This window comes from Erythrolamprus reginae, chromosome 1, assembly GCF_031021105.1.
Source record: "Erythrolamprus reginae isolate rEryReg1 chromosome 1, rEryReg1.hap1, whole genome shotgun sequence".
Lineage (NCBI taxonomy): Eukaryota > Metazoa > Chordata > Lepidosauria > Squamata > Dipsadidae > Erythrolamprus > Erythrolamprus reginae.
Window position 1 is genome coordinate 235,854,805 of NC_091950.1, and position 72,089 is coordinate 235,926,893.

Genomic DNA, 72,089 nt, shown 5'->3' on the forward strand with positions numbered 1-72,089 from the left:
GGACAATTGGTGGGCACTGTGTGATACAGAATGCTGGACTCGATGGGCTTTGGACTGATTCTTCTTATGTTCTTATGTTCATAAGCAAATATCTTTCTTGATAATATTTTTCTATATGTAATTATCTCAGATATGTGCTTTTTGCCCAATGTCTGTTTAGAATAACTCTATAGAATTTTCTAGATGATCAAATTATTTCTGATTTAGTGTTGGCTTTGCACGGCATCTTCTGAGAAATAGGATCAGGGGTGGACCCATCTCACTAAGTCTTGTCTACTCTAGCAGTAGCTTTCCATAAGCTCAAGGAAAGGATCATCCAGCCTGGAATTCTTGAACAGAAGGTTGAGAAGCCAACAATGTTCTTCACATATATGCTACTGCCCATAATTATAAGTCCTAGACATTTATCTGTAATGGACTTTAGCATTGCTCAGCATTACAAAATCCAAGTAGAATTATTTCCATCAGCATATTCCTCATTGCAATATATTCTGTCCCATTAATATTTGTTTCCAGAGGGTAGCATGGCCTGTGTGGTATGTTGTGGTTAGCTCTGGCCCAGCTCCTGCCCCAAGGAATGTGCAGGTGGATGTGGAGGAAACATCCACATGCCACAGGCCTGTTTTGCTCCCGGTGGAATCTGCCGATGAATCCTCCTCTGACCAAGGAAGTGTGAGTGACAGGGAAGAGAGGAGTTTGGCAGACAGCCCAGGAGGAGATCAGTCATCTGTATCATCCCTGGATTATGAACAAGAATTAATGACACATCCACGCATGTGTAGAGTGATACATAGGAGACAACAAGTGAAGGATTATTACAAAAGAAAATGAGGCCACCTGTGGTTGGGTGGGGCTGCTGTAATTAGTGCTACAGATAAAAGTGCAGCCTGGTGTTTTAGGCTCATGGCAGTTTATCTGATTCATTGTTTCGTCAAGATTGTGGTTTTGTGCTGTTCAAGATTGTGTGTGGACTCTCTGGACTTTAGAATTGGACTCAATTTCCCAGTTATTGGGTGAGCAATTGGATTGCATTTAACCTGTGCCTTGTGTGTACCAGAAAATCCCTTTGACATTTAAAAAGGGAGCTGTTTCTGTTTTTTCTGTTTATAAAAACTTTTGGGTTTTCCTTTTATCGTGTGGTGTGTGTCTTCCTGGACTAATTACCCTGTAATTACGGGTGGTTGAAACACACCGGCAGAACAGTGGTAGATGAAGGAAAATCCTATCTGCAGAGCTCAATTTGATCCACTCTTTTTGGGATGCTATTTAAAGATAGCATCCAACTTCTAATTCATAAAACATAATCATCTTGTAATGTCATAACAACTAAGAAATGTACTGTGGCACAAATTTGTGTAAACTATAAAGCAGTAATGGTGAACGTTACAGGTGGCATACAGCGCCATATCTGAAGGAACGTGAGGCATTACCCTATGTCAGCTCCAGTGTGCATGTGTGCGCTGGCCAGCTGATTTTCGCCCTTCTTTTTGGCGGTTTTCACTTTCCCCAGGTTTCAGGAAAGTCTCCTGAACCCTGAGGACAGCAAAAAATGGCCCAACAGGGCTACTGGAAATCCGGAGGTTTCAATGAGGCCTGTGCACATGTGTGGATGGGCAGCACAGGGATTGTACACATGTGTGGGTATGGGCATATGAGCACATACTAGCACACGCATACAAACTTTTGGCATCCAAGCCAACAAAGGTTCACCATCACTGGTATAAGGCATCTTAGGAAGTGGACTGTAGATCACAATAACCTACCTTATTATAGATTCATTATGGAGTCAGTGTGTGCATGTGGATGCATTTACTACAAAGTAGAAAATACAGCCATCTCTTTGAGCACGTTTTATCCACTAGCTTGAAATGGCTCTCTTTTCAGTTGCCTCATTACATACTTAGCATGCCAGTATTATAATGAGGATGGAAAGTGCTCCATTTCTCGGATCTAAAGGTCAGAGAAATATTTCTAATGAAATATTTTTTTATTATGAAAAAAGAGGGCCTTAACTTTAAATCCCTCCCCTTCTGCATCATTTATACCAGAGTCAAGAAACAACTTTATTGAAATTTATAATGATCTCATTGAAGTAGAAACCAACATCTGATTTACACAAATTTGTGACACAATTCCTTCTGGAATTTAATTTGCTCATAGGTTTCTTTTCAACTGCAATTATTCATATTGAACAATTTCCTGAGACCAGTTTGGAAGACAGAGAAATTCTATCTCACTGCCTTGTATGTGCATGTGTGTGCACATATGTATATATGAAAATACATACACCATATATCACTTAAAAAAAATAAAATGGGAACAATGTGCAGGAAATTTCCATTACACTGCCTAAAATTGCTATCAGAGGTTCTGTGTAGCAAATATATTGGTAATCTCCCTTGTGGCTTTTGCTCACATTCAGGTTTAATTGCCATGAACTTTGAATTCCTTTCTTAAGGTCAGTTATTACCTACTGATGGATTCTCTTCTTTTCTCCACTAATGCCAAGTATTCATTCTAACTAAGACAGATAAGAAAGTGTAAGACATTTTTCAGTGGCATGCTTGAAGATGTTTCTTACTTTTCCTTCCAGCAGTTGAAAGGGGGCATGATCCTTCAAATATCAAGGGAAGGAAGAAAGGAAGAAAGGAGTGAAGGAAGGAGGGAAGGAAGGAAGGAAGGAAAGAAAAAGAAAGAAAGAGATTTGAAACTGCACTGTGTTAGTTCCATTCCAGCAGCAAAAGTCTCCAAGTGATGTAAAAAAAAAGCTGCCATTTTGAAAGAAACAACCTTCACAGCCAACACTAACACCGAATGGGGTCACTATGTAAAAGAACTGTCTTGCAGAAGCATATTATCAAGCCTCTCAGACAAATAAGATACTATTTTAGGTTTCCCAGAAGGCCAAGAGAGTTCCCTTAAGAGATTTATAAACACCTATATAATAAATGGGAGGGTGAAGTTTAAATTGTTATGAAGCATTCTCTCCTCTGGTTCCTAGATCCTCTGTGATTTAAAGAGCTGACATTTACTATGTGCAGGCCTATTATTCAGAATGACTGTTTGTCTACAGACAATATTTTAAAATGGCTTGTGCAAATGAAAAAAAATCTTATTAAGTCAGAAAAAAACAGTTTAAGTAGCTAACACACTCCCATTTTAGCCAGCAATAAGTCTCAATACATTACCTGATGGGGATTTTCTTTTATAAAAAGCCTTGCATCCCATTCTCCTTTTAAGATCACAATAGTTGAAATCAGATACTTTTAGCAAAAGTAAAGGTCAAAGCAGGAATAATGGTCGCTAATTCAGAAATTGTCACTTTTTTTGATTACTAGAAGTGAAGATTTTGGATGACCAAAAATTCTGTATGCTTAAAGTTTGTTTAATTTTCTTATCTGTTTAAAATATGGGCAAGCTATCTTTTGTTCAAATAGATTTCCAGACATTGTACAGAAGACAACTTAAGTGGTGGATTGGACAAAACACACCTTCATTGTAGAGTCTCTCACTTTGTGAAACACTTTCTTCTATGAATGGAGCCTATTTTCTTTATGTTCAGGAAGCTCTTTAAAACTCTTTTATGCCAATAAAGTTTGGGCCCTAGAGTGTTTTGGCACACAACTATTTATTTATTTATTCATTTACAGGATTTATATGGCTGCCTATCTCTAGGCAGCTCACAAAAAAATAATAGAAAACAGTTAAAAATAAAAATACCCTTTCCCCCAGGTACCAAAGCAATCAGATGCAGATCATTGTAGCCCAAAGTCTTGAGCTCTTGGTTTTTAGATATAGACTTGGTCACTTGTATTGGTTTGCTCAAGTATTATGCTCTGAATTTTATAGATTGGAATAGTCTATAAATAGTGTAATTAAACAAGAAAACAAATAGGAAAGACATCACAGAGCCAGACGACTGTAAAGTATCATGAAGCTTCATTATCAATGAAAATCTCTAGAAAGTTAGTCTCCAAGTCAGGTAGAAACTAACTTGCAATGACTGGCTCTGAGCACATCATTTATTTATATTTATTAATTAAATGTATATGGCTTCCCATCTCACAGAAAGTGTACAACAATGCAGTAAAATCAGAAATCTAATAAAATCTTGCATGATAACAGGAGTGGACTGAATAAGTTTCCCCCAACGACATACTTATTGTTCTGTCTGGGCACTCCAGAAGTTATGACCAACCCAAAAAGATAAGCCAGACACACCGGTTGAATCCAAACACAGTTTTATAATGAGAAAGAGAAAAATAACCAACAGAAAATGTCCTTACAAGTCAGGAAAACACTGGAACTCCAAATAGATACACAAAGGCAATTGTCCATACAAAAACACGGGATCCTTGATGATAAACGAGGCTGTTGCTAATAGGCACAAACCTCCCACGGGTCTTCAAGACTGCTAGGCCATGAGCCAGGAATAAAACGCTGAGAGAAAAGGCAGATAACAGCAATTCCACTCTGATAACACTCCACACTGCTGAAAGAGTTTGCCTGCCTTATAAACCCTTCCCTGATAATGAGGACCACACCCAAGCCCTGGTGTTCCTCATTCAATGCTGATAATACCTATTCAGTTGCTGCCTCCTTTGATCTATGCATCTCTGTTGCATGCTAATGATAGCTTGTGCCTCATCATCCAATGACTCCAGAGAACCCAAGCTACTGGCTTGAGAGAGCCCCTGCCCAGGACTCCCAGGCCTTTCTTCCCTGTCACATTCCTCACTGGAAGCTCCCCTGTCTGACTGCCAAGAACCCTCCTCTTCGCTCTCAGCCTTCTCCGGGCATGGAGCCAGCAGAGATGCTGCTGGTCTTTGATCTGCCTCAGGCTGAACCACAACACTTATGCATCAATTGACAACAAAGTAAATAGGTTCTGCTAAGGACTAGACCTACTGAACATCAAGTCAGCGTGGTGCATTTCCCAGAAGCATCAAAACTTGCCTGATTCAGTTTCACTGATTCATTTACTTTGACCCAAGTGATTTCTGTACATCTGCAGAAAGCAATAATCAACTAGATTAGTTATTAATCCAATCTAGCAACTCAAAGCACTAAGCAACTTGGCAAATCAACTAGCTTGTTAGGATCTGTGCAAGTCAAATTCCCCCTTCAAGTTCTCCATAGTTCTGCCTACCTGATTAAATTCAGTTTCATGCAACTCTGTTCATTAATGATCTGAGAACATTGTAGAAGTCATCAGTCCTGTTTAAAATTTTTGGCTTCATTGAGTCCTTAAACACATCTCAGCAACAGAGTTTGTGGTGGTTAAAACAGGAGGAACTGGGAGTTCTAATCCGGCTTTAGGCATAAAGCTAGTTAATGACAGAATATAACAGAATAACATAGTTGGAAAGGATCTTGCAGGTCTTCTAGTCCAATATTTGGCTCAGCTAAGAACAATTAAGCCAGAAACCCTATACCAGTGATGGCGAACCTTTTTTTTCCTTGGGTGAGTGTATGCTATTGAGCATATGCGAGTGCCCACACCCATAATTCAATGCCTCGGGAAGGCGAAAACAGCTTCCCCCACCCCCTAGAGGCCCTCTGGAAGGTGGAAATGGCCTGTCTCCCAACTTCTGATGGACCCAGTAGGCTTATATTTTGCCCTCCCCAGGCTTGGAAGACTTCCATGGAGCCAGGGGAGGGTAAAAATGCCCTTCTCCATCTCCCAAGAGGCTCTCTGGCAGCCAAAAATGCCCTCCTAGAGCCTGTGTGAGAGCCAGAAATCAGCTAGCCGGCATACACATGCACGTTGGAGCTGAGCTAGGGCAATGGCTCATGTGCCAGCATGCCATCTGTGGCACCCGTGCCATAGGTTTGCCATCTCTGCCCTATAGCATTTCAGACAAATGGTTGTCCAATCTCTTGTTAAAACCTTCAAGTGTTGGAGCACTCATAACTTCTGGAGGCAGATGGTTCCACTGATTAATTTTCTCATTGTCAGGAAAGGTCTCCTCAGTTCCAGGTTGCTTCTCTATTTGATTAGTTTCCATCCATTGCATCTTGTCCTATCTTTAGGTGCTTTGGAGAATAGGTTGGCACCCTATTCTTTATGGCAACTCCATAAATATTGGGTGACTGCTACCATGTACTCCCCTACTCCTTCTTTTCATTAAACTAGACATACCCAATTCCAGCAATCATTATTTATATGTTTTAGCACAAAAAAAATGGCAGCGGCCATGGACCGGCACTGACCATGACATCACCAGTGGGTTGCTAACAGTTTGGGTGATCTAGTCTGAGCCTGGAGGAACCCACCCCTGAGCATTGTCTTTTGTGTCACCTGTCCACTCTGCTCTCTTATTGTCCAATCTTACTGTTGGAATTGCAAAGTTGGGAATAGACTCTATTTAGGGGAGTTCCTCATGTAATCAAAGATTCTGCTTTATCCTATCCATGCTTGTAAAGTGAACCAATGTCCCAGACAGAACCTTCAGCATTTGTTAGAACTCAGGACAGAAATATTAGAGTCTGTTTCCTCTAATATGATCCTTTTGAGTCTATTATTTTTCAGGAGCATGCATTTTTGGCAGACTTTTTACTTTGGGGAAATATAATTTTCAGAGGACTGAATTTGGTTCTCACATTAGTTTGAAAGTTTTTAGATTGATAGATTCACTTTGAAACATGAACCAAACAAATTTATTTCACATTCCTAAATGGAAACATTTTTTTTAATACAATGGGGTTTAGTTTGGAGTAGACAAACATTAGAGCAAAGAAACGAGTCTTCTCTTTTTGCTCCTTGTAATTTAGTAACATGATTTACTCTGTTTGGATGAAACAAACTATATTTCATATTCTTGCAAAGCAATCTAAGTTGCAATAAAATAATATAAAAGCAGTTCTAATTGAAGGGGACATATTGAAAAGACCTATTCTCTCCCCCCTCTTTTATTGTCCTCCTTGGGACTTTCAAGATTGTCAGGCTCCTAAATGAGATTTCCCCACGCACACCTCCGCCTCTTTCACATTCAGATTTCATTTATCAGACCAATTGTCTAAGCTGAAGCTCTTCCTCCTGTCTTCCAAAGTAATTCCCAGATATCATTATGTAGCTGTGGTGACTGCAGAGAACGTGTTTTGCTGGGGAGACGGAGTAACGACATGGACACAAGAGCTGGATTTAAACTGGGTCATTTTATTAACATAAATTTGCATAATTTATTCATTAAATTTGCATATATTAGCATAATCAACTATGACTCGGAAATGGACCTGCAGGGTCAAACAAATACTTCCGGGGCGGAAACGGCGTTAGGGCAAAAACTTCCTGGGCAACTCATGGGCGTATCTCGATGCAAGTCCAGGTGAGGGACCACTCCATCACCTGTGACCCTCCCATGCTTTGCATGAGGGGGGTCCCACCGGCTAACCCGAATCCGGGAATTTAAAGGTGCAGGACCCAAAGACATGTTCCCCCCAGCTGCTCAGGCAGTCGCTCCCTCCATGAGCTTGCAGAGAACCTGTCAATCATCCCCAAAGATGCTCAAGGGAGAACGCGCGGTTGCTAAACCACCCCCCAGTTTTCCGCCCCTAACCTGCCTACCCAAATGACCAAAGGTAAGCCAATTAACCTAATAAAAATACAGGCACCCCCTAACCGCACATCCATCTCCCCAGTGTGGAATGGGCGAAAAAACAGCCCGGCTAAGAGGCAGAACTGCAAAAAATTCCCATTCGGCCCCCTAAGGGCGACCCGTAAGCACACTGCAAAATAGGGAGGGCGGGCGGGTGTCTGCTCGAGGCTGCTGTCCGGGCGAAAAGGCTGAGCCTCGGGCCTGCTCGCCCTTATATAGGGCAAGCAGGCCCCGCCCGGACCAATCAGCAGCCGGGCCAATCAGGCCCGAAATCCCGAGCGAAGTCTCGCCTCGCGAGACTTCACTCGGGATCCAAAATGGCGGCCGCCATGAGGGTCCGGTGTCTCCCGGTCCCTCCAGCAAAGCCTGCTGCCGGGTAAGTCCGGCGCCGTCATTGCTGGAGAGACGGAGTAACGACACGGACACAAGAGCTGGATTTAAACTGGGTCATTTTTATTAACATAAATTTGCATAATTTATTCATTAAATTTGCATATATTAGCATAATCAACTATGACCCGGAAATGGACCTGCAGGGTCAAACAAATACTTCCGGGGCGGAAATGACGTTAGGGCAAAAAATTTCCTGGGCAACTCATGGGCGTATCTCGATGCAAGTCCAGGTGAGGGACCACTCCATCACCTGCGACCCTGCCATGCTTTGCATGAGGGGGGTCCCACCGGCTAACCCGAATCCGGGAATTTAAAGGTGCAGGACCCAAAGACAGGTTCCCCCCAGCTGCTCAGGCAGTCGCTCCCTCCATGAGCTTGCAGAGAACCTGTCAATCATCCCCAAAGATGCCCAAGGGAGAACGCGCGGTTGCTAAACCACCCCCCAGTTTTCCGCCCCTAACCTGCCACGGAGCGGGGGTCAGATCTCTATCTTGGCCCCCCGACTCCCCCCTCTAGCTGCACCAGCTCACGCAGAGACCGCTGCAGGTCCTGTAAGAAAATGGCGTTCCCCGGTACTGACAGGTGAACGCCATCGGCCCGGTAAAGCCACGGCCGATCTACAGTGATGAGGGGATGGGCCACTACAACCCCACCTAAATTCCCTGACTACCCTTCCCAGGGCCTTATTGCCTCTACACCTGACCCGGTGAATGGCCCTAAGGGAAATGGCGACCCACAAAGATCCCCAGGGGATCGAAGACCGCACCACATACGTGGCGGGCCACACAGCGTGAAGCCACCGCAGGCTTCCGCAAGCCTGGCGGGTCCCCCAACCGACCCCCAAGCCGTACCGGTCCTTGCCCAAAGAGCAAGACCAGCGACCGGGGCGCAGCAATGGGATGCCGCCCTCCCCGAACAACTGGGTGTAGCCATGGGATGCCACCCGCCCAGCACCGCCTGGGCGCAGCAATGGTATGCCGCCCTCCCAGCACCACCTGGGCGCAGCAACAGGATGCCGCCCTCCCAGCACCACCTGGGCGCAGCAATGGGATGCCGCCCTCCCAGCACCAACTGGGCGCAGCAATGGGATGCCGCCCTCCCAGCACACATCCAGGCGCAGCAATGGAATGCCGCCCCTGGCACCAACTGGGCGCAGCAATGGGATGCCGCCCTCCCAGCACACATCCAGGCGCAGCAAGGGAATGCCACCCCGGCACCAACTGGGCACAGCAATGGGATGCCACCCTCCCAGCACCAACTTGGCGCAGCAATGGGATGCCGCCCTCCCAGCACCAACTGGGTGCAGCAATGGGATGCTGCCCTCCCAGCAGACATCCCGGCACAGCAATGGGATGCCGCCCCTGGCACCGACTGGGTGCAGCAATGGGATGCCGCCCTCCCAGCCCCAACTGGGCGCAGCAATGGGATGCCGCCCTCCCAGCACAACTCTGAGCGCAGCAATGGGGTGCCGCCCCTGGCACCGACTGGGCGCAGCAATGGGATGCCGCCCTCCCAGCACCGCCTGGGTGCAGCAATGGGATGCCGCCCTCCCAGGACCACCTGGGCGCAGCAATGGGATGCCGCCCTCCCAGCAATAGTGGCAGAAACACCCGTCCCACCGCACACCCCGTCTCCCCTGCCAGCCAACAAGGACCCAGCCGCCACGATGGCAGGGTCCCCACCCCCGACGGTACCTTGTTGCTGAGTGGTCGGAGAAGCACAATGACCCAAAGCAACACCATCGGTCGCCTCCTGGCGGGGTTGAAAGAAGGGGACCAAAGGGAGCCCTGGCCTAAGATCTTACCCCGGACCCTCAACTGGCCATTCGTAACCTAAAACAGGCCGCCGACCGCTGGCGGTCGGCATCCCCGAATCCTCAGTATCGAGAACGCCATCACCGCACTAGAGGCGGCGCCACTGCGGAACGAGCGTTCCCACAAGCGGCGGGATCCACGCTTGGCCTAGCCAAACCCTGTACTCCAAAACCCGCCCAACTAAGGCAATGAGATGGAAGGCCGAAAGGACCTAGCAACCAGCGATAAGGCCCTGGCCAGCCGTCCCGCATCTTCACTATGCGGAACTCACCATAAATCCACAAACCAGCCCCCGCCTTAGACAAAAGGCGAGGCCGGCCACCTGGACCTCAAAGTCCTAACTGAAAGGCCACACTGCCTAAACTGGACACAAATATGGCCACGTACACAACTGGGGCAGGCCAGCTATAGGGGTAACCCGTATCCTGCCTGAACTCCCCGAACTCTGCACCCGTCTGCTGCTAATCCCCCAGAGTGCCAGGCACCACAGAGAGGGCCATAGCCCAGCAGACCTTTACTCTCCTACGCCCGGGAGCCCCCCCCAGACTTCAAAGGTGGCCGGGGAACGCCTCTGGTGACTCTCGGGCCCACGGGGCCAGGGTCCGAAACCCGGACAACTGACCACAGGACAAGGCATCAGCGACCCCGTTATCCAACCCGGGGACATGCCTAGCCAAAAACAACGCGTTTAGGGACAAGGATCTGTGCACAAAATGGCGGACAAGCCGCATGACCCTGTTGCTCTTAGAGGACAGGGCATTCACCACATGGACAACCGCTAGGCTGTCACCCCAAAATGCACAGTCCTGCCCCTAAACTGCTCACCCCAAAGCTCTAGGGCCACTATCAAGGGGAAGAGCTCCCTAAAAGGTCAAATCCTTAACCAATGAAGAGGCCCTCCATTCTGGAGGCCACCTAGAAAAAACCCTGCCCGGCACCACGACCCGGCGGGCAAAAGTAAGTATCCCAGCTAGTTCCTGGAGCTGCCGAAGAGTGACCTTCCTGCAGCCCAGAACCATACCACGGTTATCCCTGATGTTAGTCAACTTGTCCAGGGGCAATCTAGAAGATTGCACCTCCGAGTCCAATTCAATACTGAGGAAGGTAATCTTGGTGGCGGGGCCCTCGGTCCCCTCAGAGGCTAAAGGCACCCACAACAGAGCGCAAAGGGCTTCAAAGTCCCGCATTAGAGCAAAGCATTGCTCTGAACGCGCAGGCCCCGCCATCAAGAATCCATCAAGGTAGTGAACGACCGAGCCCAGACCACTGCGCCTCCTGAGTGCCCACTCCAAGAAGGTGCTAAAGCTCTCCGAAAGAGAGCATGAGACAGAGCAACCCATGGGTAAAGCCCTGTCCACATAAAAACCACCTTCGAAATGGAAGCCCAACAGCTCGAAGCCGTCTGGGTGTATGGGGAGGAGCCGGGATACTGACTCAATGTCGCATTTATCCATAAGGGCTCCAACCCCACACTCCCTTAGCATGGCCACAGCCGCAACAAAGGATGCGTCACTGACTCCCCTTTAGGAAAAGACAAGTGGTGAATCAACCCAAATTCACCACTTGCCTTCCAGGGGACCACCCCTAATGGGGACGCCCCAAGATTCGGGAAGGGCGGCTCCGGGAAGGGGCCCAAGGACCCTCCCCTCGGCCACCTCCTTCGCTATTCTGGACCGAAAAAATGCCTTCATGTCCTACAACCGACCTGAGGTTGTCGGACCTGAAGGCTCGCCCAAACCCCATGTAAGGGATCCTGAATCCCTCTGAGAAACCTAGCAAGAGAGCAGCCGCTCTCGAGCGAGGGTGGTAGTCCCTCAACCAACCCTCGAGTGTCTTCAAATGAATTGGGCTGGGCCCATATTCCCCCAGTAGGAGGGGTTTGCTCCCTGGACCCCCTCCCCTCTTAACCATCCCCTTTTAGGGGCAGGGGCACACCGAAGCAGCATGGGAACCCCACCTTCCCGCACGCATGGCCGTACATACAAAAGGGGCAAAAAACAAGCCCCCTTGCAGCAAAACCATGACATGCAGCGAACAGGTCCCACACTGTGGTGGCCCCCATACCTAATACCCCTGGCCCCGACGGGTAAGCCATCAAAAGGGGCAGAGGCACTACGGCCTGCGTTGGCAGGGTCCAAACCCCCCGCCCCCGACATACCAGGCCATAGCAAAAAGCTGCCCCAGGGGCCTGTGCCCCCGCAGTAGGAGCCGGCGGGGGGGGGGGGGGGCAAACCTGGTTACAGGTGCTCACCCGAAAACCCCCCAAGAGACTGGGATCGGGTGGCACCAACCGCATTCCCCCCCAGCAGGACCCACCAGGGGGCCCTTCCTGGCCAGCCCTGGCCGAGGGCCTCATCACCCTCCTAGGCACAGCTACCGTGGGGCTACCAATATTGAAATAATCAATGTTTGACTATAACTTTACTGAAATTTGACTATGACTTCACTAAAAGAGTAGTAGATCCTTGGAACAAACCTCCAGCAGACTTGGTAGATAAAGCCACAGTAACAGAATTTAAACATGCCTAAATATAAATACAGCAAATAGTATAAGGGCAGACTAGAGGGACCAAGAGGTCTCTTCCTGCCGTCAGACTTTTAAGTTCCTATATAAATATATTTAATAATGGTAACCATAATTATCAGGCTCATTATTAGTAGTGTTTTTTGTGTTGTTTTACACCATGGTTCTTATTTTACACATGAATGAAACCGGGGCCTCCCAGGCCCCCAAAAGAGGGCAGCAAATGGCCTCTGCCCAAACAGGCAGCGCAGCAGCAGGAAGCTGCCGCCAAGGGCCCAACTGCCCTCTGTACAGGGTCCACGAACAGGGGGGGGCGCACACGCGAGCCCTCCACCCGAGCCCCCACATCCCTGAGGGGGCCCCAGCCAATATAATCAGTTTTATTACTATTATTTATGTTGTATCTCGTTCTTATGTTTTACACAGTAATGACAAGGGGGCAGCAAATGGCCTCTGCCCACACAGGCAGCGCAGTGCCTGTGTGTCACGAAACTGGGGGGGGCGCCACGTTCCCGAGGGGGCGACCAGAGGGATCACCCCCAGGACAAAATAGAGGGCCGAAACGAAACCCGGCCCTCCCGCTGGACCCGAAGCCCCCCAGACCGCTCCACGAGCCTCCGGTGAGGCTTCCAAAATGGCGGCCGCAACCCGCGGCCGCCTCTTACTGCCACAGATGGGGCTTTCGCCCAGCTGCTAGCTGCGGCCTCCTCAAGCCTCCGGTGAGGCTTCCAAAAGCGGCGACCGCCCATGCGACCGCCAAAAAAGACTCCAAGAACAGACAGCCATGTGTCTGATCGAGGCTGCTGTCCGGGCGAAAAGGCTGAGCCTCGGGCCTGCTCGCCCTTATATAGGGCAAGCAGGCCCCGCCCGGACCAATCAGCAGCCGGGCCAATCAGGCCCGAAATCCCGAGCGAAGTCTCGCCTCGCGAGACTTCACTCGGGATCCAAAATGGCGGCCGCCATGAGGGTCCGGTGTCTCCCAGTCCCTCCAGCAAAGCCTGCTGCCGGGTAAGTCCGGCGCCGTCATTTTTGCGGAGTGTCCTACAGGAAAATTCCTGGTTGCATGTTCCCAGCTAGTTTCATAAACCCTTAACCATTTCCTCCAAATAGAAAATGCCATTTTGCCATATGGGTGCCATGTTTGCAGCATCCATAAATCATATTGTAGTTCTTGAAAGACCTTGTTTCAACTGCACATGAGAGGCTATAACTGGGCAACAGTTTCTAATGTCTGCATGCAGAATAGCAATAGCACTTAGAATTATATAGCGTTTTATAGTGCTATATTTATAGCCCTCTCTAAATAGTTTACAGAGTTACCATATTGCCCCAAACAATCTGGGTCCTCCTTTTACTGATTTTGTAAGACTGGAAAGCTGAGTCAACCTTGAGCCAATCAGAATCGAACTCTGGGTATGGGCAGAATTAGGCTGCAATACTGTACAGTAGAATCTCTGGTCATGAATGCTTCTGACCACGATCAAATCGGGTTCCGACCAAAAAATTCACATTTTTTTCACAGTCAATTTCCCCTTTTGTGTCTTTTTTTTTTTTGGCACCAAATTTCCAAAATTAGGTTCGGATCATGACCAAATCGCATTGTGACCAAAGTGATGGAATGAATTATGGTTGTGACCAGAGGTTCTTCTGTATTCTAAAGATCAGGAAAGTGATGATGTAAAATTCTTCTTTCGGAATACAGTGATCCCCCGAGTTTCGCGATCTCGATCTTTGTGAAACGCTATATCGCGATTTTTCCACCCGATGACGTCACTCCCTTCCTTTCTCATCTTTCTTTCTCTCTCTCTTTCTCTATCTTGCTTCTTCCTCTCTCACACTCTCTTCCTCCCTCTCTCATCTCTTTCTTTCCTTCTCTCTCTTTCTCTATCTCTCCCTCTCTTGCTCTCGAGCGGCAAGCGAGCAGCCGGGCGGGCGGGTGAACGGGCAAGCGAGCAGCCGGGCGGGCGAACGGGCAAGCGGAGCAGCCGGGCGGGTGGGTGAACGGGCAAGTGGAGTGGCCGGGCGGGCGGGTGAATGGGCAAGCGAGCAGCCGGGCAGGCGGGTGAACAGGCAAGCGGAGCGCCCGGGCAGGCGGGCGAACGGGCAAGCGGAGCGGCCGGGCAGGCGGGCGAACGGGCAAGCGGAGCGGCCAGGCAGGCGGGCGAACGGGCAAGCGGAGCGGCCGGGCGGGCGGGTGAATGGGCAAGCGGAGCAGCCGGGCGAGTGGGTGAACGGGCAAGCGGCAAGCGATCTTGGGGTTTCCCCTTTGCCTGGGCGGCGGGAAGACCCAGGGAAGGTTCCTTCGGCCGCCCAACAGCTGATCTGCTCCGCAGCGCGGCAGCAGCGAGGAGCCGAAGATGGGGTTTCCCCGTTGCCTGGGCAATGGGGAAACCCCATCTTCGGCTCCTCGCTGCTGCCGCGCTGCGGAGCAGATCAGCTGTTGGCCGACCGAAGGAACCTTCCCTGGGTCTTCCCCGCCGCCCACACGCAAACTCCACCATCTGCGCATGTGCGGCCATAAAAAAAGGGCGCGCATGCGCAGATGGTGTTTTACTTCCGCACCGCTATATCGCAAAAAATCGAGTTTCGCGAGGGGTCTTGGAACGGAACCCTTGTGAAACCCGAGGGATCACTGTACTTGAACAGTTAAGGCAGGTAGCGTCGTAGTAGCTGGATCAATAACTTGTTTTAAAGAGGCAGCTTAATATATTTTAGCAAGGTTGATGATCCCATGGTTGCAATGCAGCTCCTGGCATTGCTCACCGTTGACCATGCATATGTGGGCTGCTCAGGATGTCTGAGTGTTTTAGACATTTAACATATTCGATTCTACACACCTACATTTTTTTAAACAAAATCAAATCCATTTCATTATCTCATGGAGATCAATGAATGAATGCTTTATTGACTTTGAATCCTGCAATATTTATTTATTTACTTTGAATCCTGCGATATAAAAGATAGAATGCCCAGACAATAATACAACAACATATTAAAACTAAGAGTAAGTGAAAAGCAATAGAAGATCATATAATGCTACTGAAAGACAGAAATTACCAGTTTAACTGCTGTGCCCTCGTTATCTGTTGCTGCTATCTCTATGCTACCCTCATTGATAACAGTGCCTAGACAAAGCCAACATTATTGTAACCTTTTAGTATTATGGAATACAAGAGAGAAATGGAGGGCAAGATCTTTCCCTGCTAAAGCCAATCTTTAAACACATGAACCCCAAAGCTCGTGCATCTATAGGGACTTCTCTGTTTCCAATTTTACTAGTGCTTAACTTAAACTCTATGGCTTAAACTCCAATCACCTATTGCTGTTCCACAACCATTTCATTTTGTTACTTAAGGCCTTGGAAAATCCATAAAGTAAACAGAAGCTGGCAGACTTTAAAAGATTTTTTTAACAATTCCAAGAAATTGCAGTTTTAGAATGGGGAAAAAAATATCTGCCACTCTTCAAAGACAAAAAAATAGCCTAATATACAATATTTGAAACACAGCTTATGATATATTAGTCAGGAGCAACTGACTTAACAGGTTGATGAAACAAATAATTTATGAAATATTTAACTTTACTTAGTGGTAAGTAAATATATAATGAAACATAATCCTTACTTGAGGATCAAGAAGCTGCATTTTGAACCAAATGTTGGTAGTTTTTCTTTCATCAAATAGTGTATCATAGTGTTGTCCTGTTGGCAATGCTCAAGTTTTATCCTCACCTCATTCTTGGATATACTTTGCCTGTATGAGGCCAGTTTTACTTAATTCACAATTCTATCTGCAACATTAAAATAAAAAATAAGTTTTTTTTAAAAAAAATATATCTTATAATAAACCACAGCCCCCCTAGAATTGTGACTTCATTGTTTAACAGAATTTGTTGCTATACTGTGATCTCTTATAGATTGAAAAAGACACGTCTGTTTTTCCCAGGCATCTGATATTCTGATGACAACTATTTCAAATGTATCACCAGCCAAAAAAACTGGATTTTACCATTTAGGCCCCTTTTTAGATGTATGCATTTGGGCAACTGTTCCTGGGCTCAGATGCTAAGTGAGGTCATGCATGGTTAGCAGTTACATGAGATTTCTCCAAGGAATGTCAACCCTGTAAATTAAACTAAGAAGTAAAAAACAAAACAAAAAACGAACCAGCCCCCCATTCAGCAAACTACTCTCATGGAGTAGCCAAGAAAATTGCCTAGTGTTTTCTGTAAAGTCTTCAGAAGCTGAGCTCAACTGGATTTCAAAGTTGGAGGAAAGTTCCATCTCCATTAAACCCAGGAGAGCTGCAAACAAGATAACCAGTTGTAAAAGATATTTCAGCCCCAGAAAGAGAGGAGGCATGGGAAGTGTTTCAGAAAAGATCCTTCCTAGTTTCCTTGATAGGAAAAAAGGAATGGAGGGAATGAAAACATTCAGACTTACATAATTATGTTAATGTAAATTTAAATTTAATGTAATAAAGATGATTGGTATTCATGGTCATCCTTCTTGTCTGGATTTTGAAGTGCTAACATCAATTTAGCAAGACTCTCTCCTCTTTTTTACACTTCAGAAAACTAGAGAAGGTCCTTGTAAAATGTTTTCTATGTTTCCACCTCCTATACATTGAGATATCTTTTATGAAATATATGTTCAGTTTACAACTTTCCCTTCTGTCTCCCAACTTCATTCCTACATACCATTACACTTGATGTATTTAATCAAGAACTCTCATTCCCTAACTGCATTCATGAAAGGCATTCATGGAAAGACTTTGTCTGTGGTTGCACTCAGAATAGAATAGAATAGAATAGAACAGAACAGAACAGAACAGAACTGAATAGAATAGCATTATTTATTGGCCAAGTGTGATTGGACATACAAGGAATTTGTCTTGATGCATATACTTTCAGTGTACATAAAAGAAAAGACATTATTAGCCTTTCAAAGGTTTTCATAACTACAGATGTTATGGTCTGTAGTCATTTAGTTCTTTGATGGTGGGCTTCTTTGGCACTGAGATGACGATAGAGCATTTGAAGGAGCATAGCACATTTCTAGCAATTTATTGAAGCTTCAGGTGAAGATGGGGCCAACTGGCAAGCAAGAAGGAGTTATTGTGTCTGGGCCTGGAGCTTTTCCTGGCATTTGTCTGTGAAATAGGTCTTGCACTTCCTTTTCTTGGAATGCTCTTTCTTGGAAGCCAAGTTAAGGTAGCATCATCTCTCTTCATTGCCAGGCAAAGACATAAGTTTATGCTCTTGCATTTCACAGTCTATAGCTCAGACAGGCCTTTTGTTAGTGTTAATAGGTTTAATGATGATGATAATGATGATGATAATTTCTATTTAGCTTCACTGTTTTAACTTGTCCATTATAGGCATTAGGACCCATTACAACCTTCTTTGTGTAACGACTGAGCTGTAAATATTTTAATCCGAGATATAACATATATTCCCAGTGTTATTGCTGTCATGGGCCCAGAGCCAAGTAGCTGTTCTGCTGAAATCCAGTTGAGGTTTGTCTTTGATGCTCCCCAGATTTATTTGTTGCTCTATTGTGATCAACATCTTCTGTGGACATTCACCTTCTCCTGTGAAGATAGGGATTCCATTACAATTACGCAACTTTACCAATGTTAAATTCCTTAATAATGAAAAAAATAACTGAAGGTCCATGCTTGATGGGGATCTGAATTAAGAACAGGCAATATTTTAAATGGTAAATATAAATTTATATACCTGGGAACTGGATGATAAAAAATTCAGGTAGACTTTATGACAGATGTTAATATATGTATAATATATATTATATGTTATACGTTATATTATATATATATATATATATATATATATATATATATATATATATATATATGTAGATTGTTCTGAGTTCGGGTTTTGCCCTGTGTAATATTTTGCATGTTTATGCGACGTTTCGGCGAAATCACATTCACCATCATCAGGCTAAAGTTCCAATCTTTGTGTTGTTGTAAAATGGAATGTTAGCAACTGTCATTTCTTCCTAGTATATAGTGTGGGGGTGGAGATTTGTTTTGAATGTAGCAAATAGATTGGGTGATTATGTTTCAGTGATCTGAAACATATATATATATATATATATATATATATATATATATATATATATATATATATATATATATGGTTTTTTAATGTCGGATCACCCTGGTATATTGAAGGAACGTCACAGCTCCTTTTTGCCTCTAGGCCCAACCCAGGACCATTTCAAGGCAGTTAATTTTATTTATAGCCGACAACTATATTCTGTATGTGTCAAATTCCAGCTAAAAAACATTTGACATATATATATATATATATATATATATATATATATATATATATACACACACACACACACACACACACACACATATGTTTTCATAGTATTTATCGAGGGAAGGCAGCTCATGTCTCTCTGTGTTCGCCCTAGAACAAGGACAGAAGAACCAGCCTGAAGATGACGAGTGGGACCTCGTCGAAACGTCGCCAGAAATTTCTGAATCCTACACGGGAAAATTGTTTTCCTATCCCAGTAAATTCTTCCTGAAGGATCCTAATTTGTAAATATTAGCTAATGAAGAAAAATGTAGATGACATTGCATTCTGAATCAGATCTCCTCTATTATAAGCCAATTATTTCAGTCAATATGTAATAGCTATAATCAACCTATGTCTTTGTTTTCCAACGAAGATGTACTTCCTTACTCTATTCACCCCAACATTGGAGATGAGCAACAGCAGCATTTTTGAAGAAGAAAGTAATAGTAATCTGGCTTGTTGTATACTGGTAAGCATTCAAAGTTATACATGATCATAATTGAAGAGTAGGCATACAGCTTTATTTATGAAAAACCACTCATGAAATACATTGTATAAACAAGCATTTATGATTGATGTATATTTATATCATTTACAGCATCGGCGTTGAGCATTTTTTTAAGGTTAAGAATACTAGATCCCAATAGCAAATGATTAATCAAATCCAAAATGTGTAAATCTGCAACACAGAACCAGAAAGAAGAAATCACAGTCAAATAATATCCAAGTGCCTCTGGATCTATAATCTATTTCCATACAATTGAACAAGAACATATTCCAAGTTGAGAAGCAGAACAGTAAAGGCATGGAAATGAGAAATTCAATTTTTGTTAAAAACTCTAATCAAATAATGCATGTGCATGCATACCCACCCACACATAAACAATTCACAGAGATGCATACACATACCAAATTTCCTTCTATGAAAGAAGCCATTCTTAAGATTTCTTCAATTCTGGAAATGTTGCTTGTAAATGAACATGTGTCAGTCTCCCCTTTCCTTGTTCTAAAGTCTCCTTGTGTCTACCATTCTTAATTTGTGTCTTCCCACAAAATGTACTTAGAAATCTGTTTCTAATATTAAGAGTGAACCTTCAAAAATACATGGCAAATGTATGTGTCTGTCTATTTCTCTGTCTGTCTGTCTGTCTGTCTTTCTGTGTGTGAGAGAGGGGGGTAGATGGAGGGAGAGATAGAATCTTGATTCTATTTTGAGGGATGTCTGAATGCATTCACATTAATATTTACATGTATTGTTCAGGATTCACATTTTACAAATTGGGAACTGTTGTGGTTAGCTCTGGTCCAGCTCCTGCCCCAAGGAATGTGCAGATGGATGTGGGAGAAACATTCACATGCCGTAGGCCTCTTTTGCTCCCGATGGAATCTGCCAACGAAGGCTCCTCTGACCAAGGAAGCATGAGTGACAGGGAAGAGGGGAGTTTGGCAGACAGCCCAGGAAGAGATCAATCATCTGTATCATCCTTGGATTCTGAACAAGAGTTAATGACACATCCAAGCATGCGTAGAGTGATGCATAGGAGACAACAACTGAAGGATTATTACAAGAGAAAATGAGGCCACCTGTGGTTGGGTGGGGCTGCTGTAATTAGTATTACAGATAAAAGTGCAACCTAGTGTTTTAGCCTCATGGCAGTTTATCTGATTCATTGTTTCATCAAGATCGTGGTTTTTGTGCTGTTCAAGATTGTGTATGGACTCTCTGGACTTTAGAATTGGACTCAATTTCCCAGTTATTGGGTGAACAATTGGATTGCATTTAACCTGTGCCTTGTGTGTACCAGAAAATCCCTTTGACATTTAAAAAGGGAGCTGTTTCTGTTTTTCTGTTTGGATTTTCCTTTGGATTTTCCTTTTATCGTGTGGTGTGTGTCTTCCTGGATTAATTACCCTGTAATTACATGCGGTTGAAACACGCCGGCAGAACAGGAACAATGCAGTTTCTCTTCCAATTTTAGTTAAGTCATCTTCATCTTGTTTCACATCAAATTCAGCAACAGCCACTTCTGAAGGCAAACCGGGTTTCGGGTATGGCACCAACCTCGACCCCAGGGAAGGGGGGGAGGAGTGGCTAATATAGTCAGGGAGAGTCTTGGCCTGCATAGGCTCATTGCTCCAGAGGTTGCGGGTTGCGAGTCCCTCCTGGTGAAGTTGGACTTAGGGGTTCAGGTGGGCTTGTTACTCACGTACCTGCCTCCCAGCTGTGTGTCAACAGCCCTGCCTGTGCTACTCAAGGAGGTGGCCGGGCTGGCGGTGGAGTTCCCCGGACTTATCGTCCTGGGGGACTTCAATCTGCCATTGCTCGGTGGTTCCTCTGGACTGGCACAGGAGTTCATGGCCACCATGACAGTCATGGATCTGACTCAAGTAGTTCAGGGTCCGACTCACGAGGGTGGGCACACACCCAATATGATATTCCTCTGAGCAATTGAGTAATGATCTGAGATTAAGGGGCTTAGAAGTGCTGCCTTTGTCGTGGTCAGATCATTTCCTACTGCGGCTTAACTTCCTGGCTCCAATCTTTCCCCGCAGGGAGGCGGAACCAATTAGGAGGTTCCGCCCCAGACGCCTGATGGATCCAGAAGACTTCCAGATGGCGCTTGGGGTTATTCCAGATACATTCGTCCACAGTTCGGCAGAGTCTCTTGCTGAGGCCTGGAACAAGGCTGCAGGGGAGGCTCTTGACCGGATTGCGCCGTTGCGACCTCTTCACGGCACTAGACCCCGTAGAGCTCCATGGTTCAATGAGGAGCTCCGGGTGTTGAAGCGCCAGAAGAGACGTCTGGAGAAGTGATGGAGGAAGAGTAAGTCCGAATCCGATCGAACACTTGTAAGAGCTCATATTAAGACTTACGAAGTGGCGCTCAAGGCGGCAAGATGCGCGTATCATGCCGCCTTGATTGCATCAGCGGAATCCCGCCCGGCCATTCTGTTTAGGGTAACCCGCTCCCTTCTTAATCAGAGGGGAGTTGGGGAGCCCTTGCAGAGTAGTGCCGAGGATTTTAACACGTTTTTCGCTGATAAAATCGCCCAGATCCGAGCGGACCTCAACTCCAATTGTGAAACAGAGTCGACTGACAATGAGTCAGTCGGGGTGACTGGGGCTAAACGTCTTTGTCCATCTGTCTGGGAGGAGTTTGACTTGGTGACACCTGATGAAGTGGACAAGGCCATTGGAGCTGTGAGTTCCGCCACCTGTTTACTGGATCCGTGTCCCTCTTGGCTGGTTTCAGCCAGTCGAGAGGTGACACGGAGCTGTGTCTAGGAGATTGTCAATGCCTCCTTGGGGAGGGGGTCCTTTCCGCCCCTTTATAAGGAGGCGGTTGTGTGCCCCTTCCTCAAGAAGCCTTCCCTGGACGCAGCCGTGCTTAATAACTACCGTCCAGTCTCCAACCTTCCCTTCATGGGGAAGGTTGTTGAGAAGGTGGTGGCACTTCAACTCCAGCGGTCCTTGGAAGAAGCTGATTATCTAGGTCCTCAGCAGTCTGGATTCAGGCCCGGCTACAGCATGGAAACTGCTTTGGTCGCATTGATGGATGATCTCTGGCGGGCCCGGGACAGGGGCCTGTCCTCTATCTTGGTGCTCCTTGACCTCTCAGCGGCTTTTGATACCATTGACCATGGTATACTTCTGCGCCGGCTGGAGGGGTTGGGAGTGGGAGGCACTGTTCTTCAGTGGTTCTCCTCCTACCTCTCCGGTCGGTCGCAGTCGGTGTTAGTGGGGGGTCAGAGGTCGACCCCGAGGTTTCTCCCTTGTGGGGTGCCTCAGGAATCGGTCCTCTCCCCCCTGCTATTTAATATCTACATGAAACCGCTGGGTGAGATCATCCAAGGGCATGGGGTGAGGTATCATCAATATGCCGATGATACCCAGTTGTACATCTCCACCCCATGTCCAGTCAACAAAGCAGTGGAAGTGATGTGCCGGTGCCTGGAGGCTGTTGGGGCCTGGATGGGTGTCAACAAACTCAAACTCAACCCAGACAAGACGGAGTGGCTGTGGGTTTTGCCTCCCAAGGACAATTCTATCTGTCCGTCCATTACCCTGGGGGGGGAATTATTGACCCCCTCAGAGAGCGTCCGCAACTTGGGTGTCCTCCTTGATCCACAGCTCACATTAGAAAAACACCTTTCAGCTGTGGCGAGGGGGGCGGTTGCCCAGGTTCGCCTGGTGCGCCAGTTGTGGCCCTATTTGGACCGGGAGTCATTGCTCACAGTCACTCATGCCCTCATCACCTCGAGGCTCAACTACTGTAACGCTCTCTACATGGGGCTACCTTTGAAAAGTGTTCGGAAACTTCAGATCGTGCAGAATACAGCTGTGAGAGCAATTATGGGCTTCTCCAAGTATGCCCATATTACTCCAACACTCCGCAGTCTGCATTGGTTGCCGATCAGTTTCCGGTCACAATTCAAAGTGTTGGTTATGACCTATAAAGCCTTTCATGGCACCGGACCAGAATATCTTCGGGACCGCCTCCTGCCGCACGAATCCCAGCGACCGGTTAGGTCCCACAGAGTTGGCCTTCTCCGGGTCCCGTCGACTAAACAATGTCGTCTGGCGGGACCCAGGGGAAGAGATTAGGATTGCCCCAACCCTCCCTGCCTTTAGTAAACTCCTTAAGACCCACCTCTGCCGTCAGGCATGGGGGAACTAAAACACCTCCCCCTTGCCCATTTTGTTCTGTTGATTGATTGACTGTGTGCCTGTTTTTTATATATACTGGGATTGTTTTTATGAAATTACTAATTTTAAATTGTAATTAGATTGGTGGGCATTGGATTTGGTATTATGTACTATGCTGTTTTTTATTATTGTTGTGAGCCGCCCCGAGTTTACGGAGAGGGGCGGCATATAAATCCAATAAATCTAATCTAATCTAATCTAATCTAAACAGATTTCATTGGAGATCATAATAATACTTTTGTTTTTTTCTCTCCTTTCACACATGTACAAAATATCATTTATTCATCTTGGGAAATAAAAAGGATGGGGATCAGTGGTGGGTTTCAGTTACCCACCACTGGGAATTGGGAATAGAAGCATCCTGAAGCAGACATGTATGATACTTCTGTACATACACAGAAGCTCCGTGATAACATTTTATTGGGTGGAGCCTCCTGCCACTGCTACCGGTTCTCCCGAACCAGGCCAAACCAGTAGGAACCCACCACTGATGGGGATCATTTTAAACTCAGACTGAAGGAAATATTTAATTTTTTTTTCAAGTAATCATATTGATTAATAAGAATGGCATGATGGGCTAGTGGTGGAGCTCTCAACTCCCAATCAGGAGGCTGTGAGTTTGATCCTAGGTAGCAGCAGATATTTCTCTCTCTGAGCACAAAGAGAAAATATCTGCTGTGAGCTCCACTTAGGCATCAGGAAGGGCATCTGGCTAATAAATGCTCAGCCCCATTCAGTCACCCCAATTCCATTCCATAGCAAAGGATTGCAGATTCTTTAAAAGAAAAATAAATCGTATTGATCAATAGCATAATGAATGTTTGAGACTGGAGAAGACATTGCTTTGCACCAATTCCTCTGTCCTTCCTTAGCCTTTCCTTGCCAACTTTCAGTAGTGTTTTTAGGGAATGCAGAGAAGCAACCTATGGTAAACAAAACAAATTTCTAATCTGTATGAAACTCCAAAGTTATACTAAGGAAACACACTGTGCTTATATCATCAATATATGTTTTTAGATTAATGCACTTTCTAGCATCTTCACTGGTATTTACATATAATTTTTAAAGTAAGAAGGACTCTCCATGTGATTAGGAGAAGCTTAGTTGCAGTGATAACCTGACCTGTAACACAATGAGACTAGTGGCAAGTAAAGGGGACATACTGTATAGTAAGCCCTATGCTATAAATAAAATAAATAAGCTCTGTACTATAACTAAAACAAATAACTCATAAATAAAATCCCTCACTTTATATTTTTGCATTCACCTCTCAAATCTATTGGTGGCACAGTCTCATTTTCTGTTGATTTATTTAATTTCTTTCACTCATACACTATATGAAGGGGTTTGCCAGAAGAACATAGGTTACATAAAATCTATCTGAACCCTATCCCTCCATTGACTTAACTTAACTGACTATTGTGGAAAAACCCCTAAGGAACATGATTTCTGGTGTTAGACTGCGTTGTATATAGTTTTGGAAAATCTCCTCTACATATATTCTTCAATTTTAAAATCTTCAATTTCATGCTGTAGGTAGCTATCACAGAATATTCTGGTGTAACCAAGAGATGCTTTTATTTAATACTTTCTGGGTCTCATGTTTAATTATAGCTGTAGGAATAATACATATCATGATTTCCCCCCCTTTTATTTCATTTCAAACACTATCCTCTGAATGGGTTGTTACTATGATGCTTTCAGCTTTACTAGAATGGTATCTAATGTTTTTGGATTTGTTTCTGGATACCTTGAAGTTTTATTAGTCTCTTTCCCAAACATTGAATCCATTTTTGGTTCAGTCATCCAAAATATATTAATGTATTAATTAAAGACAAACAGGCTCGTAAATTTGACCCTGTCTATATTTGGAAAGAAAGAAAACAAATAACTTGAATGAGTATTGGATTATAGCAGTATCTTCTAGGAAGAACAGCTCTGAATTTCAACAAAGCAACATCATCTGGGATATTTTAAATTTTAAGTAAATTCCTTGAAAATTAAAGAAACAGATGAAAGCTTGCAAATTTATGAAACACTTTACTGGACGGGAATCTAAATATTTTTCCATATAAAATACCCTCTTGATTTCAGGATTTCATCTTTGGTTTCTTCTGCTTTGTTTATTTTGCCTGAACAATCTAATCTGATTCTAAGTGCATTTAATGAATCGCAACATACAGTGTAAAAGCCCTCCCTTTTTCTGCAGATAATTTCAGACTTATTAACACTTTAATATGAAATAAGAACAGATAATTTTCTTAGAAAAACAATAGTCTTCTGCTAGCATATGCTATATTTTTTATTTACAACATTGTTTTGGAAGTCACTAATAAGGATCATCAGGGCAGAACATAAACTGGGCAGAAATATTTGGATAGGTGAGCAAACCTTTAATCACAGAGATCTGAAAACTTTATTCCCAGTGTCACTGGCTTTGCTTTCTGTTGCACAGATGTTGCTTGACATAATCTCCAGGGGACTGAAGACAGAAGAAATCAGTTCTTTATCAGAATAGCCAAAGTTGAAAAATGCTGAACTTAAATAAAATCATTATTATATAATATTTATAGAAACATAGAAGTCTGACGGCAGAAAAAGACCTCATGGTCCATCTAGTCTGCCCTTATACTATTTTCTGTATCTTATCTTAGGATGGATATATGTTTATCCCAGGCATGTTTAAGTTCTGTTTGGGTCGTATGTGACCCCAAGCCAAGTTTGAGTCCCTGTAAAAAAATTTCCCTACATATCTGAAACTTGAAATTTCATGACTTTTCATCATTTCAGGGGTTCTCTCTATGAGAATTTTTTTTGGGGGTGGGGTGGGGGGTTTCTTTCTTGTTGAAAACAAAAAAGTCACACTTGTTATGTTCCCGGGTCACCCTGACCCGGACCGAAAACTCTTCATTTGAAGTGCTTATGTTTGGTCAATTTGAATACTTTTTTCACTTGGAAAGTAGTCTGAACATTTCTGCACACAATGATATGAAAATTGAAATGAAAAAAGTAATTCTTATTGGTTTATTTTGCTGATAGAATGCATGCCCCCTGTTTTTGTGAAATATTTTTCAATTTATGGATAGTTTTGCTTGCAAAATGTGTTCAATTTTACTAAGGATGGTGTGGGATTGGTAGTTTGAACATTTCTGAATATAAGAAAAATATAAATGAACTGAAATAAATGTTTCTTATTGGTTGTTTACAATCATAAATAAGCCCTCCCCCCCCTTGGCTGCTTGCAAACATTTTCATTTTATATTTACGCAGGCTTCAAATCTGAAATATTTTTAATATCTTAGGCATTCATTTACTCATTTTAACATGCCTGATCATCATAAAAATATTTCTGGGGTGGGGAAAAAAAATTTCTGGGCAAAAAAAAAATCACGTTGACTCTGTTTCAGGTCATATAGACCCGGACCAAAATGATTTTTTTAGGTACTTGAATTTGGTCTTTTTGAAAACTTTTTCCACTGGAAAACTAGTTTGAACATTTATGAACATAATGATATGAAAATTGAACTGAAAAAATTGAGGCTTATATTTTTATTTTGATCAAAAAGCCCCTCCCCCCATGCTTTCTGAATTTTTTGTCAATTTATATTTTTTTAGGCTACAAATCTCTAAGGAATATTCCCCCAAAAGTTTTGATATACTAAATTGAACAATCCTAAACATAAGAAAAATAGAAATGAACTGAAAAAAATGATTCTTATTGGTTTATTTTTGAATATAAGACCATATTGTTTTATACTCGAGTATAAGCCTACTCGAGTATAAGCCTATTTGAGTATAAGCATGGGGGCCCATTTATGAGCAAAATAAACCAATAAGGATCATTTTTTTCAGTTCAATTTTCATATCATTATGTTCAGAAATGTTCAAGCTACCAATCCCACACCAACTTTAGTAAAATAGAATGTATTTTGCAGGCAAAATTATCAATAAACCTAAAATAAATTCGCAAAAACGGGGGGGAGGCACATTTATGTGCAAAATAAACCAATAAGGATTAATTCTTCCAGTTAAATTTTCATTCCATTGTGTGCAGAAATGTTCAAACTTGTTTCCAGGTGAAAAAAGCTTTCAAAAAGACCAAATATAAGTACATAAAATGATCAATTTGCAGTCCGGGTCAAATAGACCCGGGAACATAAGATTAGGGAGTTTTTTCGAACAGAACAGCAGGGTTAAATTCAGTTACTGTGGATTTATCTACCACGTCTGCTGGAAGTTTGTTCCAAGGATCTACTACTCTTTCAGTGAAATAATATTTTCTCATGTTGCTTTTGATCTTTCCCCCAACTAACTTCAGATTGTGTCCCCTTGTTCCTGTGTTCACTTTCCTATTAAAAACACTTCCCTCCTGGACCTTATTTAACCCTTTAATATATTTAAATGTTTCGATCATGTCCCCCCTTTTCCTTCTGTCCTCCAGACTATACAGATTGAGTTCATTAAGTCTTTCCTGATATGTTTATTACATAATATATACATTTAAATTTATTATTGTTACATAAGATTTAATCTTCAATTTGATTCATAGTCTGGGACTCCAGCCGATGTCTGGAGGCTGTTATGGTTTGGATGGGTGATAACAGGCACAAACCGGACAAAATGGAGTGGCTGTGAATTGGCCTCCCAAGGACAATCCCATCTGCCTGTCCATCACCTAGGGGTGGGAGCCCCAGAAACCCTAGAGGAAGTCAGCACTGCAAGACTTACTTAGGCAAAGGCCCGAGGAAGGGGAGGGAGGAACTCTCCTCTTTTCTCTCTCCTCGCGCTCTCTCCTCCACCCCTCGCACAAGAAAATTCCCCAAATCGAGAGAACATGTCCACCTTCAAAGGAAGACAGAAGCTTCTGCGGGTGGCATAGCTTTGCTTCATTTGTAAACACACTCTAACACACGCCCACCTCCACCTCCCCTGCTTTACTTGGGAATTCGCTCCACTGCGCTGACTGCACCAGGATGCGTGCTCCCCAAGGGATGGTAGAAAGCCTCCGGTCCTCTCCTCTCCCAGCCCTTTTGCAGCTCCCAGGTGTGAAGCGATGCCATCCGCAGAAGCTTCTGTCCTCCTTTAAAGAGGACCAGAGGCTTTCTACCATCCCTTGGGGAGCGTGCATCCTGGCGCAGTCGGTGCAGCAGAGCGAATTCCCAGATAAAGCAGGGGAGGCAGGGGGGTGGGCATCTGCACCATCTCATTTTCAGTAAAATTTTCCACTTTGTGCTCTCATTAATAATAGTAATAATAATAATAATAATAATAATAACAACAACAACAACAACATTACTATTGTTATTGACAATTCAGTTAAAATCCACAGAACATGAATATAGGAGCAACTGTGATAATAAAAATCCATATAACACATAATTAACAGACACACAATGTCTGGTTACTAGTAATTTCCTTCTAGCTGACTAAGGAAATAATTTAATCATGTTGATCAAATGAATCCCATGAGTCTATATAACATAACACCTCCCAACACACACACACATAGACACACATACTCACAAAATATACATTGATTAATAAGATGCTACTTAGTGAATTCATGATTCTCGGGATTGTTTTAATATTCTTAATAATATTTAAAATATAATGGTGATATGTGTTTATATTCACTAGTTTTACTCAGGCAATAACAACTGCTTCACAGATCTTGTGTCTTTAAAAGTAAGCTCACAAATCTTGTTTACACCCAACATTTAAAACTTTCTCACAATTCTGTTCTTATTTTTTTAAATGCCATAACAGTGCTAATCTAGTAAGTCATTAACTATCTGCAGGCAATGTACACCCATATATTGCTAAAGGAACAAATGAAGGTGCTTTCTTATTCCCACTCCCAATGTATATTAACTATAACATTAGCAGTCCTTTGTCACCATAGCTTTCTGGTGAGTTTCCTTTTATTGTTTTCACTGACTTGACTTCAGTGTTAGCAACAATGGTCATCTTCTTAATGAACTGATACAGTTTAACACATACAATCAGGCGTTTTGCCTATCTACAGTTTGAGATAGTCTTTTTGCAATAACCTTTTTGTTCTTTCCATCATGCTTTCACATACGCGGGGAGATTTTATTTTCTTATTGTAATGATTGATGTTGGATTCTATGCCACAAACGGAATTCCCCTGAACTCCAGTTATTGATAAGCATTAAAGAGCAAGAGCACGAGCGCATGAAAAGAAGATCAGAGATCAAGGGGTTAATGCCATTTTATGGGGTTGTAAAAGCCCTACCTCAGGAATATTGTGTTAGCAATATTCTTTGTGTAAGATGTATGTTATTAAAACAAGTAGCAGCATCTGAATTAAAGTGACAGTATGATGGATGACTGCTGAAGTGGAATTGGAGTCCTTTACAGCATTTTGGTCTAGATGTGGGAATTCTGGCTCCACATTCGTGAGCCTGGCAGACACATTGATTCGAGGCTGAAGCACATTCATATATATGCCCCCAGAGAGGTGTGGCCTAGCTGAATTTACAAAATTATGGTCATGAATTATTTAACATTTATTTATGGGCACTATATTTAAAAAAGAAAACCGGGATTTGCAAAGGCGGATGGGCCATAGCACATACCGCGATCATTAGATAATGCAATTTCCTCCCTCCCTATGTGCCCGAGATCTATTGTGCACAACCCACAGTGATACCAAGTCCATCAGCGACAGAGAAGTAAGTCATATGTCAGGGTGCCTACTTAATATGCTATAAAACCACAGTGCTTCAAAGATATCAGCTTTTGGCAAGAAAATTTTTTCCAACCCTTGAAAATGATGCTACAAATAACCAGCAACTGTGCTGGGCTTTGGAAATTCTCCCTGGTCTATTTGTCACAATTACAAATTATTTAGAAAGAAATAAAGAAATTGATGAACAGATTATCAAAAGAAAGAGAAGAAATAATCCCTTCCAACTCTGCCATAAAGAAAGTGGGGCAGAATTGATTCTTCTATTTAAGGTAAATAATAATAATAATAATAATAATAATAATAATAATAATAATAATAATAACAACAACAACAACAACAACAATAACAACAACAACAAGAAGAAGAAGAAAACAACAATAACAATAACAATAACAATAATAACAACATAATAATAATAATAATAATAATAATAATAATAATAATAATAATTTATTAGACTTGGGGCACTACTCGGGGGTAGCAAATGTAAGTGAATACTACTTACCTTACAACACTACTGCACTACTCACAGTTGTGTCTATATTTGATATAGTTTGATGTAGTCTTCTGCCATCTGGTAGCTTATTGTCTGCTTTATAGGGAGGACAAACCCAAAAGTTCCAATCCAGAATACAAATTACATGCAAAACAACAACAACCCTTCAGACAAAGGACAGAAAATTGTTGGTGGAATAGATTGTTTTTCCTCTTGCATTCCACCTATGCACCAGTAGTGGTATTCTACTGGTTCTCCCTGGTTCGGGCAAACCAGTCGTGGTGGGAAGCTCCACCCACCCACCAAGATGTTATCACAGATGCTCTGCACATGCACAGAAGGTTGTGCGCATGCAGAGAAGTGCTGTACATGAGCACTTACATTTCTGAAATGTTAGCAAAGGTAAGTGAATACTACTTACCTTACAACACTAGTGCTACATACCTTCAACAAGTTTTATTTGGAATGTTGATAGAATCTCCCAAACAGATTTAGGAGATGGACTGCAAATAAAATGAAAATGAAAACCAAGTGAAGCGTTATTGTATGATGGAAATCCCATCACAAAATGTAGGATGTGGCTGGTGTCAGATGCATCGAAGTCCAAGAGTCATTTGCTCCTCATTGTTCAATAAATTACAATTCTATCAACAAGTATTAGATCTGGTATCTTTTTCTTTTATGTACACTGAGAGCATATGCACCAAGACAAATTCCTTGTGTGTCCAATCATACTTGGCCAATAAAGAATTCTATTCTATTCTGTTCTGTTCTCTTCTGTTCCCTTCTGTTCTCTTCTGTTCTATTCTATTCTAGATAAAAAAAAACCTATCAAATTACTTCCACCTCAACATGCTTAGGATTGCTTTATGTGCCCCATTCATTTCAACCAGATTGATATTCAGAGTATTATATGGGATGGCCTTGAAAATTAATTTGTAATTGGCAGTTTATAAACTGAACAGTGAAGTTACCCAAGTTAAAAGTTAAAAAAAATACCAATCTTTTTTGGGGCATTTGTTTACATCTGCAAACTTTAAAGAAATAGACCAGTCATTCCTTTTGTCTATAAGAACAATCAGAATTATTTGCTTATATTGCTCCTGAAAAAATAAAATATTTTTGTGGATGGGATCCATGTCATTGTATACAGATTTGTGCAAACAGATTCTGTTTCTATACTCAGTGGAAATTTAGAGATTAAAAATGTGCAACCAATTTTATTTAAAATTTACTGTTCTCAAAGACTCTATTTTTGCCCTGAAGCCCTGAATCTTTCAAACAATATACCGTATTTTTCGGTGTATAAGACACACCTTTTTACTTCAAAAAATGTGTGCCAAAACCTGGGTGAGTCTTATACACCGAATGCTGTTGGGTGGCAGTCAGTGGTGGCGGCAGCAGCCTTCCCCTAGTCCCAACAGTGGCTTTTCACCCGGCTGGGCTGCTGGCGCTGGCGGCCACTACCAAACTGCATGAGAAGCCAGTAATCTGGCAATACCGGCTTCTCACACAGTTTGGTAGCAGCAGCCAGCACCAGCCGCCAAACCAGGTGAAAAGCCACCACTGGGACTAGGGGAAGGCTGCTGCTGCCGCCACTGACCACCATCCAACAGTCATGTTCGCTTCATCTTTCCTCTTCAACCAACCCTCTTTAGATGGAACCAAAACCTGGGCAGCTGAGGAGGAAGGATGAAGCGGATCTGACGAGAACGCAGCACTGCCCATTTGCCTCAGCCTCCATTAGAAGCAGCACTGGCAGCAAAATCAGCAGCCTCCCATCCTCCCCATGTTGGAAGGGAGAAGGCTTGGCCGATCCATCCACTAGCTGTTTGTCCATCAGTGGCATCCTTATATCAAATCCTGCACGGGGAAGTAGCCTACAGAGAGGAGCCGCTGCATCAGTAGCGCCGCTCCTAGGGCACCAGGAGGGCAGGCCTGTGTCCTGCTCCAAATCTCAGGGCTTTGCGAGGGAGGAAGATGTAGTCAGAGCTGGAGACCTTCCCATACACTTTGCAGGGATGTGACTGGTTGAGCCACAGAGGAAGTGCCCGCCTCTGGGGGAAAGTAGGTCTCTCCATTGGGGGAGCAGGCAAGAGGGGACTCCTTGTTCACGACCGGGACAAGTGCCATGGCCTCGGTGAAGGTTTGGAGCCCCTGAGGTAGGAGTGCAAGGGTCTTCAAACCTGGCATGTTTAAGGCTTGTGACTGAAGGAGGAATTCTAGGAGTTGAAGTCCACAAGTCTTGAAGCTGTCAAATTTGAAGACCCCTGAGTTAGGGGTTGGGGTGCAAGTGTTTTCAAACCTGGCAAGTTTAAGGCTTGTGGACTTCAACTCCCATTTCTGAGCTAGCATGACTGGTGGAGGAATTCTGGGAGTTGAAGTCCACAAGTCTTGAAGCAGTCAAGTTTGAAGTTTGTAAATAGTGTACATGTTTTTAAAAAGTGTACATGGTTTCAAAAAGTATTCTGTTACACTGGTATTTTATTAAACAATATAATACTACACCATTTGGTTCACAATACTTTTTTCTTGTTTTCCTCCTCTAAAATCTAGGTGTATCTTATACATCGGTGTGTCTTATACACCGAAAAATACGGTAGCTGTTATAAAAATGTTTCTAACTGACAGATTTTAAAAGTAATATGGAACCCCTCAAGACTGCTCACCATCGAAATTGCTGTGTAATTCTCCTATTAGATGCAAAAGTATAAATACTCTGGAAAATATATTTTTTTAAAAATAAATTCCTGATAACTCATTTCCCCAAAGCAAGATGTACAACTTTCTCTCTCTCTTTAAAATAATAGTGGTTAATGATTGTGTGACTGTTTATCTATGGACATTTTAGCCATGTATCTTAAATTAACTGAATTTTCTAGGCTTGGATGACACATTGAACAATCTTGTCTCTAGTATTTTTGGCAATCACACTAACTGAGTCTAAAGCTTTCATTTAGAGAAAAAAGTCCTAATAAGGTTAGTGATTAGTAACCCTAACCCCTAGCAGCAGACAAAGTTTGGTACTGCAACACACCAGAGATGATGAAATATGTTCTGTGCTGCTTGGCTTTGCCTCTGAGGCCTATAACGGTGAGGCTACCTTTTTCAGTCTCTCTGCATCTTACTCTTTCATGGAGGACTGAAAGAGGAGGATTTAAAAACTTACTTTTGTCAATGTTATAATGTTCATACAATACAAGTAGTTTGAGAGAAATTGAATCTAATGAAACCTTGGTTTATATCAGATATGGGGAACAAAGTCCATGTGTGGACTTCAACTCCAAGAATCCCTAAGCCAGCAGGGAATTCTGGAAGTTGAAGTCCACAAATCAAAAAGGGCCATCATTGTCTATCCCTGGTATACATGGACAACTACTAATCTCTTGTGTTACCTAGTTAGGGTAATGAAACATCTGCAAACAAAACCAAGCAAGCTTGGAGAGCATCAAGGAGCCTTAATTAGTAGTATAAAATGTAAGCATGTATATATTCAAACCTATATATGTGTGATATTTTTCACTAGACAATGACATTGGATTGCAACTTTAGATTTACCTTCTGGAAATACAGTCTAGTGAAACACACATAAACAAAGGCCTTAACTTTGTCATAGAAAAATTTGGAGGGAAGAGGACAATAAAATTAGAAGGCTGAAAGAAAGCAACAGAAAAGAGAAATTGAATTGCTCCATTTGTTACAATTTTGGCTAATCCAAAATAAAATATCAGAGAGACTCAATATTAATATTTTCTGCAATAAATAAAAATGACACAAGACAAAAATGATTCTATTCTAATATTGTGCCTGAAGTTAATAATAATCTTTGGTTATCAGTTCAGTTTCTCCATATGTACCTTTCTACTATATCAAATACCTTTTTACTTCTGGACACGTGGAAATACCAAATTATGTTACCGTCATCCTATTTTGCTTTCTAAGAATATTCATATAAACAGAAATCCCTATTGATTACATGTAACTCAATAAGTGCCACTGAATCTCAATTTGGCAAGAAGAAAATTAAATGGATTGATGAATTCTTCCCATACAAAGAGGAAAAACAGAATGTATCAAATCATAGCAATTCAGCTAGAAGGTAAAACCCTAGCCAAATGGAAAACAGTAATCATATATAATTCTACTGAGCCCTGATGGCCCAGCGGTTGGAATGTATCATTGACTTGCACACAGTCTGGAGTTTGATCCTGAAAAGCTTAAGGTTTACTCAGCCTTGCATTTTTCTGAGGATTGTTGAAGCAGTAGGCTAATGCCGTAAACCTCCCAGAGAATCTAAGTGCTATTACTATTGCTATAATCGGTTGTGGAGAAAAATGTGATTTGGGAGAATTGGTTTGTCATGTTTTGTTAGTGTAATGTGGCTCAGTTTGTCGGTCAGATTTTTGTTCTTTAGCAGTCCATTGAGGAATGTATGAAAGTGAGGAGAAAAAAAGCTTTGGATATTTTGGTTGGTTTTTAAAAAAAGCATATGTCATATGATATTGAACAAAGTTGAATTATATAATATTCAGTGTCAGTGTCTATGGATATTATCAGTCATCCAGGTCATGGCAGTCCAAAATGTGTTTTTTCAAGGGGCAATTGAACTTTCTGGCTTTTCTTTGAAGTCATTTGGCTTCTCATCCAAGAAGCCTTTTCAGCTCTAAATTTTCCAAAAAGCCAGTCAGAGCTGAGGAAGCTTCTTGGATGAGAACCCAAATGACTTCAAAGAAAAGTCAGAAAGTCCAGTTGACCGGTGAAAAAAGCACCTTTGGGACATTCAATTAATATCTGAGGAAAATGAACCCTACATTAGAATAATGTAGAATAGGGTTAGGATGCAGTATTGCAGGTTGATTCTGTTCACTGCCAGGAGTTTGATCCTGACCGGCTAAAGGTTGACTCAGCCTTCCATCCTTCCAAGGTTGGTAAAATGAGGACCCAGGTTGTTTGGGGCAAAATGCTTGACATTGTAACTGCTTTAAAGGGCTGTAAAGCACTATAAAGCACTAAGTCTAAATGCAATTGTTATTGCTAGTGTTCTTTTAGGCTTTTAAAATATATTTATGGATGCATGGACAAGGAATACTTGTACTGATGGTACAATACATAATATTGGTTATATAAACATATCAGATGGGACCATGTTAATGCAGTACAAGCAGCATTCCTATGAAGATATGCTGGCACTGATTGTTTTTCAAAACATTTTGATTGTCCCCCTTTGGTGTGTATTTTAAATCTTCTGGAAGTGATTTCTGAGAACTTTCTACCCCCCCCCCCCTAATTTGAGGAGAAAAATTGATTCTTTAATTTGCTTGTCTTAATAATTGCCAGACAAAGTCCATAATCTTGCCCTTCCTTCTCAAGGTAAAGATCTATAAACTTAGCTTGCAAGTGTAGGCTAAGTGTTGACAATGAGAAATAGCATTTATTTTAATAAACAAGTTGCCTTTGATTGCAGGCATGTTGAGTCTTAGCGGAGACAACATGGTAGATTCTATCTTGTAAAAAGGTATTGCTAGAAGCTGAAGAGTTAACCAAGTTGATAAAGCCAGGTTTTATTATTAAAAAAATTTTACTTTAAAAAAAAGATATTTTGTGAATGTTATTGATCAAAATATAGACTGAGAAAAGCTGTAGATAAGTAGCTGCGAAAGCTTCGTGAACTGCCAACGGCTACACTGAGAAAACAGCAGATACGAGGCCTCCCAGTGTCCTTATTCCGAAGTGCAAACTTCCTTACCCATCAGCAATCAATCAAGCAGTTTATGGTGCTGCAATATTTACACTCTAATTAAAAAATCATAAAGCCAGACCCCTTCAGTTTGTAAAAAGAGGAACTCAGGATCTGCTACTGAAACATAGTGTTAATCAGTAACTCCTAATGATCTGCTCCAAGGCCTTAGAGGTTATAGGCTTATTCAGCCACAGATAGCAAACAAGATAATGAGCACAAGGAAGATAAGTGCACTGGAACAGGCCACAAAGAACACACAGCTCAGCGAATGTCACAATTAGCTCCCTTTGCATTTTATTTTCTCACCAGCCCTATTTCCAGGATTTGCAAACAGCATATTTCAGGGAATATCCAGGGGGGCCATTTCAACATGCCTAGTTCTTCAAGACGCCAAGCATCATGGCCAAAGAGAAACATCTGCTTTCACCTCTGTCTGGTCAGAGCTCAAGCCCAATCTGAGTTATGAAAAATGAGTCCAGTGAGTCAGTTTTTGCATGCCAAGCCTTTTGAATTCATCAGGGAAACAGATGATCTCTGAGTCTACATGGCTTTTCTGCTTAGATAGCCAAAAAGGAGGCTGTGTGTGAAACAGTGGGGAAATGCTAGGATGTACATCAATGGTAATAAAAATCCAGGCACTGTATGTTAGCCATAATTAGGCCTTTGCATTGTAGATTTAATGCAGTAATCTTTATCAGTTCTCTTTGCAGTAATGCAGAACCGGGAAAGCAAATGTTGATATTCCTTTCAGTTTTTATTCCCCTTCTGTGATTCAGAAATGACAGAGCAATTCCCATCTCCTTCCCAATAGAAATCTACTTGAAACTCAAAAGATGGACGTCTTTGATTTTCCACGGAGTTTTGAATTGTGATTTGACTCAAAGGGGATACAAGGTGTAAGTAACCAAAAAGGAACATCTCTAGACATACATAGTTCTAGGACAATATATGGACTTTGGGTAATCAGCTGCAGGAAATATCCTGGAATGATCAAATTGGAGGGACCCAAAAGATCTTACCAAGATAGGAATAACTTTTTTTCCTTCCAGCAAAATAATAGTCTCTGATTTCTTGCTATAAAATAAGCACAACCATGTAGCTAGTAATCAGTGCATACTGAACTTTCCCCACGAACAAAGAAATTCTTAGCAGTTCTGATTCACTAGCCTTAGTAATTTAGGTTCCAGTCCTAAAAATGGAGTTCATTTCTGAATAAGTGAATATTAAAAGGACCCCTAATATTTATTACGTTATCATAAAAGAAAAGAAAAGACCCAACCACCCAACCAACCAAACTTGTCAAAGGAAGGTGCTTTCAATTATCTTCCTTGGAATTTCAGTATAAATTGCAATTAAGATCCATTGATTTCAAATACTCTTATTTTCAGTTTAATCTAAAACCCTAAAACAAAGGTAGGCAACAGCGTGCACATTTATATTATCACAATTTTATTGAACTGAAACTAGAATTCTGCCAGTTCTTTTTATCCTTTAGATGACCTCTAAATTTTTCCACCCAAATTTGTAAGACTAAACACTTGAATGAAAATAGGATCATATTTTCCTATGTCTCACTGCTTTGGCTGTGTGCCTATGCAGAATATGTAGACTCTCTCTATGTACTGGAATACTCTGCTTTTTAAAAAGTCCAAGCCTGTAATACAGTAGGCTGATTAATAGACGTAGAACAATTTCATTTTTTCTCCTTTTTTTAAAGCCAATGTAGCGGAAAAGGCTGAATGAAAAGAGCAGAATGAACAATTCCAAATGATCTACGTTGTCTAGATTTATACTATACGTTGATGCAGAAAGATTTGTGTAATAATAAAAGGTAAAGGTTTCCCTGTCTAGTTGTGTCTGGCTCTAGGGGTGTGTGTCAGTGGTGAAATCCTTTTTTTTTTTTTACTATTGGTTCTGTGGGTGTGGCTTTCTGGAGATAGTGTGGCTTCATGGGCATGACTCGGTGGGTGTGGCAGGGGAAGGATATTGCAAAAATCTCCATTCCCACCCCATTCTGGGGCTAACAAGAGGTGGTATTTTCAGTTCTCCAAACTACTCAAAATTTCCACTACTCATTCTCCCGAACCTGTCAGAACCTGCTTGATTTCACCCCAATGTGGTCATCTCTGTTTCTTAGCCAAGAGACCCAATATTATCTGAAGACATTTTCCATGGTCATGTGGCCAATTGACATATACACTGAGGAACACAGAATGTTCTTACCTTCCCACCATAGTAGTATCTATTAATTTACTCTCATTTGCCTGCTTTGGAACTGCTAGGTCAAGGCTTCCAGACTCCCAACCTGTGTGTCACATGCTGGCCACACCCACACCTGGTTTAGTGAAGGGGGGAAAAGTTCTGATAGGTCACATGACATTGCCACGATGATGTGAGTTTGGCACCCCTATGCTAGGTGGACAGGAGTAGGGTAGGAATGGGACTTCACTCTGTTGCGCAGCACTCAAGTCTTGAAGTTGGACTGTAAGCTTTCCAGTTGATGAGTTCAACATCTTTAACTACTGAATCTTCGTGCTCTCTAGTAATATAAAGTGTAAATACAATGCAATACAACACGATACAATGTCTAATGAAATAACTAAACAATTCATGTGAAATGTCCTTCTGAAAACCAATTCAGTTTACTTTCTTTGAAAAAATTCAGAATTCAGAATTGCCTCCAGAATTAAATTACATTATGTTCTATCAAGTTCCATGAGAAATTATTCTACTAGATTTAAGACTAGACTATGACCACAAAGCCATCTTAGTTGGACAATAGTATTTGTGCCTTCAAATCTTAAAAAATGTGCAAAGATCTTAAAAGATGTACACTAAAAGTCCTATCCCAATGTCTGAAGGTTGTTCAGGTCTGGATAGAAGAGAACAGCTAGACAAAGTTGCTGTTGAGTTATTCTAAAACACGTGTTTTGTCTATGAATGGAGGGGTATTGCCTTATAGGAGCACATTCATGGCTTGTGGGTCCTTCTGGACTTGAAGCTTCTGCTAGGTCAGTAGAGAAAAGCTTTGGCCAGGGTGTCCAGAATTCCATTATTTCATTCTCAAATCTATATTTATAATCAGAAATTAACCAATAAAAGTAGCCAAGAGCTTGGATTTTGGAACAAGATGAACTGTCTTAACAGGAATCAGTTTTAAGGAACCCAATCTTTGGTTCTCAGGATTCCATTCTCCATCATCACACAGGAACAGCTGGGCTTATGTGGGAGCAGTGATGGGCTCCTACGGGTATAGTCAGGTATGCATAACCGGTAGCAAACTTTGAATTTTTTTCTTTTTTCCCCTTTTGGGCTCTGGGTATGTTTTTCCTATCACCATAAGTGAGGTTCAGTGTGTATAATTTTAGAAGAGCTGTGCATGCGTGTGTGTACATTCACTTTATATAGTAGATAATGTATATTTTTGTGTGCCTGTGTGTAATATGTATGTACACATATGGCATATAACATAGAATTAAATAGTATATTTTGGATGTTCAGTTATAGTAAGGGAAATTGTATCTCTTTGAGGTGAGGAGAGGCCAGGCACCCTAATCCTAACCCTAACCCTTGACTTGAGTGGCGTCAAGCTGGTCACCTTTAATCCACTCACATGACTTTTAAACTACTCCCTGGTCCCATGAACATCAAGCCACTCCCACCTGGTCACATGGCTGGCAAGCCACACCCACAAAATAAGCCACATCCACAGTGTGGTAGTAAATTGTTTTGCAGCCCTTCACTGTCTGGGAGGCTATGAAACTATGGACTTTCCCTTTCAATTTCTATCCTCAGTGAAATGGATAGATCAGTGTGGGCAAACCTTTTCAGTACTGAGTGCCAAAACAGGGGCACATGCTTGTTTGCATGCCCAGAAATTGCAGGACCAGATGGCCGGGGCAATTGCAAGCACCAGGAAGATGATCTTCCCATTTCCATCACATGCATGCTCACCAGCCATTTGGTCTTCCAGGTTTTAGCATGCATGCCCAGAGAGATGGCTCTGTGTGCCACTTCTGGCACTTGTGCCATAGGTTCGCCATCACCGGGATAGATAATCAAGTTATAGAAGCAGGTATAAGGATATAATGCCAGTTCTTGCCCATCAATTAGTCCACTTGGAACTATCCAAGGTCCTGCTGCTACTTTCAAGTCTCAAGTTCTTTTATTAGCTGTTCCTTTGATGCCTGAAGCTTGACAAAAGATCCTCATTCCTTCTAGATTCTTCCTCCTAGCCAAGAAATGAGAAAGTGCTTAAACTGATTTTATCTTACCATGAATGTTGTTTTGCTAAATTCCTTAAATGGGGGAAAATTACTCTTTTTTGTTCTCTGGGCACTGTGGTTTTTATGTACTGGTTTTTAATAGCAAGGGATATTCATGTGCTACATTAGCAAATGTGTATAAAACAGATTGAAAAGTCCATTTAGGAAGGGTGCTATTTTAAGAAGAATGGTAGTAGTGGGAAAAAAGATAGTGAGTGACTTCTCTGATATTTACATCTAAAAATACACATATTTCAATATTAATCTGATCTTCTATTTTGGGAATAACTTCAGCTAGAGAAGTATAATTACATATCTAGATAAGGTGCCTTAAGACTTCAGAAACAGATTAAAGACAAAGCAAGAATTATCCCATAAGGGCAGGTATCTACCATCATTGATACATTTAAGAATTGCTGGAAGAATAAAACGGGATCCTGATAATGAAGGAGAGACCTTAACAAAATGACAGAATTTGAAACTTATAAATAATTAAGGCTGGGTTGAATATACAAAATATTAAAATATTTTAAACAAAATATTAAATATAAATGGAGATAGAACAAGTCAAGATTTGTATGAGGAAATCTTAAAGAAAGAATAATAATGCAATAATGGGAGGAATTATGGAAAAACTCAATAAAATTTTCCTCCTATAATAACCTAAGGTAAAATTGGCATAACATGTTCTACAGATGGTACATAATTCCATGAATACTATTTTAAAAATAACACAAAATGTTGGAAATGCCAAAGTAAAGAAGAACATTTGATCATAGGTGGTGGTATGGAAACAAAATCAAAAGTATCGGAAAGAAATATATAGCATTATCCAAAAAAAAAAATCCCTTCTAAAAATAACATTTGAAATGAAACTTCAAATATTTTTTATTAGGAATTATTCCAGAACACATAAACAATATAAACATAGCTCAATCTATTGAGATATATTTTGATGGCTGCACAAACCAATACAAAGAGATACTTTGCCAGTGATACCAGTTTGAGAAACTAAAGTTGAAGAAAACCATTGGCATATTTTCATAGCAGAAACTGACCAAGTTCAAGCAAAAGTATTTCTATATCATGTATCACAGAGCAGGCAAACTAAGACATTTAGACTATGGTTACTCAGATGAAACAAAATAAAATATATTAAAAGTCCAAACACAAGTCAGAAACAGAAACATTTCCTGATATATTGATTCCAATCATTAGTTGAGATATAATGGAAGGAAAGAATATTTTTTTCAAGCAAATAACTTTCATAATATTGTTAATCCTCCCCCCCTCCCGACTCCTCCTCTTTTCTTCTTTTCACAAAAAAAATGTAGCATTTTATTGTGTAATAGTGAAACTGGGATAGTTTGAAAATGCTTTTCCCCATAGCCATTCTCTTCAAACTTTAGCTGGTTGAAGATTTTTTGGTTAAAAATTGTGGATTGTTTTAAAATCACAGCAGTAGGAAATATAGGTGTAGGCATTTCCACTGATACAGTGAAGAATAGTAAATATTAACAGCACAGCACAGCTTGAATTGATAATAGTTGCCTAAATTAGAAAGTAAAACCACTTTTGACAATATATTCCTTGTTAGTTGGTTTATAACTTGCACCAGCTTCAGTCAGCACTAGTTATTCCAATAACTAGAGTTGTAGCTCATATTTCTGAAGAGACCCAAATCCTTTCTGTAAATAATCAGGTAGCATAAGGCTATAGTAATACTTACCAACCACAATAGCAAAATAAATGTTTTATGCTCAGAGGCATCTTCCATTGAAATATCCAAAACTGAGGTTAAGACTAGAAGTAATCTTATATGTTCAATATCTTGTGGGTTTCTTAGAGGGATCAAGTTTATGGCGTCTCTACACTGACAGATCTATTTTTGACAATATCTATTATTATATTAATTATATCAATAATGCTATGGATTACTGCAGTAAAAAGAAATATGCATTTTAACCTGTAGCAACAGAATCACTCCTAGCTATCTATAAGCACAATGTTATAGAATTTAATCTCTATATTTTCCTTCCCAATCTAACCAATGGAATTCATGATGGTAAACTGTAGCTTTAGAGAGAGAGAAAGAGAGAGAGAGAAGGGGGGAGAGAGAGATGGGCCTGTGTATGTTTATATGTATATTGAATTTGGGATTACACAATGTCCTGCCTCCTGTCTCTAGAGGAAATTGATGCTTCAGAGGAAATGCTCTCTTTAACATTGCTTGATTTATTTCTTTCACTCATGTTACTCTGATTGCCTTCCTAATGAAAGTTCATTTGACACTAAAAGTGTTAGCTTGTTTTGTTTAGTAGATGCATTTCTCTAGTCATCAAATCCATTCATTATGTGCAGCCAATTCATTTAAGGAATGTCCAGGAGTTCACAAGCTGATGGAAGTGTCTCAGATCCACCTTTACAACAGAAAACACATTATATTCCTCCGTAAATCAGATTACATTATGCGAGAGATGTGAGAAAGTTATAGTTTATTTATTTATTTATTTGACTTCTATGCCGCCCAATCCCAAAGGACTAGTTATAATGATGGCAAACCTATGGCACGCTGCCAAAGGTGGTACATGGAGCCATATTTGCTGGCACAAGAGCCGTTGCCCTTGCTCAGCTCCAGTGTGTAAATCAGTGTGCCAGCCAGCTGATTTTCAATTCATGTGAAGGCTCTGGGAAGGCATTTTTGGCCTTTGGAGAGCCTCGGGAGAGGAGGAGGCCATTTTGGCTCTCCCCAGACTCCAAGAAAGCCTCTGGAACCTGGGGAGGGCAAAAACTGGGCCTACCAGGCCCATTAGAAGTCGGGAAACGGGAGGGGGGTGTCGTGCATGTGCTGGGGTGGTGGGACAATGGGAAGGGTAGTACATGCATGTGCAAGGGCATTGAATTATGGGTATGGGCATTACTGCACATGTAATAGCGCAAGCACACATACTTTCAGCACCTGAGGAAAAAAAAGGTTTGCCGTCACTGCTTTAGTACTACATTTGGACCAAAAATGGCTACAATGGTCACAATCTTAGCATTAATTTAGATTTAGATGAAAGATGTGCCAAGGCTGACTTTACTATTCAGAAATTTGCAGCTAGGTCATCAATGAAGATTGGATTTTATTATTTGAGGTGATATGCCAATCTGGAGTAGTTCTCTATAGCTTATATGTCACCGACCCAGAAATAGCATCCACTAGAATTAAGAAGTGAATTTGAGTCTATAAACCTCATACACTTTTCACTGTATAGTGTTGGTTATCATAAAATAGATATCATTATTATATCCTGGCTTCTCCAAAGCAACTATTTGATTCTAAGCAATGGGAAAAAATGAATTGTATTGGTGTTCAGGCTTTCTCTAAAATAACATCCTAAAATATTTATTTCCAACAATATCTATTGACAGATGTGGATATCCAAGGGAAAGCATTTAATGTAATTACCCACCACGATACTTTATTTTCTGATCATAATACAGCCCACTCATATATTCACAATATACAATTAAAAATAACACTGTCAGAAGCACAATGCAAACCATGTTTTTATTTCTTTTTGGAGTCGGTCACATAAAGATTAAATAAAGCGAGACAATGGGGGAGAGGGAGAGAAAGAAAGGGAGAATGAATGAGAATTGGTAAAGCAATATATGTTCCCCGACACAGATAAAAGTACTATGAGTCAATCAGACAAAGCTGTGGGTCACAGGACTTAAGAAGGTTGGTAGCTTAATTGAATGAGTGTCTGTGGGGCAGTGGTGAGCCCTCATTCTTGCCAAAACATATTTATCTGAATATCTGAAGAGAATTGGCAAATGTTTTTGTATGTGATCAAGACTCTTGTTTTTCAAAGTCTCCATTCAAATAATGAGGACCATAATCTTATAGGACCATTCAGGGGTCACCTTTCAGGTCCTCCCTAGAAAAGCTTCTACTGATACCCAATTTTCACAAGGTAAAGGGGCTGAGGCTAGGAAGTATTGTTCTTCAACCAAGGGCCCTGTGCATTGTTACATTGGCTGCATTGGTGATGACCTTTTGGAATATTAAGTTCTTCTGGAGGGTTTCTGAAGTTTGATGGTCCCCATTACTGACCCCTCGCATCCTCGACACAAACTGTTTCAACTCCTGCCCTCAAAACGTCACTACAGAGCACTGCACACCAAGACAACTAGACACAAGAACAGTTTTTCCCCTGAATGCCATCACTCTACTAAACAAATAATTCCTTCAACACTGTCAAACTTTTTACTAAGTCTGCACTTCTATTTCTACTAGTTTTTTCTCATCATTCCTATCATCTTTTTCCTCCCACTTAGGACTGTATGACTGTAACTTGTTGCTTGTATTCTAAGATTTTTATTAATATTGATTGTTTCTTCATTGCTTATTTGACCCCATGACAATCATTAATATTCTTGACAAATGTATCTTTTCTTTTATGTACACTGAGAGCATAAGCACCAAAGACAAATACCTTGTGTGTCCAATCACACTTGGCCAATAAAGAATTCTATTCTATTCTATTCTATTCTAATATGATAGGGTTTTTAAAAATATTATATTTTCATTGCCACTGCTATTGTTGGTTTTGATTCGAAGACTTGGTCTGGATGTTTGAAAATCAGGAATTTGTGTAGATTCTTTTCCAACTGACACATTTTATTAAAAGTCTTAAGCTTTTAGGAGCTGCAGGTCACTTTAGCAGATGCATGGAGTAGGGAGGCTGATGTAAAATTTAAACTAGGAGTGAGGTGAGTGGAAAGGGAGAGGAACAGTGATGGGCTCTACGGGAATGGTCAGTAACGCAGTTCCGGTAGCAAAATTTGGAGCTCCACCCCAAAGAACCCAATTTACACTGAAAGATGTTGAAACAAAATGCATAAGCCACACCCACAGTAAAATTTTGGTAGCCCATCACTGGAGAGGAAGAAAGGTTACTTATCTAGATGCAGGTTACATGTAAGAGAGATCACAAATACCTTTTCAACTAACAATTATAACTTTTAAAAAAACTCATTGTGTTTGTTGAGACCTTTGGAGATTGTCTGAAGCCTTTTGAAGTATGTGTGATCAACAATTTCTTTCTTGATGGTGTATGAAAGTCCCACTTCTCCAAAACTGTCACTTTGAGGACTGCTATGGAGTGTTTGGGGAGGCTGAAATGTTCCGATGCCACTTTGTCCTTGTTCTGACTCCTCATGTCAAATTTGTGTGCATTAATTCTTTTGCACAAGGTTTGTCCGGCTTGTCCTCCATAGAATCCAGAGGGGCATTGCTGGCAGACGATGGCATATATCACATTGGAGGAAGAGAATGTAAGGGCACTTCTAATTCTCTCGGTGTGTGTACTTGTTGCCGTTATTGGGTTACATTTATCTCTTTCTTTCTTTTTTTCTTACTAAATCAGCAATAGGCTCTCCAATAAGCCAGCTAGTAAATAAAATCCCTCATGGCATCATGCATTGATAGCTTTGCTATCAGCTTTACTATAAATTAGTCAGGGGCAGTATAAAACCTTGTAATCATGCAGGGGGAACACTGAGAACAACAATCACGACAATTATTTTCTTTCTTAGGGTGGCTTTTTTAATTGTAATTGGTTTTTATTATTATTATTATTATTGTGGCTCTTTGATTTTGTTTTTTCATTTTGTTCTAAGCTATTGAGAGTCTAAATAATTTAGTGGTATACAAATTTAAATAATAATAATTAAAACATCCATCATGAGTGGATTATTAGTTTAGAGGATCATCAGTTACGATTACAGTGGGATAGAAGTTAATTAATTAAATAAATATTTTAAACAGAAAGCCAGAATAGCAAAGCTATTCCTCCACCAAGGTCAAACTCATGGCTATACATTAATTTCTTTTCTCTATACCTATTACTGTATGTCACCCATATTCATGTATTTTTGTTTCTTAATTAAGACAACAAATGTTGAGAGGTAAATGCATAAAAGGCCATTCCTATAAGTCATCACTGGGAAAACATATTTTGGGTTTGATTTATAGTGCAATTCTGTACATATCCCTGCAGAAATAACACCCACTGAGTTCAGTGTGACTTTACCTCAGGCAGATGATTCTAGAATTTCAAACTACATGTTTTTCTCCCTCAGCAAGATTGATAAGGGTTATATAAAAGGAACAATAAGTGGATAATATGCTAATGACATTGAAGTGTCAGCAATAGCATATGTGAAAAAGGAAAAGGATTTAGGAGTCATTCCATTCCACCCCCACCCCACCCCTGAGTCTTCGGAGAGGGGCGGCATACAAATCTAATAAATTATTATTATTATTATGTCAGTACAACACAGCAAACGAGATCACTATGCTGGATTTCGTATTTCATCAACAGTTGGGCGCTTCCCAAGCACCTAGGACTGCGTGATGTAGTGGCGAATTATGTTTGCCGATCCCAGTAAAGAGGCCTTTTGCAATTGACAGATGGAGATTTTGTCAATTCCGATGGTTTTCAAATGTCCGCTGAGACCCTTTGGTACTGCACCCAGTGTGCCAAGTACCACTGGGACCACTTTCACTGGCTTATGCCAGAGTCGTTGCAGCTCGATTTTTAGATCTTTGTATTTCACTAATTTCTCTAGCTGCTTCTCCTCAATTCTGCTGTCTCCTGGGATTGCGATGTCGATGATCCATACTTTCTTTTTCTCCACGATCACAATGTCTGGTGTGTTATGCTTCAGAATTCGTTCAGTCTGAAGTTGGAAGTCCCACAGTAGTTTTGCTTGCTCATTTTCAACCACTTTTTCGGGCTTATGATCCCACCAGTTCTTTGCCCCTGGTAAATGGTAGTTCCGGCACAAGTTCCAGTGGATCATCTGTGCCACAGCATCATGTCTATGCTTGTAGTCAGTCTGTGCGATCTTTTTGCAGCACCTAAGTATGTGATCAATTGTTTCATCTGTTTCTTTACAGAGTCTGCACTTTGGATCGTCTGTTGATTTTTCAATTCTGGCTATGACAGCATTTGTTCTAATGGCCTGTTCTTGTGCCGCCAGTATTAGTCCTTCTGTCTCCTTTTTGAGCGTTCCACTTGTAAGCCATGACCAGGTCTTTTCTTTATCCAGAAAAAAAAAGGCCTGGTCATGGCTTACATTATTATTATTATTATTATTATTATTATTATTATTATTATTATTATTATTAATAATAATAATAATAATAATAATAATAATAATAATAATAATAATAATAATAATTTTGGTCTCTGAATTAGGATAGCAGGGACCTAGAATGGTCAAATGCAGTAAGGGATAAACAAATATGCTGTGAGAAGCAATGGATAGAAACTAATCAAGGAAAGAAGCAACCTAGAACTAATGAGAAATTTCCTGACAATTAGAATAATGTATCAGTGGAATGACTTGCCTCTGAAAGTTGTAGATGTTCCACCACTAGAAGTTTTTAAGAAGAGCTTGGACAACCATTTGTCTGAAATGGCATAGAGTTGGACTAGAAGACTTCCAAGGTTCCTTCCAACTCTTTTACTCCTTTATACTTTTCTAAGAAGTCGCAGATTTGGATCTAGCAACTTCTTACACCTCAGCTATGAATTGAAATGATGATAAACTGCGCACAATCAACCTAGTGTCTACATACATATCTTTTTGCATGAAATAAAAAAGGAGTATGAGCAATTTAGCCTTTTTGTGTGTGTGTGTGATCAGGGTCATCCAGGATAGTTCAGAATCTGGAAGTGTCTCCATTCTCCTCCATAGAATTATTCTGCATTGATCCTTAATGGTCCATCATCGCCCACAATTAATAATGATCTTCATCCACAGTTAATGATTTGACCCTCAAATGGTCTATCATCGCGCACAAAGCTGTGAAAGTCATGATCTTTGGGTTTTCAAAAGTGAGGGAACTCTCTGCCATGGGGCTGTCTAATCACCATGCACCCTATATAGACATCTGCACAGTAGCCTCCTCTCCCTAGCAACTTGGTCCTGGAGATTCTCAAAGCCAAGGCTGTCCTTTCTTGCTTTTAATGAAATTCCTTTCTATTTCTTCAGGTATGACTCCCCTTGGACACACAGGGCATATTTTCTCCTTGAGTTAGGACAGCTTATGACAAATAATGATGAGGAATCAATAGACAGGAGGGAAATATTGGGTGAGAGGCTGAATGAATCTCAGAGATAAATTATTGACCACAGGCATGGCCCCTTCTCTCCCTTTCTCCTATGTGTTCGTATTCCATCTCACTAACAACCTGAAAGAAAATCAAATATTTTGTTTGGGGGCTTCACTAATATCAGCAACTTTTACTATCTTAATGGCATTTTTATTGATCTCAGCTTTAATGGGAGCTGTATATATTTGATGCTGGTCATTTAAAGTAGATGTGAGTAATAGACTTTCCCAGTGTGGCTCATAAAGCAGGGCCTTGTCTGGCGAGGAAGGGAAGGGAAGCAAAAAAGAAAAAGAAAGACAGCATTTAATCTAGTGTTCTCCTGCAGTTATCAGGGGGTGGAAGTCAGGGAGGGTAGGGTGATAAAATGTAAAGGTTGGCTCCTTTTCCTTCCCTCCCCCACCCCCCTGCTTTGTGTGGACTCTCAGGCACACTGGTCATCAGCAAACGAACAACAAAAGGCCATTGGCGCAATGACCTTGGCTGTGGCATCACGCACTGGAGGAAAGAAATGAAGCCATTAGGCTGAGGTGGGAGAACAGGTTATAAATCAAGCCATTTCCAATAAGCTGCCGTAATGGTCATTCATCATTGCCAGCTACGGCGCACAGCAGACCATGGAGACATTGGAGGCTGCTAAAGCTGAGACATAAACAATAATAATCCGGGCTTGATGTTTCAGCCCTTCAGGAAATTTAGGAACATTTGCTTTTCTTTTGTTTGTCAGAGGTGATATTTAAAGTGTAAGATGTAATAAATAGAGGATAGTTGACATCAGTACAGTTTACAAGCACTGCATGGTGGGTGTGATTAAAGTGGAGTGCAGTGGGAAGGGGGAGGTGGTTAGAAAGGGAATTGAATATCAAATATGTCCCAGGCATCTGATATATGGCTTACTTCTTCCAGACTGATATATTTAATACTTTGGGCATAATTTTTTTCTTTATTGGGGGGGGGGAACCTCTTCTTATTCTTACTTTTGTATGTCCCTGGCAATCTGGTAACTATATACATTTTGTGAGGGTCAGGGGGAAAGCGATTGATATATGTAATTAGATGACATGTGGAAAAACAGGATTAGACATGCATGGGCTGTTCATTTTAATAAGATTTTATTGATCATTTTCAGCAAGCACCAATGTTACAGCATTATGAATCTCTGATAACCAATACCATACAAAAATCTACAACTGGATTTCTTTGCTTATTTGGTTTGGGTCAGGCAAGTCACATTTTTAAACAGGCAAATGAAGCACATGGGACACAAAATAATTAGCTAGAAATATTTAAAGATCTTGACAACCCTAGAAGGATCTTTTCCTGGAATGTTGTTTTCTAGAGAAGACCACAAGACATTTGATCAATAACAAATATTATTTTAAAAAAATTCTTGCAGATATGATCTTGGTGCTTATTGGGATAACCATTTTGCTTAGGTATGAATAATGGGGCTTTGTTTTGGTTAGGAATTTTTCCTGTGCTGAATTTTCGCGATTCAATTTTTACTGTGCAAAGATTTTTTTTAAAAAAATTCTCATTATTTAGACTTTCACACATATTTTGGTCTGTTCATAATTAACATTTTCCAATAATATTCCAATTTAGGAAGAAAAGTAGAAATAGGGGAACAGTGTTCCTTATTTGTGCTATTTGCTTTGTTACTTCTCCTGGTCCTGTTCAAGATGACTTGGGATTATATGGGATAAAATATAGATTGCACCATGCATTCTCATGATAGTTAAATGCTAGAATGGAAGCAAGAAAGAGGTTTATAGATCATCATTGAGATTTACATATATCTGTAGTCAGAATAGTTTCCATTGGATACTGCTTAATTTGAGTAGACATGTATAGTTCTATGGCACAAAAAATATTATTCTTAACTATTACCACTCATTCTTGCCTGGCCAGTACAACCAGACCCAGTAGGCATACTCTAGGTCCCATCCAGTAAATGGTATTATCTTTTGGGACCCAGAAAATATGCCTTTTCAGTAACAGTACCTGCCCTTTGGAATGAGATCCTCCTGAGAGACAATTTCCCCCCAATAAAATTCATGATGGTGCAAATTAATATAAAAAGGAAGACAAAGAAAATAAAAACCAAAAGGTGCAAGAAAAGGGGAGGGGGAGAGAAAAATATATTAAAAAGTGGCTTCTGATATTCTTCATAACTGTAATAAGTGGAAATATATCTTTATCTGTCCCTATTTACATCATATTCCTCTTTTTTCTATCCTGTCCAATTATCAAAGGAAACCTGACTGTTCTACCATGCTTTGGCTTAATGGTGGGTTGCTCCCAATTCGACCTGTTCTAAGAACCCGTAGCACTGGCAGCAGGAGGTTCCTCCCACCCACCTAGGATACATCTTTGTATGTGCAGAAGCATCACGTGTGAGCATGCACGCAAACCGGTAGTAAAAGGTTTTAAAACCCACTACTGCTTTGGATTAAGGTGAATATAATTTCCACTTGAGTTTGGCAGATTGTCTGGATTGCAATCTTGTAATTTATCTTGTAATCCTTTTGGAATTCATTGTATTGTAGTTTTATTTAATTGTTGTTGTGATGCTCTTTTTTTCTCCCAAAGCTACTCAAAATCCATTGGAGCTAGGAGACATCAAAATTGAATTAATAAATAATGTTTGATATCACTTTGTTTGCCAGAATTGCTAACAAGACCTCAGCACAATTACTAAGACAACTGATTTCTGCTAGGTTTTAGGTTTGCACTTAGGTTAAGTGCAGTCTAACTGTAACCTAAAATAAGATTCTTTATTTCTGTCTAAGAAAACAATCACTAAAATCCCACTTGAATATTCTTCATAAATATGAAGATGCAATTCCATCTTTATATCCACTGTACTTTAACTGCTGTCCTTATTTCTACCCTTCCCTAGGTATGAATATATATATTTTTTGTGAATTGTTTTGTAGCCTTGAAGCTGTGCAACTGTTGGTTTTTGACCTGCAATTTCTGCTTGGAAAAAACTTTTGACTGTCGAGTTAACTCCCACACTTCTTTCTTGTCCTTAGCTGAAAAATGGGATATGAATTTTGGAGATCAGGGATTAAAAATTAAATTATAGAAGTAAGGACATTAGGACATGCACCGTGTTGAAAAGAAACATGATGCTGGGAGAGGGAAGATTTGAAAAAGAAAGATTTGTAGTTAGATTTGTAGGTTTTTTGCCCTCTTTTGTACATCAATTTACCACAACTATGACAGCGTGCATGATCATATCTATTTCTGCAAGAAGCAGACTACACAAATCTAGAAGAAAAATTATTCTTTGCTATTAGCAATGTAAGAAATGTCTGCTTCATATATTAGAACTTTTGCAATCTACCAAAACAGACTTCACTGAAGCCTGGAAAAGAAGCAAGAATTGAGATATTTTCCATTCAAACATTTTCTAAGATAAAAGAAAATTGCAAAAGATTTGCAAAACAGCAATAAAAAAGGCACTGGCTGTGTTACATTAGTCTCCATATCCGTACTTGGAGTTTGGTCGGGAAGTGTGAGGAAAGTCTGAATGGCAAAGAGTTTAAGAAACTAAATCTCTGTTTCTTTAGTCTGAGGATACAATAATCTTGTTGACTAGTGTCTTCTAAAAAATGTGACATAATGTCACAGTCTGAAAAATAGTGAAGCCAAAAACAGAGGCGTAAATCAGACAGTAAGCTGGAGTTTCTCAAAAGTGTATTCAGGTTTCCAATGATCAGTATTAGTGGTAACCAGGGAGAATGTTACTAGGGCTACATTTCCCTGAAGTACAGGGAACAGCCACAGGGACATATCAATCACACTCCCCTTTGATATAATTGTGGAAACCCACCAAGCCTTGCCAATTCCCACATGAACTGCGACTGGAAGTGCTTAGGTGGCTGGCTGGCTGAATCAATGTGCTCCAGAATATGATGTGATGCAATTATTCCCTCTACAGGCCAGGCAGGGATTCCTTTTAAGTCAAGGAGAAAATGTTTCCCTAAAGATAGAAGATTTGATGCTCAGCAATGTTGATTCCATTTGTTTGGATCACATGTCGATCAGGTTGGGTCACCACATCCGGTTTCACGCTGCCTGATAACAGGGGGGGGGGAGATTGCAGGGCATGTCTTCTTTCTCTTCATATCAAACTGCGCATGTCTGGAATATTTATTTTTATTTCTTCTGCTGTAAACTCTAATACCTGGTTTAAAATTATATTACAAGCTATTAATACCTACAGAGAGGATTTTATAACCCACTGGAGATGGCACTCTTGGGTTATGATGTCATTCCAAGCCACTTGATAATATATTGCAACAAGCTTGCAATATTCCAAAAGCAGCTATTAAACTAAATACATACAAGGAATATGTTGCTACAACAACACAAAATATTATGACCAGCACTTCTCTGTATATGTGGCAGCAAGTGGGATTATTTGTTTAGTCATCCTGTTCCTCACTACAGTCATCTAAAGACTGGAATTTCTTTATTTTTTTTTTAAAAAGGAAAGGATAACGAAAAAAAGTCTAGCTTTGGGAGGCTGTTTGTCTGCAGTTTTAACATTAAAATACGTTGCTGGGGGAAGCTGATTTGAGGCAGGAAATAAAGAAAAGAGAGAAGGCGGAGGAAGACAAATCAGATGATGAAGTAATCCAGAAAGAAAATGATGTATGTAAACCACAGTGCTCCAATCTTGATATAAATCAGTTGCAGCCAGTCAAAATAATTCAGATGCATTTTCTTTTCTTTCTGTACCAACGTTAGAGCAATAAAAGAGGAAGCAAATGTAAACATTAGTTCCTACACTGTAGTAAGTCACCATTAACAAAACAGAGTGCTTTTAATTACATTTCCAGACCAGGGTAAGAGCTGGGTGACATGTAATACTGGAGATCAATGTGAGCCGTGGCTATTTTCCCTTCCACATGGGGGCTGGGTGAGGGTAATAGAAACAGAAACCATCAAACATTTGCCAACGTCTATTAGGAAATGCTGAATTTAAGAGTTTGCATGGGCTGCTTGCTCAAATGTATTTTATGATCTACCGCAGCAGAGATACATCGGCTATTAATGCTGCAAGGGAACTTCCTTATTGGGTTGTATCCAGGGGTTGCTTTAGGCTAGTGAAAAGCACATCTGCCGATTTTTGCTGATCCCATGTCCTTATTGCTGTACTCTCTGTCCCCTAAAAGCCTACTCCAGAGAGTTAGCACACCATCTGGAATGGCATGGAATAAGGCAGAAAGCCACTTAAAGTCACCTCTTGATAAACACACATTTCTGTTCTTCACCTTTGGGAAAGGACAATCTATTTTTCTTCAGAAGGGCAGACTTGTAAAATTGCTTCCTGTTTTAACCCTGTTAGATTGTGCGGGAATGAAGAGGTGAGACATAGGAGCAGTTCAGCACCTTTATTTAGCAGTAGCTGAAAGTAATATAGAATGCCGGCAGGCTACAGTGAAGCTGCTTTTAAAGGCTTTCCTGTAGCCGGCTGGCCACCAACAGTAGTTTATTTCTCCCACTACTAGACTATCCAATCAGCGATGGCTATGCAAATCTGTGCCATATGTAACACCCCTCCCCTCTTAATTTGTGGATATTCTAATTGTCTTTGTATAGAGATTACATAGCCACCCAGATAGGCAGGGCACCATACAGTCGTACTGGGCCTGCATGATTCATTAGTCCATGAGAATTCATTGGTGGCAGAAATGCCATCGACTGTTCCTGGCTCCATCTGTATAATTATCTGGAATCTGCTGCTAGCCATGGTGGCAGCCGCTCTTGGGTCATCATCTTGGGTCATCATTGCTACCCCCCTGACTGATTTGTTTAACCAATCCCTGTTAACAGGAGATGTTCCTGAGGATTGGAGAATGGCCAATGTTGTGCCTATCCACAGGAAGGTCAGTAGAGAAGAAGCTGGTAACAACAGGCCAGTTAGCTTGACATCAGTTATAGTTAAAATGATGGAGACTCTACTCAAAAAGAGGATAAATCAGTACCTAAAAAACAATAACTTATTGGACCCAAATCAGCATGGCTTTACTGAAGGCAAATCATGTCAGACTAATCTCATTGATTTCTTTGACTATGCCACAAAGGTGTTGGATCAAGGTGGTGCCGTGGATATTGCCTATCTGGACTTCAGCAAAGCCTTTGATACGGTTCCACATAAAGAGCTGATAGATAAATTAGTGAAGATTGGACTTAATCCCTGGATAGTTCAGTGGATTTCAAGCTGGATGAAGCATAGACATCAGAGAGTTATTGTTAATGGCGAGTATTCTGAGCAGAGACAGGTTACAAGCAGTGTGCCACAAGGGTCTGTTCTGGGTCCTATTCTTTTTAATATGTTTGTGAGTGACATAGGGGGAGGTTTGGTAGGGAAGGTTTGCCTATTTGCCGATGACTCTAAAGTGTGCAATAGGGTTGATATTCCTGGAGGGGTCTGTAATATGGTAAATGATTTAGCTTTAATAGATAAATGGTCAAAGCAATGGAAACTGCAGTTTAATGTTTCCAAATGTAAAATAATGCACTTGGGGAAAAGGAATCCTCAATCTGAATATTGCATTGGCAGTTCTGTGTTAGCAAAAACTTCAGAAGAGAAGGATTTAGGGGTAGTGATTTCTGACAGACTCAAAATGGGTGAGCAGTGTGGTCGGGCAGTAGGAAAAGCAAGTAGGATGCTTGGCTGTATAGCTAGAGATATAACAAGCAGGAAGAGGGAGATTGTGATCCCCTTATATAGAGTGCTAGTCAGACCACATTTGGAATACTGTGTTCAGTTCTGGAGACCTCACCTACAAAAAGATATTGACAAAATTGAACGGGTCCAAAGACGGGCTACAAGAATGGTGGAAGGTCTTAAGCATAAAACGTATCAGGAAAGACTTAATGAACTCAATCTGTATAGTCTGGAGGACAGAAGGAAAAGGGGGGACATGATCGAAACATTTAAATATATTAAAGGGTTAAATAAGGTTCAGGAGGGAAGTGTTTTTAATAGGAAAGTGAACACAAGAACAAGGGGACACAATCTGAAGTTAGTTGGGGGAAAGATCAAAAGCAACGTGAAGAAATATTATTTCACTGAAAGAGTAGTAGATCCTTGGAACAAACTTCCAGCAGAAGTGGTTGGTAAATCCACAGTAACTGAATTTAAACATGCCTGGGATAAACATATATCCATCCTAAGATAAAACACAGGAAATAGTATAAGGGCAGACTAGATGGACCATGAGGTCTTTTTCTGCCGTCAGTCTTCTATGTTTCTATGTTTCTATCTAGTCCAGGATGACTTTGCTGGACTCCAACTGAGTAAAGTAGGTGTCCACTAGTATATTCTGGTATTTAACTTAGGGATTCTTTGTATCTGGTAGTCAGGGTAGGTCTGTCTTGTAGAGTTTCATGTTCAGTTAATATGGAGGCCCCATGTGATAGAGACTGGCTGTTCCAAGTTTTTGAGAAGCCGGGACTTGTCTGGTTGGCAAAGCCATGAATCCCTCAGCCTCTTCTAAGCTGGTTGATATGTCATTGCTACACCCATCCATCTTCTAACTCAACATGGTATGACTTTAGGCCACTGACTGTTATTACTTTTGCCTTTACCCACTTGAGATCTCTGGTGTAATTATGTGCAAAAATGAGGTCGCCTGGATATTTGTCTAGAATCCAAAGGTTTCTCTAGATGATGGTTTGGGTTGAAAGGTCTAGTTGTAACCTTAGTTTATGGCACATCAGCACTTTGGCAGGGCTTTGATTCTTTCTTGCCAGTTTCCCAGGTCCATTCTAGTGAGTTTGTCTCTTTAGTCATTATCACCATTCTCTCTGCTTGGCCATTACTGGGCAGATTGAATGGTGAGATGAGGATGAGTTATCAGTTTGGCCAGGAATATCTTCATATCCATAGCAGTCAGTTATCCAAAATGAGGACATCTGTACGGCCGTGGGTTGTGAAGATTCACCTCAGTGTTCAGATGGTCACTTCTGTTGTTGTGGTGTGCATGTTCACACCTCCAGTCATTTAGAATAAACATCAACCATGAATAAAAAGGTTTGCCTGACCATCAGTCCCACAAAGTCTATATGGATTCTGGACCAGGGTGCACTGAGTAATTCCCATTCTAGTGAGTTTGTGTGAGGGAGACCCAGTCTTGTTTCTTAGCAAGGCATACAGATCCCTATCCATTCAGTGATATCTTGTCTAATCTGGGCCACCACAGATAGCTCCTCGCCTTCATTCATACTATTTCATGGTGGCCTAAGACATTTTTCTGCAAGCTGCAGGGAACTACAACTCTTTCTCCCCAATCCTTCAGCACTGACAGTTCCAATTGTTTATTTTAAAATGGTCTGAATTCCTCCATGTCTTTCTATGGCCATCCCCTTAACACCCAGTTGATGAGTCTTGACAATATCTTATCATTGGCTGTATGGTCTGCAATGTCATGTGAAGTGTCTGGGCTGGACTTTCTGATATCAATAAGCAGGATTTCAGCCATAGGTATGGGGTCTTAAAGGAGTTCCGCTGTGGGATAGTGCTGAGGGTGTCTGCATTGGCTATGCTCTTCCCTAGGTGATGCAACAGTTTATAGTTGTAGCCCAATAGAAAGATTGGCCAACATGTCATCCTGGGTGATATGTAGATTGGTGTTTGCTGGATCCCCACAAGTAGTCCCAGCAAGGGCTTGTGGTCGATCATTAATTCAAAATGTCTACCATAGAGGTATTCATAGAAATGCTTGATGCCTACCACCGCTGCAAGTGCTTCCTTGTCTAATTGGCAATAATTTCTTTCTGTTGGGGATAGAGTCTTAGAATAGTAGGCTATTGGAGCCTCGGGACCATTGGAAGTTTCTGGCTCAGGACAGCTCCCATTCCAAATGGAGATGCATTGCAAGTAAACAATAGGGGAAAGTTGTCATTCTATTGGATGAGGAGACTGTTTGATGATAAAAGGCAAATGTTGCCTTCTGTATAAGCAAAACTGCATAAAAATTTAAAAGTCCTAGGAAGGCTTGCTGTTCAGTTTTATTAGTCAGAGGGGGGTTATTTTTGATAGCCTTCATTTTACTATCTATGGGCCGAATGCCAGATCCATCAATCAAAAACCCCAAGAACTCAAGTTGTTTCACATTAATCATGCATTTCTCCCCAGGACAACACTTAATCCAAATTGCAGGTGGTTGCACTTAATACCCCCCACCCCATGGGTTACTATTGTCTGGGCTTCTGCAGTGGTGGCATCCACCAACAGTTGCCTCTGCACTTGAGCAGTGGTCATAATATTCTACTAGAGAATGAAAAGCAGAAATCACAATTATTTTCCATTTGCATCCCTGACTTTTTACAAGGAAAAACAACTCACTCAATATTTTGAACTCCGTTTGGCAGTTTGATAGGAACAGACCCAGCACATGCTGCCAACGGGCATATTTTACATCCTGTCTAAACATTCTCTCTTATAATTAAACATTTGAACACATTTTAATACAAATGCAATAAACTTGTTTCCCCTCCTTCTTCTCCTGATAAGCTGCTGATAAATATTTATAAAGCATGGTATACATAAAATATTAGTTGCACAGAATGACACTTCAGTGCAATGCTAAAAGCCTGAGGAATGCTGTCCTACATGGAGTCATCTATGTCTGGGATGTACAAGTTCAAATGCAGGGCTGCCTCAGGTCAGATTATTGTTAACATTTATAATAGAAGGTGAACAATGGAATGGCTGCTTGCCACTGTAATCCTCTTGTTATTTTTTTTCCCTTAGCCTGTTGCACCCATGGAATAATAACAAAAATTAATGTCTCTTGAATTTAAAATTGGTGAGTAGGAAAGTAGTCATTTCACTCAGGAGGTAAATCCACCAGGTTTTTACTGCTGGTGAACACCCATATCAGTCACTGAAAGATGAAAGAAAGAATGGTTTCTGGTTTTTTTAAAAAATTTCTTACTGGATTGGAGCTTGAAGTGGACACTGAAGGTGGCTTTTTCGATTATTTGCATTAGATAACTTTTTTACATTTCATAACTGCTAAAGATTTGATTGTTCTCCCCGACCTTGGATTAGAATAGTGAATGAATAGTGAATCCTTTGTTTTGTTCTTTATTTTTTATTTTTATCACGTTTGGTTCTATCTTCCACTCAGTTCTCTTCTTTTTCTTGGTGTGCTTTGTTTTCTTTTAATCTTCTTTTATTTGCAAGCCACCCTGAGATGCTGTGGCCTCAAAGTTAAAATAACCAATAAATGATAAAGATAACCAATAACCATTGAAAAAAAGTATGTATAAATGTACATGTACTACCTGTAGCAGTGATGGTGAACCTTTTTTCCCTTGGGTGCTGAAAGCACATGTGCGCAAACTATTGTGCCTGTGTGAGTGCCCACACCCATAATTCAAAGTCTGGGGAGGATGAAAATTGCCCACCCTGCCCCCACAGAGGTCCTCTGGAAGCAAGAAACAGCCCATTTCCCAACTTCTGGTGGGCCCAGTAGGCCCATTTCCCCCCCTCCCAGGCTCCCCAGGCTTCCCTGGAGGCTAGGGAAGGCAAATATGCCCTTCCTGACCCCTCTGGAGGCCCTCCGGAAGCCAAAAATGCCCCCCCCCCAAACAGTGTGTGATCAATCACATTTTGACATAATTTCATATATAAGGACAACATTAATAATACCTTCTTGGCTATAATTTGCGCCTTAACTTTACTCAGGCTTTTTAAAGTTAAAAGAATGTGGGGGTATTGAGAGAACAAAAGTCTTGCAATTTCTCTGTACATTTTAGAAAGTAAGTACAATTTTTGTGATCTTCCAAAATTGATCTAATGAATTTTCTATTTTTATTTTGTTCTGGATTGGAAATCTATCCTAAATAAAAAATGGACAGTGAAACACAAAGGACCTATTCTGGTCTGTTAATCTCTTTACCTGGAACAACCCCCCCCCCCCCAATATAGCACAATTTCAAAAGCTTTCAATGAAGCATCATTATCCATAGTTACCAACAACTTGCAGCAAGGGAGCTGTTGTAGTAGTGCACAAAGCTGCCATCATGAAGGCTTTTTTTTTTTCCAGGCACACAGAATACCACATCTCTGTTGTCCAAGTCTGACCTTGGCATGGAGAGATTCCTTTGGTTGCTTTTCACATGATATTCTATCCCAAACTGAAATGTGTCTTGTTCTGACAGGCCTGCAGCCTGTGGGTATGTCAAATGTACATTTTTGGCTGCCATGTTTTTTTTTGCCTGGTTTTTATAATGCACAGTAACGATGTGGATCAGAGTGAATTAACTCTGCTCTGTTAACATGAAATGCATACATTAATTTGTCCTGATCAACTTTCTGCAAATATAAACAGAGGAAAAAATCCTTCCATTTTAAAAAAAGAGAATGAAAATCCACAGAATGGTTTGGTTACAGTCTTTTAATAAAATTTTTGTATATAAATTTCCCAGCTATATACTGCTTTGTACAAAGGATTTAGCTGAGAATGGTAAATAGTAATGAAATGGATTCATTAACGCCATGCTACAGTACTGATATTGACAAACCATGACATTTTGCTCTAACAGGAACCCATAAAATATGACTCTATTAAGCATTTATATAACGTGTATACAGGGGTGGGCTGCTACCTCAATTTGGGGTGGGGGGAGACACACAGTGGGGTAGCGAAAATGGAGCTCCACCCCAGAGCACCCAATTTGCACTGAAATATATTGAAAGAAAATGCAGGGTGTCCTGCATAAGCCACACCCACAGTGTGGTAGTAAAAATTTAGGCAGCCCTTCACTGCATGTATATAATTGTGTTTTATACCCTTTATATTATATTTCAAGGGAAGAGATCCTTATTTGATATCCAGCTACTTTTGCAGATTTTGATTAGTTTTGTATCTCTTCTTTGCCTCTATGTGTCAGCTGAGGTCACCTGAAGTATTCTGAACCAAATGGTGTAATAGCAGTATAGCAGAATACTTTTTACAACCATGTACACTTTTTACAAACATCAAACTTTACAGCTTTAAGACTTATGGACTTCACCTCCTCCTCCAGTCATGCTAGCTCAAGAATGGAAGTCCACAAGTCTTAAACTTGCCAAGTTTGAAGACCCTTTCACCCCTAACCCAAGGGTCTACAGCTTTAGGACTAATGGACTCCAATTCTCAGAAATCATCCTCTGGTCATGCTAGATGGGGTAATTAGAAGGCAAAAACAGACCTATTTTTGTTTTTTCCATGTTTTTCACAAAGGGTTTGGGAAGCCTGCAGGGAGCTCCTGGGTGCCTGGGGATGGCAAAAATGTCCCAATTTTTGCCTTCCCCCAGTCCCTTTGCCCACCCCATTTTTGAAAAAAATGGGTTGAAAATGGCCCATTTTTTGCAAAATGCATTTTTGCCATTCCCCTGCACCCAAGAGCTCTCTGCAGGTTGGGGGGGGGGGGCCTTCGGGACAGCAAAAATGGCTGTCTTCAATGTATAAGATGCATTGACATTTCCACCCTCTTTTAAGGTGCGTGTTATACTTGGAAAAATACGGTACTCAATATATGTTGTTATTATTTTGATGTAAGATTATTGTATGTATGCCCAACTAGATGATAATACTAAGCTGAATTTGGCTAATATAATCATATCATAATCATATTATTGATTATTATAATTGTAATCAATCAATCAATCATGCTTGGCTCTGGTTTAGGGGGCTTCTTCCTCATTACTCAGAAGAATGCTGCTTCTCAAGACAGTAAACAAAGCACTCCATCAATAGTTGTATCTATTCTGATACAAATGATCAGAATCACATTATCAAAATCTAGCAAAAGTAAATCCTAATGGGACAGATGTAATGGATTTAAAAAGTGCTTAACTTAGATTGGACCTTAACCAGAGTTCTTAAGAAAAGTAAATGCGGTGCGCATATTATGATGCTTTTTATCATGCTTAATATCCAAAGTGCCCACTCTTCAGAATTTAAACCATGCTGCAAATTGATCTGTTGTATATCTGCTTGCCAAATGTATATTTTGATTTCTTTGGCTCAGCACCGGACCCAACTGAAAAGGTCATTTGTTGTAGGCAATTTGTACTAGAGCATTTGGGCTGAAGGGGGGGGGGGTTGGGTTGTTACGGCTTTAAAATGCCAATGTGCCATGATTGTAATAGCCAAAGGAAAGCCTTCTATTTAGAACCAAATAACATGGGCCAAGGTCCATAATCCACCTTCTGAATTGCCTGTGTCAATTGCTGTAGAGGCTCGCTGACTGATTCTGACAAACCAGTGAGAAAGTGCAACATATAAAACTGAAGTGAACAAAATATTTGAGAAAAGGGCAGAAAAACTATAAAGCCAAACTATAAGTATTTGAAATGGACTCTGGCATCAAGCCTATATTTATGTGAGACCAGGTTACAGAAAGGTAAACAAATATAGAAATCTTTTTTTTACTTTTTGACATATGTTTAGAGGGATAATACAAATATAAAATCAGAAAGAGTACGAAAATATTTTCTAAATGACAGTATTAAAAATAGATTATTTGAACAGCAAAGAGACTGGATATATGATTCTTAGAAGGGCACAACCACTACTGAAAATTATGTACTTTTGTGGTGCATGTGCTTTTGTGCATGTGTGTAAACATTCTGTATGTGTCTGTAAATGTTCTTGAGAATGACAATCTGAAATCTTAAACAATGTGTTTAATAATTATAGGATAAATATGGATTCTAGGATGTACACTGTAGGCATAGTCAAAGCCACCAACTAGTTAACTATTTTTATTTATTTATTTATTTATTTATTTATCTATCTATCCATCCATCCATCCATCCATCCATCCATCCATCCATCCATCCATCCATCCATCCATCCATCTATCTATCTATCTATCTATCTATCTATCTATCTATCTATCTATCTATTTATTGCATTTGTATGCCGCCCCTCTCCGTAGACTCGGGGTGGCTAACAACAATAATAAAACAGCATATGACAAATCTAATATTAAAATAACTAAAAACCCCTTATTAAAAATCAAACATACACACAAACATACCATGCATAAATTGTATAGGCCTGTGGGGGACAGGAATATCTCAATTCCCCCATACCTGATGACAGAGGTGGGTTTTAAGGAGCTTACAAAAGGCGAGGAGCGTGGGGGCAATTCTGATCTCTGGGGGAAGCTGGTTCCAGAGGGTCGGGGCCGCCACAGAGAAGGCTCTTCCCATGGGTCCCGCATACAAATCTAATAAATAAATAAATAAATAAATAAATGGATGAATGAATGAATGAATGAATGAATGAATAAAATGACATTGTTTAGTCAACTATACCCTACCAAGAATTGTTTTGTTTTTTAAAAAGTTGATTGCAGAAGGAAGTGACATCATATTAACAATCCCATAGACCAAACTATATTATATTAAGGAACTATATTAAGGAATCACAGCTTTAGAAAAGGTTTATTAGCCTTGCAAATGCAACATTAGCTCTGTGTCAGGGCAATATACTGTACCTCCAAGTACAAGTTGCACAGGAAACAACAGTATGGAAGAGATATTTCTCCACCTCCTGCTTGCAAGCATTCAAAGTCATCTGGTTGGCAGCTGTGAGAAACAAAATGCTGGACTAAGATGGGCCTCAGTTTGATCCAGCAAAGTTATTCTTATGTTCTTAACTGCCTGCATCATCTGTTCCCATTTAAATTTTATATTCTTTCATAATTACACAAAAGAAAGGGAATTTTCTAAGTCATCTGGCATTGAAACACAGTCAAATTCCGTAGTTTACTTGCAACATACTGTTGGTCAGGAAGGATTCTTAAAGCTTATTCAGATAAGGATATGATGACATGCTGTTTTGGCATGTGGTTCAACTTGCCTGTGTGCTAAATGTGTGAACTTTCATTATATTCTGGTCATGATTTGAATAAACTTTACTTTGGGGAATTGCCCACAGTCCTTGGAGAATTACAAAGGCCCTTTGTTGTTATTTGTTTAGGTAGTTCTTTAGGACTTGGAAGAAAGCATAGCTTATAGGACATGTTGATCATTACTTCTAATACTGTGGTGTACTATGCTGAATTATGCACATTCATTTTGGACTCAGCAAATGAGTAAAACCTATTTTAAATGAAAACTGCATAACACACAAGGTTCTTAAATGTTGTGTCTGCATAAAATTGAACTGAAAATGGCATTATATAAATTCACTCTGTTCATCCACATTCTTATATTAACAAATAAGCTCATTATATTAGTAAATTGAAGAATCCTACAGGATTTGTATAAAGAGTAATTTGCTTGATCTGATGTAGTAGTCTAGGATTAGGTAGATCAACGTTATTTACTTTTGTAATCAGGAAGTTTTGTAGATAATACAGAGTTGCTCACTCTATTGTGGCTTAACCTACTAGGCAGAAATGTTGTGAAGACAACATGGAAGAGGCAAACTGACAGTACAAAGGAAAACTGGAGAATCCAGAAAAAAATAGTAATGTCTGTTGCACTTGTGAAGCTGAACTTTCTCACAGCAAATTTTACGGTCTGACAAAAATTACTGTTAGTTAACAAAGAACCACATCATTATGTGTGATCATCTGCAAACCTCAGTGAAGTTCCCTGGGGTGAGAAAGCTGGTTAAAAGAGTGATAGAGCAACTTCACACTTTATTTTCATTGCAGATGTTTTCTTTAGTCAAAAATTATCTCCTGTTCTATATGTTATAAATAAATTTGGTCAATGGCTTATGTTCACTGGAATGATGAGTTATGATGAGCTATAATGAGGCATGTACATATCTAAACACCATCAAACTGAGCTAGCAAAATAAATATTTTCCTATAATAGGTGGTAAATTACTAAACAGCTGGAAGGCAATCTTCATGAAGAGAAGTTTGATTTACTTTCATTTTAGAATATGTTTATCCTGGACCACAATCTGAGAGACTGTCAAAATCAGGTAAGAAAGGTTATGATTTATTGCCAGTTTTTATGTTTCCTCTTTTTCATAATAGAATAGAGCTGGAAGGGACCTTGAAGGTCTTCTAGTCCAACCCCCTGCTCAAGCAGGAGACCCTATAGCAGTGATGGCAAACCTATGGCACACATGCCAGAAGTGGCACACAGAGCCATCTCTCCAGGCATACCAACCATCGCCCGTTGCTCTTCCGGGTTCTGGTGCATATGTTAGTCTTTGAAGATGCATGCATACCAGAAACCTGTTGATGGGCATGCATGTGCATGCTGGAAAGCAGAAGCTCAGCTTCCTGGAATTCACATATGTGCTGGCTAACTGCTCTTCCGGTTTCTGGTACTCCTGTGCTGGGGAGCTTCTATTCCGGTTTCTGGTGCTCCCCTGCACATGCATTCATCTGCTCCCATTTTAGCACTCGGTGCCAAAAAGTTTCACTGCCCCATACCGTTTCACATAAGTACCTGTCCAATTCTTTCTCCTAAAAACCTCCAGTGATGAAGCACCCACAACCTCTGAAGGCAAGCTGTTCCTCTGGTTAATTGTCGTCACTGTTATGAAGTTTCTCCTTATTTCCAGGTTGTTTGTCTCCTTGATTAGTTTCCATTCATTGTTTCTTGTCTCCCTTCTGGTGCTTTGGAGAATAAGTTGACCCTCACTTCTTTGTGGCAACCCCTCAAATACTGGAATACTGCTATCATGTCACTCCCCCCATCCGTCTTTTCTCTAAGTTGACCTTACCCAGTTCCTGCAACTTCATATGTTTTTGTCTCCAGATCCTTAATCATCTTAGTTGCTCTTCTTTGCACTTTTTCCAAAGTCTCAACATTTTTTTTCTAATGTGAAAACTAAAACGGATGCAGTAATCCAAGGGTAGTCTAACTAAGGATTTATAAAGTGGTACTAATACTTCACATGATTTTGCATGTATGCCTCTGTTGATAAAACCAAGCATTGTATTAGCTTTTTTGGCTGTTGCTGCACACTGCTCAATTACTTAATTTTAGAAACATTAAAAGTCATTCAATTGCTAATTATACTACTAAAATGACAGTGAGAGCTAGAACTAAAATTAACAAATTGATTCTCTTGTGAGCTTTAGCAGCAAATGCACAGGTGGCTGATTTAACAAAATTGCACCGGGGCCAGAGAGAACATGGCCGATGTTCAGACAATTAGGCTGTGATTTCACGAGGTATCACAAGATCGCTGGCACCTGGCTTCGCACTCCCGCGCACTGCCTTTTGGAGCTGGGACTTCCCTGGGCGAGCCCTGTAAATAGGGCTTTGCCTCAGGCATTCTTCCTTCTGTCCCTGGCTCCTGAAGAAGCGGACACCTGCCCTCCCTCCCTATCTTACAGTGTGCCTTGAAGGGGTCACCCATGGGGGCCGAATAGGAATTTTTTGCGGTCTCAGTGTTTTAGCGGTGACTGTTTTTTTGCCTATTCCACACTGGGGAGTGAGGATGGACTGCTTAGGGTGTGTGACACATTTAGTCACAATTTGATAATTGGCTTCCCTTTGGTCACTGGGGTTGGCAGGTTTGGAGCGAAAATAGGCAGTGGTGTTCACCATTAGGGCATTTTTTGAAAGATGATGGGCAACTTCTCACCAGGAGCTCAAGGTATTGTGCGGCCAGGGCAATTTGAGAGGGGGTGCCCTTTGTACTCACCTATCTTAATAACCAGAAGGGGATGGGACGGTGAGCCCTCCCACATGCCAAGGCGGGGCCAGGAACCAGGCGAAGGCGTGGTACCTTCACCTTGTTCAGCAAGGAACTACGCCCATAGTTGCCTAGGAAGGTTATTTGTGAATTATTTCCACCCCAAATTTTTTAGTGGCCTCTGCAGGTCCTGGTTATTGGTTGATAATCAGTTAAAGTTAATTTACCTTTAATAAAATGACCCATTTAAACCCAGCTCTTGGTGTCCATGTTCTTATTTCATCTCCAGCGCAATACATTTATCAGTCCGTAAGGTGTACCGTATTTTTCCAGCAATAGAATAGTGTAAGTCTACTTCTAGAAATTGCTGGAATGAAGAATTAGAGAAATAGGGAATTTTATTCTAATGTTAAATATCATACAGTATACCACATTGTTTAATTGTTTAATTCTACCTTTATGTCTCTGATAACTAGTTTTAACTAAAAAATTTAGGAAACCATTAAATATCCAGAGCATAGAACACAAGCCTGAAATTTGCCTGTTTCTTTTGATTCCCTCCATGAAAGCTGATTTAATTTAGACTTCCTCTAAAGCAAAATGAAGATTTTTTTCCCCCTCAAAACATAAGAAGCATTAATTTTATTTTAAATTCATCGTGTCAAATTATGCAGAAGTATTATTTGTTATTACAATTGCATATGTGTGGGTGTATGTGTGCATGGTTAGGAATTCAAATGTAAATACAATCTGTTGCTAGCAGGAGCGGAATCCATATACACCAGCTTCTCTTTTGGGGGCTCAAAACAGGATATGGAAGTTCTCTCTTTTTTTGGTATAAATACAGCTTCATCCCCCACACACTGTATGTCAAGAGGAAGACATCTGATTTGCTGGGATGGGGCATTAAAAAACAGCATGCTATAGCCCAGAAGTAAAATCTGGGCTGGAGTAGAGGGAGAAGGACAAGAGGGGGAGGGGAGCCTAATATTTTCAGTTAAACAGAAAGTGGCACCAGTGGAAAGAAGCTTGTACTCAGCTATGTCTGAGATGATAAGGTGAGCCATGAAATTGGCATCTGAAACCTAACCAGGAACTCAGCCAAAAACAGCAGAGTTTACTTTGGTAAAGCATAAGATATATGTGTTTAGATGAACACAGTCCTTTACTGAGTCTTCAACACAGCAGGTACCCAATCCAAGTACTTTTGATGCAGTCAGTAGGATTCTTGGATAATCTCCGCACATATTACTGTAGGCATGGGATGAATTAAGACCCTGGCTCTACCCTTAAAGTACAGTGCAGTGGGAGAGAATTGTCTTGTTAAGTATTAGAAAGAATCTGGCGGGCTTGCCAGAAAGATCTTGCTAACCACAAGGATTAACACAATGTGGAATGTTTTTCAGCAGAGCATGAGAGTCAACGACTGACTTTCAGAGTTTGGCAAGGAACCAAGACCAGCTGAAGCTAGCTCTTTTCTGTCACCGCAGGCCTCATACAGACTAAAAGATAATAGCTGGATGACTTGGCCAAATTTTCATTAACTCAGGGAGGGAACAAAGTTGTCAATGTTGTTTAACTATGTGCCCCAGAATAATACCAAAGAGGTGAGAAATGGCTAGATGACATTGGGAGAAACAAAATTTGCTCTTAGAAATGAAATTTGGGGTTTACATTTCACACTTTCCAGATACCGATTTGTGACAACCATTCCACATGATTGTCATCCCCTCTAAAATGCTAGCAATTGAGCCTATCAAACTCAGAGCAACTTTACTTCCAAATGATCAAAGGATTGTGTTAACAATCTTTTCCTTTATCCTTTTGAAGACCTTCATATAAGCTTGTTTATAATAATGCATTAAGTGAAAATACTAAGCAAACATAGCTTCTCTGGATACCTCAGTTGGATCTCTCCTCCCCCTCCCCTCCCCCTCCTCTTAAAGAGATGTAAAAAAAAATGTTGAGATTCTAGAAAGAGTGCAGAGAAGAGCAACAAAGTTCCCAAAGGAAACTGGAGGCTAAAAGAACGGTTGCAGGAGTTAGGTATGTCTAGTTTAATGAAAATAAGGACTCGGGGTGACATGATAGCAGTGTTTGAATATCTCAGGGGTTGCCCTAATGAAAAGGGACTCAAGCTATTCTCCAAAGTACGTGAGGGCAGGACAAGAAGCGATGGATGGAAACTAATTAAGGAGAGAAACAAGCAGGAGTGAAATGCTCCTGTTTTGGGCATGCTTGCCAGTGGTCAGAGAGCTGGTAGTGATAGCAGACCACCTGCCTGAACACTGCCATTTGACTTCTTTTACCCTCTGTGCAGGCACAGAACACTTTGTGCATGCTCAGAGGGCAAAAGAAGCCAAATGGCAGGGTGAGTGAAACCTGGCGCTGCCATCACTAACATCTCTCTGACCAATGGCAGGTATGTCTGAACCGGGAGCATTTCACCCCTGGAAACAACCTAGAACTACAGTAATAAGGAATTTCCTGACAGTTAGAACAATTATTCAATAGAGCAATTTACCTTTAGAAGTTGTGAATGTTCCAGCACTTTATTTTTAACTTTAACGTCTGACAATTATAATGGTCATTGATTAAATACCATTGCCCTAACCTAGGCAGTAGTATGTGCAATAGGAAAGGTGTATGCTATGGCACACATCTTCAACAATACTTTATATTGGTTGACTGAAAAATGGATTCTTCTGAGTTTATTAAAAAGTAACAGAAGTATTTTTATTGATGATGACATATCCCCAATGGCTCAACTATAAATGATATCTAAACCATCCTGTGGCCTTTATTAGTGACCAAAGATTCACTGCTCCTCTGCAAGAGGTTGAACTGCTGTGTTGAATGAGGAGGTTCAATTTCTCAAACAGATCCAAGAACTGAACCCTGCTTTCAAATCATACATTCTGATTCAAGACTCTTGCCTGCTAACTTCCAGACCATGGGCTTGTGGGGGCAGAACTATAAATCAAGCCGAGGTGGTGCAGTGGTTAGAGTGCAGCACTGCAGGCTACTTCAGCTGACTGCTAGCTGCAGTTCAGTAGTTCAAATCTCACCAGCTCAAGATTGACTCAGGCTTCCATCCAGTGAAGGGATACCAAAATTTTTACTACCACACTGTGGGTGTGGCTTATGCAGGACGCCCTGCATTTTCTTTCAACATCTTTCAGTGTAAATTGTGTGCTCTGGGGTGGAGCCCTATTTTCCCTACCCCACTGTGTTCGCCCCTCCCATCCGGGCAGTAACCCACCCCTGCTTTCATCTTTATGAAGTGGGTAAAATAAGGACCCAGATTGTTGGGGGCTGACCCTGTAAACTGCTTGGAGAAGGCTGTAAAAGCACTATGAAGGGGTATACAAGTGCTATTGCTATTACTTTACTAGAGAAAGAAGTGCATTGTACATTCTCAGAAGGATAGTTTCCCTGCTGTCCACTCTGATGTGCTAAGGATGTGTTTCCACATAAAGAAAACAAAAAGCATATGAAAGATCAGTCCTGGAGAAAATGAAGCATCAAAATTATCGAAGCACATTCTTGGTTCTTCTTTTTGTCCTTTTTAAGTGAATAACCCACTTTTCTTTATTTAAATATTTCCATCAAACCTGTCACAAACGTCTCATGGCTAAAATGATGGCATTGTTTCTTCAGCCTCACTTTCTCAACCAAACTCCTTCTTTGTGTAGCACAAACCCTCCTTTTCATTTGTGCAAGAAATCTAGACTCACACAATTTCCCTCCCTGCTTTCCATTCTCTGATCTTTTGTTTTTGGGACTGGATTGCCAAACGATCCTTTCTCACCCAATGTGTGCACGTGCCCAACCTTCAAAATGGCTGGATGGAATATTGCAACTACTTCGTCTGAGTTATAAATGCTTGCCAGATGGCAACTCAAGGACTTTACTGCATCCCAGTTTGCCCTTGTTGTCATGTCACTGGAGTCAGTCCAGGGATGAAATCAGCGCTATTTTTTAAAATGCCTGCACACCAGCAGCATTAATCTTTCAAGAAGCTAGCCTATTTTTTTAAGGAGATGAATAGTTATCACCCAGCCATGTTGTTGTGGCAGTCTCATTCTGACCTCTCGGTCTGCTTTTGTCCTAGTAAGGGAGCTCCAAGGGTGGGTGCTGGGAGCTGCCCAGCCTGGCTTTAGGATGCCCTCTGGCAGCAATTGCACAAGTGACATTATTAACATGCCCAGCAGAGGACTGAACTTGGCCACATCAATTTCTTCCTGGAATTAATTCCCAAGCAGCAGCGTCTATTTATGACCTTTCCTTGCAACCACACGATGGCAATGCAGTGGTTGCCCAGGACATTCTACTATTCAGGGTTGCTAAGGATATCGGCTGCTGTGAGTGGCTCAGAAATGGGTTTCTGCTCTGAAACAAAACCTAAAGCAGGAAATGCTTCTAGACAGATAAATCAAGACATTGTAGCCAACTCCAAAAAGGGAGCGGGGTGTTTCCATGAGCAAGGGGGGGAAAGACCCCTCTGAAAATCAAAGGTGATAGTGATGGTGGATGGAGTGGAGGGGGAAGAGTTGAACATCTACCGCTTGAGCATCTGGGTCACTGAGCCGTCTAGTAACGTTGGCACCACGAAGGAAATGAAATGACAAACAAAAAGTAGATTGAGAGATTATGAAAGACCACTGGCATGTCTCGCAACTCCCACATGAATGAAAAGGAGTTTCTTAGAGAATTAGACACCCTGAGCCTTGTGTATATTTCCTTAATTCCTATTCACACACAATTCAGGCTGAGAAGATACAGTCAGTGAGATGCAGACTTCTCTAATGGACAGCTGATTTCCAGAAATGTATGCTGTAACTCTAATATAAGACATCAAACCAGCTCTAATTGGGAGGGATGATGGCATGGAAGTTTTTGTTCCATCAGGCCTTTCCTAACGGGAGAAATAGGCAGTAGTTGCCAACCTCAAATCTTTGATGTCTGAAGCTGACTCTTTAGAATTATGGGATGAAGAAACGATAGATAGATAGATAGATAGATAGATAGATAGATGGATGGATGGATGGATGGATGGATGGAAAGATGGATGATAGATAGGTAGATTGAATGGACAGATACATAGATAGATACTGTAGATGTCCATAGATATAAGATAGATAGATAGATAGATAGATAGATAGATAGATGGATGGATGGATGGATGGATGGATGGATGGATGGATGGATGGATGGATAGATGGATGATAGATAGGTAGATTGAATGGACAGATACATAGATAGATACTGTAGATGTCCATAGATATAAGATAGATAGATAGATAGATAGATAGATAGATGGATGGATGGATGGATGGATGGATGGATGGATGGATGGATGGATGATAGATAGATAGGTAGATTGAATGGACAGATACATAGATAGATACTGTAGATGTCCATAGATATAAGATAGATAGATAGATAGATAGATAGATAGATAGATAGATAGAAAGATAGATAGATAGAGATTAGAAAGAGGAAAAAATAGTACAATATTATAAAGCCATTCATATTAAATGCTCTGTAAGTATGTACATTTCCTTATTACTAGGAAGAGATAACAGTAGGAAATTCAAATAGAAATATGTGGTAGAATGCATTCCACAAATCATGAAGAGTTAAAACTACAGGAATTCAAGTAATTCTTTATCTGTTGGAGGTTGATT

At 40.9% G+C, this 72,089-nt stretch overlaps 1 long non-coding RNA gene across 1 annotated transcript; it reads right to left on the reverse strand.

Annotated features, from left to right (window-relative positions):
- Window positions 1–17,192: 17,192 nt before the first annotated feature.
- Window positions 17,193–31,038, reverse strand: LOC139160344 (uncharacterized). Its single transcript, XR_011557928.1, has 4 exons — window positions 31,026–31,038; window positions 30,591–30,674; window positions 25,765–25,855; window positions 17,193–17,920 (listed from the first exon to the last, which is right to left on the reverse strand). It is a non-coding gene; the product is annotated as an uncharacterized lncRNA (long non-coding RNA).
- Between the last annotated feature and the right edge of the window lie 41,051 nt (window positions 31,039–72,089).